The sequence below is a fragment of the Cyprinus carpio genome, chromosome A10 (genome assembly GCF_018340385.1).
Source record: "Cyprinus carpio isolate SPL01 chromosome A10, ASM1834038v1, whole genome shotgun sequence".
Classification (NCBI taxonomy): domain Eukaryota; kingdom Metazoa; phylum Chordata; class Actinopteri; order Cypriniformes; family Cyprinidae; genus Cyprinus; species Cyprinus carpio.
The window spans coordinates 19,516,348-19,573,847 of record NC_056581.1 but is presented as its reverse complement, the minus strand read 5'-3'; the positions used below and the strand labels follow the sequence as shown (position 1 = coordinate 19,573,847).

The 57,500-nt window shown below is 40.4% G+C and overlaps 3 protein-coding genes across 6 annotated transcripts in view; 1 reads left to right on the top strand and 2 right to left on the bottom strand.

Annotated features, from left to right (window-relative positions):
- The window catches only part of LOC109097447 (single-minded homolog 2-like), a 14,383-nt gene extending 10,901 nt beyond the window's left edge, over positions 1-3,482 (bottom strand). Inside the window, exons 1-3 of the mRNA XM_042765668.1 lie at positions 2,747-3,482; positions 1,284-1,366; positions 1,076-1,165 (exon numbers count right to left, since the gene is read on the bottom strand). Coding sequence (XP_042621602.1) covers positions 1,076-1,165; positions 1,284-1,366; positions 2,747-2,921 — 348 coding nt within the window. The 5' untranslated portion in view covers positions 2,922-3,482. The remainder of the gene's footprint in view (positions 1-1,075; positions 1,166-1,283; positions 1,367-2,746) is intronic.
- Positions 3,483-9,628: 6,146 nt separating this feature from the next.
- Positions 9,629-39,566, top strand: LOC109100459 (beta/gamma crystallin domain-containing protein 3). Of its 3 annotated transcripts, XM_042765658.1 has the most exons (23): positions 9,629-9,976; positions 10,385-10,396; positions 10,479-10,584; positions 12,388-12,728; positions 17,005-19,489; positions 20,085-20,129; positions 20,544-20,662; positions 21,650-21,821; positions 22,583-22,704; positions 23,076-23,202; positions 23,297-23,332; positions 23,413-23,519; positions 24,531-24,660; positions 25,702-25,811; positions 27,400-27,526; positions 27,628-27,660; positions 27,743-27,852; positions 33,326-33,452; positions 34,178-34,305; positions 34,382-34,505; positions 36,389-36,550; positions 36,916-37,075; positions 39,021-39,566. In XM_042765658.1, the coding sequence occupies exons 1-23, from the start codon at positions 9,870-9,872 to the stop codon at positions 39,107-39,109; spliced, it is 5,079 nt and encodes a 1,692-aa protein (XP_042621592.1). In that variant the 5' UTR covers positions 9,629-9,869; the 3' UTR covers positions 39,110-39,566. The 3 variants fall into 3 exon arrangements, with proteins under 3 accessions (XP_042621592.1, XP_042621593.1, XP_042621594.1); XM_042765659.1 differs by lacking the exon at positions 10,385-10,396 and having other exon boundaries at positions 9,630-9,976; XM_042765660.1 differs by lacking the exons at positions 9,629-9,976; positions 10,385-10,396; positions 10,479-10,584; positions 12,388-12,728 and adding an exon at positions 14,282-14,421.
- Positions 39,567-46,254: 6,688 nt separating this feature from the next.
- Positions 46,255-52,624, bottom strand: tiprl (TIP41, TOR signaling pathway regulator-like (S. cerevisiae)). 2 transcript variants are annotated; one of them, XM_042765656.1, is made up of 8 exons: positions 52,497-52,624; positions 52,189-52,312; positions 49,360-49,539; positions 49,164-49,263; positions 48,963-49,094; positions 48,799-48,894; positions 48,642-48,704; positions 46,255-46,896 (listed from the first exon to the last, which is right to left on the bottom strand). In XM_042765656.1, exons 2-8 carry the CDS (start codon positions 52,299-52,301, stop codon positions 46,762-46,764), a joined length of 819 nt encoding a protein of 272 aa, XP_042621590.1. In that variant the 5' UTR covers positions 52,302-52,312; positions 52,497-52,624; the 3' UTR covers positions 46,255-46,761. The 2 variants fall into 2 exon arrangements, with proteins under 2 accessions (XP_042621590.1, XP_042621591.1); XM_042765657.1 differs by having other exon boundaries at positions 52,390-52,566.
- Between the last annotated feature and the right edge of the window lie 4,876 nt (positions 52,625-57,500).

Here is a 57,500-nt window from a genome sequence, read left to right as displayed (position 1 = left end):
CTCAACTAGTTAAAAATGTTGGACACTAATATCTCCTAACTGTAAGAAGTACATATTTAATGTCAGTCATTATTTTTATTATCTTGATGTGTGACTGCATTACTAAACTAAACAGATAATAAAGAAGAAACTGCAATATGTTTGATATCTTTGTCTCCTGTTTTTTTTCAGTACAAATCAAATCCCTCAACCCTGACACCAACAAGTCCCTGAGATTACATGCTGACCATTAATTTCCATAAAATAGCATATCTTTGACTTTTCTGCTGTAATCCATCTCTATTTTGTGAAGTCGTGGAAAAGCAAGAGCAAAAATTTTGCTTCCCATGATAGACGTTGTTTGTTCCGCTATTTATTTCTGCGTTAAACACACTGTGGTGCCATCTATAGATTTTATGAAGCTGTGTGAATATTACCAAAGGACTGAATCAGCACAGAAGGATTTCATCAAGGCATAATTCACCCAAAAAGTCATCATTTACTCACCCTCATGTGGTTCCAAACCAAATTTTTATTTTTCTGTATACAATGGAAGTCTGTGGGCACCAGAGTTGTTTAGTTACCAACATAAGCAAAATATCTTTTGTGTTCCACAGAAGAAAGAAACTCGTACAGGTTTGGAAGGACATCGGGGAGAGTGAATGAGCTTTATTTCTGGATCACATGTATAACACAGGGCTTTCTTAGACTGCCGCTGAAAACCTTTCCATCACAGCTAAAAATTACAACCCTGACCCTAAATTTAAAGTAATGGCACAATATCTAAAAATAAAATGATTTCAAATTGTAAAAAAAAAAAAAAAAAAAAAAAAAAATGGTTGAATGGTTGTGTGTGTGATACACACAAGGGTCTCTTTACATGCTCAGATACAAAATCTAAACCTTAAACAAGCACAACCTCAGTGTTTTTCTCTGAATAGTCTGAAATTCTCATCAGAGAGGATATTGAGCAAACAGCACTTCACATTCCCCAGATAAAATCATAGTGTCATTCTTCATGGCTCAGTTATGTGTGTGTTGAATTGTGTTATCACCGTGGCCCCGAACTGACCCTGATTTCATGTTAAACTCTCACCTGTGACAAACCCAGATGGACTGAAGCTGTTTCCGAAATGTACATGATTTTACCGTCAGCCGCGACGACAAACACAAACCCGTCCAGCGTCTGAAAAATAAACCAGAATACATCAAAACATAAGTGCATAAAACACATTATCGTATCATTCATTTGCACAATCATCAGATGCGTTTGAAGAAATATCATGTAGTTTAAAGGCTCGCACCTGCAGCAGGTGAGATCCCAGATCTTTGGCCAGGAGGTCCAGAGGACTGACCCGTGATGACTGACCCCAGGCCTCTCCGAGACCTCACACGAACACAAAACACCACAACATTCAACACGTTCAGTGCTGGCCTTGCTTTAAAACTTAGCACACGTCGAGCTCCACAAATCACAAGCTAGAGTTTAACAGACTCGTGTGGGATGTGAAGACCTTATTTAGAATCAGTGGACTGCTTTAGAATTAAAACCTAATTTAACGGGAGTTATACATATTTTATTACACGTTAATCAAATAAATTTATCAGTCAATCTAAAATGATTTAGATGTAACGTAATATTATCCCGAAGCCGTAGCGTATTTATCATAATTACATAAAATGAAACGATTTCAAGTGATTAGACAGTCAATTAAAACGCCCAACCTAACATGTAGACACAAATTTATGCCATATTGGTAAAATGTCACTTAGTTACAGAATATTTATTTGACAGAAATACTTTTTTAAGGCAAAACAAAATCCTATAGGCCTACTAAAATGTATGACTGTCAAACAACCATGTTTTATTAAGTATGATATATTATATTACTAAGTCCATCAGAGACAAACTGACAATATGTGTAATAACTGATTCTTTACAGCAACACATTATATAGCATAATGTAATATTGTTAAACTGAGACTAATCCTTCCATGTAGCCGAAAACGGAAATTAAAAGAAGTTAGGTAATTAATTTAATTTGAATTTTGCGTAATTTACAAGCAGAGAAGAAACATTTATTCGTGCTAAATTGAGACTCTATAATAGATTCTTTTTTTTCTCTTCCATTTGTGAGCATATTTTGAGATCGGTTATGACACGTTATAAATATAGATTTTGACCCTCAGCAGTAAATAAATAAACAAATAGAATCTGCAGATTTTTACTCCAAGCGAAAATCTTTGACAGCAACGGAAACAGAAAAAATAAATCTGCGATGATTTTAATGTGAGCTGATAAAGATTTAAATTACAAACACAAGAGGAAAAAAACACAAGCAATAATTATTTTCAGGAAACTGAAAAATGCTATGAATTATTTTGTAGACCTAAAGCCATTCACTGCTTTAACAATGCGAATCGTAATCGGTTTCATTTCATCACCCAGAGCACATCTGATCGAAACGAATTCAGATCTTTATTATCATTATTTGTATTCATTTAATTTTAAACTTTTGGACTCCAAGCGCTTAAACTAATTAACTTAACCAATTATATATTGTTTGTTTCAAATGGTTAAACATTTATTCAATTAAACAAAAACCGCCCGCCGTTGAAAATGTTGCTTTATTTTTCTATTAATTATTAAAACATCAAAAATAAAAAGGCATTGTGAGAGGATCTAAATGACTGCAAATCAACGTGACAAGTGAAGCTGTATAAATAGGGTTAGTGCAAATCAGTCTGAAATCGGATCGCATCTTACCGTCTGGAAACACGGCTCTCATCTTCAGGTAGCTTGTGGTCAGTCTGATGATGGAAGCTTTGTCCAGCTGAGATGTGATGGCCGAGGGCAGCGGCAACAGTTTGGCCAGTTCATAAAATTCTCCATTTTCTTTTTCTCTTCGTGTCTTCGCAGCATTCTTGGACTTTTCCTTCATTTCGGACTCATGCAGAAGACGGACGCGTCGTTAGTCTCGAACAGAACCGGACACTATAATCATGGTCAGTCCGACACCTTACACGCTTCATCAATAGTTTTCCTGCCTATTTTCCGTATGTGTTGCAGTGGATGATATGATAGTCCTGCTCTTTATTGTGAATTAAAACACATGAAACGACGGAGCGACGGTAAATCTCCTCTGAACTCTCCACGCGCGGCAGCTCTTTCCAGAAGAGTCCTTCAGTCAATCATCTCGCATTAGATTTCGATTCTGATAACTTTTATACACTTTAGAAAGGACACTGAACTCTATCTCCGTTTGAATTTGAATGGTTTAAAAGTGATAGCCTACAATAAGACTAACTTCTAATAAATCCATGACGATCAGCATACAAATAAAAATAGTACAGATGAGTTTACTGAGAAGTGTTCTGCTCAGAGTGTGCATGTTCTCCAGTTCTCCGTCTTCATTTCCATGTTAACATCTTTCATTTTCCTTTCTGGTCCTCTGAATAGCCTATTCCTCTCAGAGTCCGCAGAAATCCGTCCAGCCTTTCGATTATCGAGAGAGAGAGAGAGAGAGAGAGAGAGAGAGAGAGAGAGGTTCAGAATGACTCTATTACGTCACACTCTCTTGTGGTGATGGTGATGATGATGTCAAAGGAATAAACAGCAACATTGAATTGAATTAGCTATTGGTTGTCTTGCCAAATTAGTTTTCTATATTAAATTAAGTAAACTTTTAACGATGCAGCTTGCAGTTCCCGCGTCCTCGGAAGAGTTTGTTCCTCTGGTCAGGACAGATCGTGTTAAACACCGATGTTTCTCGCTGGACAACAGTCACTAAGCGCGCGAGCGGTCATTTTGGATGAACGTAAATTAAAGCCGGTCACAAGGAGGAATTGAAAACATTTGTCTATTTTCATTGTCACACGAAATCTTAATGTATCTGATGATGTTAGGTATAGACCTGCCTGTTGATGATATATAGCTATATCAATAGGCCAGTTTGAATAAGTTCAGCTTTACGTTATAGGCCTACTTAAAACAAACCATAAGTATAGTTGGAGTCTTGGAAAATAATTACAAAATAATTGTACAAAAGAAAGTGCAGATGCTATGTACATTTGTTTTGGAGTCCATAATCTTTGTATTTCTGAAGTGAGAATATGACTAATATCTCCCGTAACGAGTTATCAATAGCATATGAATTGATATCGGACATCAGTGTATGCATCTGCTCTAGATTTCCATTTTGACCATCACACTTGTTCAGATATTGCGTCTTATTTACAGTTTTTTACAGTCGCTACAACCCATTTCTGTAGGCCACTTTCTAAAACTCTTCACACTGTGAAGCACAACAGCATTTTTGTGACTAAACTGTAGATCATTTATCATCGCTTTAGTACCAAATGCTTTAAATGAAAGCATCTTTCAAATGACATGAATTATTCTGTCAGTCAGACACAGCTGCCAGCCAAACTCAGAGAACCCACTGATCAACTTAAACATAAATATACAAGAAGGTACACCTCAGGGATACTGTTGTGCTGTGATGTTGATTATGAAGTGTGAAACATCTACTGAATCTGAACAGCAGAGAGTGTCATTTGTGTGTGTAAAGAAACTTTATATAGGCTAAGGAAACATCGTGTAATGCCCCTGTTGTTAGTGTTTTAGGTCAGTGTTTTATGAGCAGTAAAGTGTTTGTTTGCTAGTGTTATGAAGAATGAGTTGGTTTGAGACTGTACAAGTGTTTTGGTAGTTTTCATGCATTTTGATTGAAATTTACTGCTGTGTCAAACTGAAACTGTGTGGAGAGGTTTGAAAAGTATTGATAAATGAGTCCTAGCGATTATAAAAACCGTAATGCATTTGCTCATGTGATTTGGAAAGTCGGACTGGAACACATTTGGTGCAGTTTGCACATTTTCTTTGCTCATTTGAGACGGCGTGCAGAATATTTCCTGCGGACAGCAGCGCGTCTTTATGAAGGGCTCGAGCGCACAATCACTACATTTATTTGTGTTGGAGGTTTGGCTGTGATGCTGGGCTATCGCTTTCTCTCTCCCTGTCACCGCTGATGGATGAACCTCGGCGGCTCTGGATGGAAAATGCAGGAGGAGACCACCGCTCTCAGGCTTTCCAAAACCAGCCTGCCTCAATATAGCATAGAAATCCACAGCGGCTAGCCGTCCTCTTTCAGGTCAGCTCCAGAAACTGGTAGAAAGCGTTGTCTGTGAGGACTGGAAGGCAGAGAGAGAGAGAGAGAGAGAGAGAGAGAGAGAGAGAGAGGACTCTTATTAACCTCTGTTAGCAGAAGTCACGCTCGTGATCGTCTCTCTTCCAGGTGTTCAGCTCACTTTCAGCTCTTGAAAGGGTTTCCTCTGCGCTGAAGCAGCACAGTCTTTCAGGTCAATCGCAATTTAAAATGACGTGTAAAGGAAAAATCCACACGTGCAGACCGCAGGGAATCAACGACAAAGGGAAAGGAAGGCACTGAGATCGACTATTTGAATATTACATGTTGCACATACTGCATTTCTAATAAACAGCAGTATTTATAAGCGGATAACGAGGGCGAGGAGAAAACTGAAGCGCTCACTGAGCGGCTCGAGCTGGAGATGAAACTGTACAGGAGTGCGTGTGCCTCCCAAAGTTTCCCAGAGAAGATACACGAAGTGTCGGGCTCTGATGATGAATGAGGAGTGTAGGCTCTTTAATATCTAAATGACCGTTTGCTCTGGTGGCACTCGAGAAGATGCAGACATCAGTCCGTCTGTAAAACCATATCCAGACTCACAGACTCTGAATCAGCGATGATGAGCCGATCCATACTCACTCAGACCAGACCGACACTAATCCCATATTGTGCGTTTACTCTTATTGTTGTCTTTTAATTTTATAGTATATATTTATATATAAACATATTTATATTTACATTTACAAGTAGGGCCTAAATATATTTCCGTGAATGTATTTTACAACAAAACAAAGAACAAAGATTTTACCAGATTTAGTCCTACACTGAATAATGTTATTTCATTTAATGTTTAAATTTGATAAAATGATTGTGCACTCATGATTTTTCTCGAGTAACTTTTACTGCTGAATTATCCACTAACCTAGTTTATAACTGTATTTTTGTGATTATGATTTTTTTTATTTGTTATTTTTCTGTATAATAAAGTTGTCTATGTTTAGTTAGTAGCCTGTGTTTAACACAAAACAGTGATGATCAGATCAACACACAGAGGTATAGAAATTCTACATTGATTTTAAAAAACTGTGACAAACAGATTTTTTTTGGTATCAGATTAAGTAAAAAACAATAACAATTATCAATATTTTTATTGAGTGAAAACATGCATTTCATGATTTCATAGGAATCACTCAAAATAAATGTTATCATTAAAAGCAGTCTGTGGAGAGGCGTTGTTGTGAGTTTAGACCGAATAAAGTTCTAAAATATGGACTTGAGATTCATTACCCAAAATACAAAAAAACCCTTCTGACTTTGACATCTATGATCATAAAACCAGATGGAAATCTCCTTTCATTTCCTCTCGTCTTCTGCCCAGACATAAAGACCGACCGAAACAGTCTGCTTTGAAATAACATCAGCTATTCTAGAAGCATCTAGTGTTGCTGGAGGTTTATTCATGACTGTTTAATAGATTTGTGTGCAAAATATATTTCTGATTTTATTTTTTAATTTAAAGAGGGCAAGTGTCTTTGGAGAAATTGTGAAAGAGATTCATTCATACTATAATATAAATGTTCTCCTGCATTTGGCATTTGTCACTGTCACGTTGTCATGGGAAAAGGTGTGTGTGTGTGTGTGTGTGTGTGTGTGTGTGTGTGTGTGTGTGTGTGTGTGTGTGTGTGTGAAATAATAGCTTACAGTCTGTTTCTCTCAATCTGTCATTCAGATGAAATCAGGATATTTTCTGTACTGTATTCAGTGTTAGACAATAAAAGCAAACCACGCTTAACTTGAACGGTCCTTAAATATATTGTTCAATATTGTCATTATTCACTTGTTTAGCCTCTAAAGCATACAGGCTGATTTTATGCTTAAGGTTCAAAATATTATATTCTAATATTTATTCATATGAAATAAACTTTTATCTATTTTACGCATGTAAACTGGTATTATGGAGCATTTATGTTTTAGTTGAGCCTCTTTGAAATCTGGGTTTATTTGGCAGTAAAGTCACAATGTTTAGTTTTGGACAATTCTGCCCTCTAGTGTTTATTATTTAGAAACAATAACCGACTTCAGGTTTGAAATATTAATAAGTGAATAGTGACTGCAGTAACTGACTGATGTGTATCTGAGAGTGTTTGAGTGCTCGGAGCGAGCAGAGGTTGGGGCTGCTAATGATTTTGACAGCCTGAGCACTTAATCACTGGTCTATTAGACACACAATCGTCCATATAAACAGGCTAAAATGTTTAAACTGCTTATGTTGTGCTGTTGCATGAAGCTGCTGTGTGTGAGCGGTTAGCAGCGTCTCTGGAGAGAGTTTTCCTCTGTTCTGTGTCATTAGTCGAGTCATTTATTACAGGAGAAAATCAGCACTGTAGAGGCCTGTCAGCCACTGCACCTGCGTCACGAGTGTGTGTGTGTGTGTGTGTGTGAGAGAGAGTGTGTGTGTGTGGGTGTGAGAGAGAGTGTGTGTGTGTGTGTGTGTGTGAGTGAGAGTGTGTGCATGTGGGTGTGTTTGTGACACAGAGTGTGTGTGTGTGTGAGAGAGAGTGTGTGTGTGTGTGTGTGAGTGTGTGTGAGAGAGAGTGTGTGTGTGTGTGCGTGTGCGTATGCGACACAGAGTGTGTGTGTGTGTGTGCGTATGCGTGTGTGTGTGTGCGTGTGTGTGTGTGTGTGAGAGAGTGAGTGTGTGTGTGAGTGTGTGTAAGAGTTTCTGAATCACAACAAGTGTGTGTGTGTGTGTGAGAGAGAGTGTGTGTGTTTAGATTTTGGGTTCAGGTCAGTAACATCAAAGCAAAAACCCTCTTCTTGAACAGCGGTGATCCACAACAACCAAATGAATATAATCCATCTTAAAAGCATTCAGCTACTGTGAATCTTGTGAATATTCAGTCTCTCACAAGCATGTGGAAAACATTTATTCTACTGGAGTGGCTGCCTAATGCAGTCTGACCCCGTAAAGCTGCACAATTAACTGAACTTAAGCAGACGCACACCAAATGCTCCTCTGTTTTCATGAAACGTATTCAAAATAGTCCTGAATCTGGCACTGCAGACTGTTTTCATCACACCCGCACAAATCACTCTCTCATAGCACTAGAACCGAGCCGCTGATGAAACCCAGACTGAAGCGCCCATTTGCTCTGGAAAATGTTGCTCTGCATTTATAATATCACACAGTCTCTTTTATCCTGTGGCGGACCCCGGGGACTAATAACTCTTACTGAGTTTGGTGGCCCCTGGACTGGTTTTTCTCAGACATATGGCTTCCGGCTTTGTGTGTTGTACAACAGATGTCAAAGCCGAAATGATCATCCAGCTTTCCTGATAAAAGCTCACCCGTATACCGCAGTCAATCCAAACGTCTGAGGCATCAGGACAGTCCTCTGTTTCTCGATGTGATGCACTTTATAGGACAGTTTTTGCTCTGCTTCAGGGCTGTTTTTACTGGATTTATTGACTTAACTCCCGGAAATATACAGTGAAACTGAACAACTAGGCAGACACATGAGCCGCGAAGCGTTTGATGACACATTCAGTCAAATGACTGCAGAAACACTCCTTTATTTGGCGTCTCAGTTCCTCATAACATCATGGAAAGGCTGCTGGTTTCTGTGAGAAAGTGATCAACCACCTCACGGTGAAATGTATTTTGTTGAAAATAAAACAGATAATTAAATAACATGGGATCTGTTTCCTCTGCTAGAACTCAATAATAAACGTGGCTCCAATTATGTTCAGCCTCATTCTGAGCCAACATGAGCTTTTCCACGAAAGAGCAACACGTATGATTTATTTTTGAGAGAGCTGCCAGTTAAAAATGACTGCTATTATTCTCATTGGGTTGGTGTGTGTTCAGTCTCAAATGAGACCTGGGTGTTTGTGCAGCTCTACATGTAATGATTGAGATTCTAACCTCACGTTGTCCTGCTGCTGCTGCTGCTGCTGCTGATGTTGTTGTTGAGAGTAAATGATGAGTCTTTTTTAATAGTATTTTTTTTTCTTTCTAACTGAATTGATTGTGCAACCCTAACACGATAAACATCTCATTCCTCTCTCTGTCTCTACTCGCTGTTCTTACAGAAACACAAACACGTTGCAGTCACTGAACGCTTGATGGCGCCACTGGAACAGAAAAGATTTCACAACTTAAAGTTTCAAACATCTCATTAAACCTTCATTATCTATCGATGCATTAATGCATCAGCCATACATAATCAGAGTACTTGCTTATCATGTCCCTTTAGGCTATTATGCACATTTAATCTGAATGTACTATGAAGAGTGTTAGCTGCATCAGTAGTTAAATAGCGTTTAATAATAAAGTTGGAGCTAGTTATATTTCTAGCCATACATACAGCATAACGTGTGAATCAGGGTAAGTGTGTGTGTGTGTGTGTGTGTGTTTGTTTATGTTGATTTTCCAGCGTTTATTCACCACTGCTTCACTCCTCAAACATCAGCAGGATTGACGCACTAAACCGCTCTAGTCGCTCTTCTGTTAACTCATCGAGTTATTCTCCTGCTGTGCTACTGTATCTGTCGCCAGATATGCTCTAATCCTGTCAGGAATATTCTTCTGCTCTCGCATGAGTTGATGATTGACTGAGACTCCTCCCAAACAAACTTCCTCAAACTCTCCGTCTCAAGTGTTTGAGCGCGCTGCTGGAGCTCGAGTCCGATCGGAAGTTGTGTTCGCCCTCGACTCTCAGATGGTTCGTTAGGTTCCACATGATGTCCGATCTGAAGAGGCAGATGTCCTGGCACGAGGATTTCGCCAGAAACCTCTCCAGATTCTTTTCCAGAAATAAATCCGCGGACAGCGAGGGCAGTGGAAGGTTTGTCTCAGCAACTCAGTCTCGGCTATTTTTAGCTCTTTAACGAGTCGAAGTCTGTTTCCAAACCTGAATAAGTTTGCTGTGTGTATGTGGCACTTGTGAATGTCGTGTGGAGTTTGTGTATTTGTGTGTTCTCTCTCTCTCTCTCTCTCTCTCTCTCTCTCTCTCTCTCTCTCTGTGTGTCAGTCTGTGCCAATCAAATGACCACAACACTGTATTTGTTCTGCATTTCAAGTATCTTTAATGCAGATGATTGGATTATGTGTGGTTTTTTTTCTCCTGCCCAAATGGCCTGGAAATATTTAGAAGAAAAGAGGCATTAGACAATTGCAGGGTGTGTCAATCTTATCGTGCTTCATGTCTCTCTCTCTCTCTCGTCTCTGGAGAGAATCTGATATCCATGAACAGTTGGAGCTGCAGGCAGGTATCTGGGCTTGTGGCTGAAGTTGAGAGTTCATTATCAAGGCTTTGCATATTCATCTGATTTGTTTTTTTCTTTCAGTGAGGTCAGAGAGGCTGATGGGTCGGCAGTGGCCTGCAGCGCTGAGCAAGATCCTGATCAGACACCTGAGAAGCACCTGAACGCAGCACAGGAAGATCCGTCACAGGTACACCTGCAGCAGTCAACCGCTGGCTTATAGCACGTCTACTTTGACACTGTTTTTGTCCCATGCATTGCTATGAGTTTCACTGTTCATTTCAGGAGTCAGTCTCACAAAACTGCCGCTCACTTCAGATCATCTCATGGAGTTTTGTGTAAACTTCTGTTGTAATCAATGAGGCTGACTGCACAAACACAGTATGCAGCAAAGCATGTGTCCAATCCGTTTCACCAATACACTATTATTACAGTTTCACCTGAAGGTGTTCTAATCGCTCTCACTCTAAGAGAATAGTGAGTGCACACCACAACTATAACGATAACCACACACAGGAACACTGTCATGGGAATCACTTTATTTCCAGCTGATGAATGATAAAACCATTCAGAATCCACCCGTCTTTAGAAAGCTTGAGAACTTAAAGCGGCAGATGTCAAAACTGCAATGCTTGCTTATAATAAACACAAATTAACTGTGATTTTGTTTTGAACGCATCTTTAGGCGACTGATTTTTCGGTCTCAGTCCTGGCGACTCACTGCTTTGCACATTTTTCATGTCCCCTATCATCAGACACACTCAGTTCAGTTCATTTTTAATCTGAAAGTAACTCCTAAACCCAGGAGTAAATATATTGGAATATTACAGTAACCTTTTAAAAAGGTATGTCCTGAATTGCGGAGGTGTTTTCTTAGCTGTAAACTCTTTATTATACTTCACTATATGCTTACAGTATTTTTTAAATGTGGTTTAAGTATATCTACTAATTAGTTTCATTTGACAGCTGATTAGCCGTAGGCGTGTAGCCCATTCTTGATTATGTGCTGTTTAAGTGTTTGTACTTCAGATAGTTGTATATTTCTCCATAACCCATCTCTACCAACCGCTGTGAGCGAGTTAAAAGAGTGACATCATCTATAGCGGTGGGGTTATACTCTTATATTAAGAGTTCCTCAGTGAGAGTTTTGTGAACAGGTTTTAAGCTGAAACACTTTGAAGGATTAAGATAAAAATCTAAAAATATGGCCCAGTGCTCAGTTGCATAAAATGGTTAGATAAGTTAAAGCTGGAATACACTACATAACGTTTACCCAGATTTTTGACCTGATTTTCAGTCTGCAGATTTGAGATGACACATTTCATAGAAAATCCCCTGATGGTCACAGAGTTTTTCTGTCCAGTCGGAGGACTTCCAACACGTTTGATGTTTTGAGCTGATTTCAGAACACAGATAGTTTTTATTTGTCATGTGTCCCATGTTTCTGCGTGAGTTTGGACCGACTTGACCGTCTGCAAGTGTATGATGCCTAGTGTTTTAACATCTGTTCTGGTGTTAAAAGCCTTTAGTTATCTAATTTTTTTTGTTAAAGACTGGTCGTAATGTATTACATAAAAATTGTAGCTTGGTCTGGTTTGGATCTGAAAATTAAGATTGATTACCCTTTGGCTAACTGCTAATCGGTGAGGCTAGTTTTTAGGACAGTCTTAACAGAGAGGCTGAGTTACGCAACTGTGTGTTAAATCAGAGTCCCCAGAACCAGGAAAACCACCGCAGATGACAGAATTAAGAACTAAGAAATATCTTTTTGTTTTGAGCTAGTTTTACTAACGTTTTAGATTTGTAACATTGTAAAACCCAGTGTTGGCAGTCAGGACTGAAGGGGTTAAGTGTTTGGATGGGATGTACTGGGGGGAGGGGCGTGAGCAAGAGAGAGAAAGAGAGAGAGAGAGAGAGAGAGAGAGACACACGCTGCTGCTGCTACAGGAACAGGAAGAGTCTCAGCACTGATTTCCTCTCCTGTTCTCTTTAGGAGTCGCAGTCGTCTGACGTGCCGGACGGAAACACAGCGTCACAGACGGAGGACGGATCTCGAGGGGATGCCAGGGACTCGGCTCCTCCAAGCGCCTCCACTGTGCCCCCTGCTGATGGCTTCCTCAGACGCCTGGGCAGCCTGTTTCATTTCAGCCGGGCAGAAGCGGCCGGAGCCCAGCGAGAGAGACGGAGTGACGCGGACAGCAGCAGTCTGACTACAGCACAGACAGACACGCAAACAAGCGCAGAGACCCTGGAGAGCAGAGGAGGGGCGGAACCACGTGATCCAGCACTGACCGCGGAGCCATCCGTGTGTCATTCAGAGCGCACACACACACCGTAAGTCACATCAGCGTCAGAGAGAGAGAGAGAGAGAGAGAGAGAGAGAGAGTGTGTGTGTGTGTGAGTGTGTGAGAGAGAAAGAGGAGAGAGGTGATATGAGAGTGTGTGTGTGTGTGTGTGTGTTAGAGAGTGAGTATGTGTGTGTGTGTGTGTGTGTTTGAGAATGAGTGTGTGTTAGAGAGTGAGTATGTGAGTGTGTGTGTGTGTGTGAGTGAGTGTATGAGAGTGAGCGTGTGTGTGTGTGTGTGTGTGTGAGTGAATTGTGTGTAGTGAGCATGAGAGTGAGTGTGTGTGAGATGTGTGTGTGTAATATAAGAGAGTGTGTGTGAGAGAGTGTGTGTGTGTGTATGATTCAAGATTTTTTTATTCGTCACACACACGATTATATAGAGAATATATAACCAGCAGTGAAATGTATTGAGTCAGGTCCGCTCCATGGACAGTGCAATTATTAAAGAATACAACACAGAGGAAAATATACATAAATATAGGTATGAAATTTTTTTTTATAAAGTAAACAATAAAAATAAGAATAAAATATAAGAATAAAAAAGTGTACTGTAGAATTAAATATAGAACAGAAAATAAAATGTGCATGAAAGTATACTGCAGTCTTAAATATTAAGATACACAGGAATGTACAAGAGGCGAATGTGCAAACAGGTTGACACGGTCAGTGTGAGGTAGAGAATGATGAATATCTTACTGATTAAGTGAATATTAAGTGGAGACATGAAGATGTTAGGAGGCTGGTTTTGAGTTTAGGAGTCTGATGGGGAAGAAACTCCTCCTAAGTCTCTCAGTTTTTATCATCAGGCTACGGAAACGCTTACCAGACGGCAGCAAAGTGAAGAGATGGTTACTGGGGTGAATGGAGTCCTTGATTATTTTAACAGCTCTATTTTTGCAGCGTTTGAGGTAGATGTCCTGCAGAGAGGGGAGAGCTGTTCCCATACCACACTGATATACACTGAGTCAATACACTTTCTATGGCCCCTGAATAGAAAGTTTTCAGGATTGCTGGTGAGACCCTGAATTTTCTCAGCTGTCACAGATGGTACAGTCTTCGCCTGGCTTTATTAACCTGTGTTTGAATGTGGGTAGACCAAGTCAGGTCCTCTGAGATGTTTACACCAAGGTACTTGAAGCTGCTCACCCTCTCCACAGGGGTCCCGCTGATCATAAGAGGAGTATAGGGCCGCTGCTGTCTCTTCCTGAAGTCCACTCTGAGAGTGTGTGTGTGTGTGTGTGTGTGTGTGTGTGTGTGTGTGTGTGTGTGTATGAGAGTGAGTGTGTGTGTGTGTGAGAGAGAGCGAGAGTGTGTGTGTGCATGAGTGAGTGTGTGTGTGTGTGTGTGTGTGTGTGTGTGTGTTTATGAGAGTGTGTGTGTGTGAGAGAGAGCGAGAGTGTGTGTGTGCATGAGTGAGTGTGTGTGTGTGTGCATGGGAGAGTGTTTGAGAGTGTGTGTGTGTGTGTGTGTGTGTGTGTGTGTGTGTGTATGAGAGTGAGTGAGTGTGTGTGTGTGTGTGTGTGTGTGTGAGAGAGAGCGAGAGTGTCATGACACACTGGTTTCTCTCATTCTTCACTCCATGTGACTGCGGCCCCCTGAGGCCTGGCGCCTGCTGATGATGTCACCAAACCAGCTGTGAACATCCAGAGTGCTGTTCATTTGGGATGTGCTGAGAATCATGTGAGGATGACGTTCTTCATCATCATTTCTGCTGTGTGTTACTGTATCTGTGATCACACACAGGAGCTGTTGATATGAGGCTGTTTCCAGATAAACAATCTGAACTCTGATGATTATGGATCATATCTGCAGTTTATTGAGCTGTAAACGGCTGCAGCTGCTTCTCTCAGTGTGTGACGCATTTCTTCTGTTCAGCAGTGTTTTTTCCTCATACGGCTGTTTTATACAGGATTGTGTGTGTGTTTATTTAGTAATACTTTAGGCATGTTTTGGATGTTTTCAATTAGAAAAATAATAAATAAACAGGTTATCTGTCTGTGTGTACATATGTACTGTATTAGTCTAATCATTATGAGTCACTGAATATAAAAACAGTGGAAGCCTGTGATGACCTCGTTTGGTGAAGGTGTGTCGGGTGAAGAAAGCGTTGCTCGTGGGTTCTTCAGTTGTTGGATGTGAACAGACGGTGAAGCTGAGGTGTTAGATGTCTTCTAACCCTTAATCTTGAAGTTCATTAAATTCCAGCAGATGAATGGAGAGAAAAGCAAAGGTCATTGTCATGATGTGGTTAAGCTGTATGTTTAACAGCGACAGAAAAATAAGAGGAAATGGTTTGTATGTCATTTATTTTAGAGAATTAGGAACATGTTCAGAGGATTTCTATAATGAAATAGCTTAGTATTGAGTCATGGTGAGCAGAAGCTTTACAGTCCGGATCTGTGCAGACAAGCCTGACAGGCAGACAGACAGTTAATCAGCAGAAAGACAGCGCAGAGATCTGCAGGCCACCAAACAACGCCAAAACAGCAGAATTCAGTCAGACACCACTCTTTAACTGTCATCCTTCCATCCACACGTTAATCTGTGCAAACCTGTTTAAAGTTGAGATGTCCAGCTAGTTAGTGGTGTGTCAGTTTCATGCTGACATGTCAACTTCTGACTCAACCAATCACATGAGTTTGGGGCGGGACTATCTGCCTGATGGACCAATGGCAGATGAGGGGTGGAGCAGAAGAATTCACCCTCAAAACATGACGTAGGAAATACTGAACATTTGATCAGAGATCTCGCTCGTGTGTGTTTGGTTGGGCATTTGCGAAGAGTTTTTTTATTGCAATTATTATTTAATTATAGTCATTCTGTTTATTGCTGCTAGTGGTATTTTTACAAACTTCATATGAATAATTAGATGTGTCACTAAATGCACCATCTCTTCTTGGAGGATGAGAAACAGAAGACCGCTGAAGAGCCTCTCATGAAATCTGTCTGTCTGTCTCAGTCCAAGAATAGAAAGCCTCAGTTCTGTCATTGTCTTGAGCTGACACTTCTTATTTTTAAATTGTATTTATATCAGAGTTGGCTTTAGATCCAAGTGTCTTGTTAGAGCTTTGGAAGGCCTGCTGGGAAATATTCTCCTGAAGCCTCCCTCCCTCCCTCTCTCTCTCTCTCTCTCTCTCACACACACACACACACACACACACACACACACCAAACCTCTCTTGTGTGTATTTGTCTCTCAGTCTCTGCTCTCTCGGCTGTGCCGTCCTCTCTCTACAGCCAGACGGTGACTCTCTCTCTCTCTCTCTCTCTCTCACACACACACACACACACACACACACACACACACACACACACACACTCTCTCTCTCTCTCTCAGTCTCTGCTCTCTCGGCTGTGCCGTCCTCTCTCTACAGCCAGACGGTGATCACTCAGTCTGTATCTGCTTAGGGTCTTCCTCAATTTATGCTCTTTCACACAGACACACACACACACACCACACCACACACTCTCTCAGGTATTCTGCTGGTTTATACTCTCTCTTCTGCTGGTTTATAGCTTTAAATAGAGTTCCATCTTCTTTTGTGATTTAGTTGCATCTTTCCAATAGGTGATGTAATTTTGTTTTAGTAATTTTATAATTAGTTTTTTTCTCTCTCTCTTTCTCTCTCTCTCATTCCTGTTCCTGTTCCCGCTCTCTCTCTCTCTCTCTTAGATGGTTATATTGGCATGGCTGTAGAATGAGCTCTGGACTGCATTGTATTTACTGCTTTCACTTTTCATTCTGCAGTTATTTATGTTGCACTCTCATATTTCCCTGTCCTTTCATGAGAGCACCTTCGTTTCATTTGTGTGTTCTGTCTTAAATCTCAATTGAGTTAGCCTTGTATTTTTTTGCATTGTACAGCACATTGGGACAATGTCTGTTGTTTTTAAGTGTGCCTAAAAAAGGACCTTGACCTTCAGTCATTATCTTCATCAGCATCCGCTGAGCTGCTTGTCTGCTGTTTCTCTGACTGTACATCGGCAGTGCATTCTGGATGTTTTGTCACATGAGATGAATGCTGTGAGGGCTTTCTGTACTGCGCCTACAGGCACTAGGTGCTTTTGTGTAGATGCTGCTTGTGAATATTTAATGAGAATTTTCTGGAACTGTTGTTTTACTTCCTGCTTTTACATAACAGCCATATGACACAGAGAGTGCTTCAAGCGTCACAAGGGTGTACATTAATGGATCTTGAGTGTTAAGTTTTGTATCCTAACATATAAGTTTTGTTTCATCTTTCTTCTGTGTTCCCTCCACAGTTCAGAGGAGCAGACTGAGGAGGACAGAAGTGATGCCGTTAACATCGATGCCAAAGAGAGCTTGGAGGACAAGAGACGGTTTGATCTAGCCTGTCCTCCTGTAGTGACTTACGGCACGTACCGTGGATTGAGGGAAGTCCGGAAACCAAAGAAGAAGCATCACGTCGAGCTTCATTCGCCCATCTCTGAGGGAGAAGAGGCTATACAATCCGACAGCCATGAGGACGGTGAGATCTCCTCTTGCGCTGTAAACACCATGAACTCTGATAGTCAGGAAAATCCCACAGCCGTAAATCAAGCACCTCCTTCCCAGGACACGTCGGCTCAGAGTGTCTTATCAGACCGGGTTCCCGCTGTTGAATCTGAACTAACTCCAGCCCACACACTCCCTCACGCCGCAGACTGTGGTCAGTTGCTTTCCTGCGTAGAGACAGAACAAAGTCAAGCAGAACAAAGTCCACCGAAGGTCCCAGTGAACGGCGGACAGGAGCATCTCGCTCAGAGTGCGACACCACAGACGCTATCAGAGGACAACGCTGATCTGACCGCTTCAGACACCAACACAGACCATCACGACACTCAGAGCTCAGAGTCATCTTTAATTGTTGACAGCACGGATGATCTAGTCCCTGGTTCTCAGACGTGCTGGACTCTGGAGGAGTTTGAGCTGAAACAGACTGTGGTGGATCTTGGGATGGATGACAAAGTCCTACAATTGGAGTCTAAAAAGATGGTGGATAGCATCCTGACAAATGCCCTCGCTGCCCTGCAGAAGATGGAAGCATCTGAGACAGAGTGTGACGTCCTGTTAACCTGTGAACCTAAGGAAGGCTCGGAGGCAGTGCTGTTTGAAGGGTCAGAAGGCCGTGGAGATAGAGGCACTAATGCAGAGCATCAGTTCGGCGTGGTGTTGACGGACCAGGCGCTGTCTGCTGTTCTGGAGGAAACACTAGCAGGCCATGTGGACTGCAGCAGGTCCCCGCCGTCCTCAGGGTATGAGTCCATCGCTGGCTCCGACACGGACATCAGGTGCATCGTGGGCGTGGCCTCTGACGTCACCACTACCAGTGCTCCAATCAGCTCTCAGAATGAGAATCAGGATGCTCTAGAATATCTCTTTGAAGAAAAGAACTCGGATGGAACTGCTTCCCGTAAGAGCAGCGGGAGAAACTCTGTGCTCAGTGCTGCTGCTGATGAGCCATTATCTCCTAATCTCCACAGTCATACGGATGCTCTTCATAAAACAGACATCAAGCTCTTGTCGGAGGAGTCTCTCTGGCTTGAGCAGCACACGGGTGACGTCTCCGTATGTGAAGCGAAGTGGGTAAAAGGGGAAAAGAGATCTCAGGATACAGCCAAAGACAATGCAATGAGCAATAACTGTCGACTCAGCCTGAATGGTTCCGGTGGCACTTCTGACACGGCTCCATCAGCACATCAGGAGAGTCTTCAACAAAGCCAAACTCTCAGTGTAATGGGAAAGTCAGACCCCGTTAGCCACAGTCTTGCATCTGACACAGCGGATGCAGATATGATGTCAGAATTCACACAAAGCCATAAACCTGAGAAGACTGAAGGCAGCGATGAGCAGGAACAGGCCTGCCAAGTCTCTCAGGCTGGAATAGATTCACGTGTCCTGCCATCCCTGACTGAAGTGGACCATCCTTCACAGTGGGCCACGGTCCAAGCGTTTCGCTGCGATGTCACTGACGACCAAAGCCTGAGCCCCGCTACGCTCAAGGAGCATTTCAGCGTAAACCGAGCAGATGCTGGAACGTCAGTGGTGTCAGTTTCAGGTCATAGAATTCACCTGGACCCCTCGGACAGCTCCAGCAGGACTGCGGCTGTCGTTCCCCAACACGCCCGCTCTCACGATCTTGACCTCCACCACGTCGACGGAGGCTTCGCCATCATCAGCGAGGAGGAAGAGAGTGACATGGTGTTCGTGAACGACATGGGGCCCCTGCACAGTCCCAGCACACGTCGAGCCAAAGCTTACCCCTTCTCCCTGTCTCCCATCTACGAGGAGGAGTTCGGCCGCGAGGAGGCTTCGGGGCAGCAGACTCTGCAGGTTCCTCCAGCGACAGAAGAGGAGCAGAGGAGCGTGGAACAGCCGGCCTCCTCTATCCTCTCCCTCTTGCAGTCGGTCAGCGAGAAGCTACAGTCCAGTGTGGTCTGCAGTTCAGTCGAGGAGTCCGTCCACGCACTGCTGAGCCGAGACGACAGTGAGGACGATGATGAGGACTCCAGCATCCCACAGAGCCACCAGCTCACTGAGGCCAAACCTGAGCGTGAGACTGCTCATGACACTCCGGATAGACTACAGGAGGAACGGGAATGTGACGACACACTGTTTAATATTGGGAAGAACACCAATACACCTTTCTATCAGTACTTGAAGTCTGGAATAATGCCATCAGGTGAAGAAGAACCTGAAGACACTAAACACATTGTGTGTCGTAGCGCAGGCAACACGATGGTCACGGTAAGCAGAGTCTGCTCCTGGAGACCCACACTCCTGACCTGCTCCAGCACACCTGGCCTGGTCCTGGTTAACTGGTTCGGGTGTGTTTGATCAATCTCTGCAGGACAGTGGGTCTCCAGGAGCACGGTTGAAGATCTATGGTCTAGAACAGGGCTGGGCAAACTTTTTGACTCGAGGGCCACATCGAGTTTTTTTGAATACGAGTGAGGGGCCGCATAGTATGTGCATGACAAAAGAAGCTTTGATTTATTTATTTTTTATTCCAAATTGACACTCAGATACTACTGTACTACATGTATACTTGTATGTGGAAGTATACATGACAGTTCCCCTCAATCCACAACAATATATTAATAGGCAAGGGGGCCCAAACACTTCTTAAGCGTATACGAGATAAATCCGACCCTGGTGATATTAATGAGCACATTCTTATTCTGACTCAATAAACTGTATATGTAACAATCAATCAATCATTTTAGACTAACTGCCTCACTGGTGGATGAAGGAGCCGGGCCAGAGTTTGCCTCTCTCTGGTCTAGAATTAAATGTGATTATATGTATGTTAACAAGCTTTTAATCATTCATGTCCTCGCAGGAAGAGATCGGCGAGTTCGGAAAGGTCAACCCTAGACCTGCAGCAGTAAGTTCAACTCAACATAGGCACCTCATGTGAATGGTTGTCTGTTTAGTTTGAGCCCTTGGGTCTTTGAACAGCTTTTGGCCTTTCCTTTGCATGGCCCAATGGGGCTTTGAATCAGTAAAAGAAGGGATCTAACTCTGTTTTATATCATATTTGTTACGTTATTAATCGCTGCAATGACTTAGCACTGCAGTAAAAGAAATTTATTCCACTCTTGATAATAGTGCCCAACAGTCATATATTTTGCAGCACAAAAAGACTTCTCAAACCATATCCTCAAAGCCTTCATTTGTTCAGATTGCGCCAGTGTCTCAGTGTCAGGAGTTTAATGGTAGCGTGCACATCGGCTGTACTGACCCATGAGTGCACGAGGGTCTTTCGGTCCCCGTCGCTGATGTTTCCTTATGAACGCAGGTGCTGGTCTACGAGAGTCAGTCTCTGAGCGGTGAGAGGAGAGACATCTGTGATGACGTGGAGGATGCTGGGAGGGATCTGTTTGCTCACAGAGGAACACTTCACGCGCTGAGAGGATGGTAATCATGTTTACCTTCATCAGATAATAAGCCTCAGTAAAATAATCACACACAGCTGACAGTCAGAAACTTTCCTGGCCGAGTCAGAGCTGAGATGAGTTGGGAATTATTTTTTTATGGATGTGAGCTGTAACAGTTCGGTCGTGCTGTTGTACAAGAAATGAGCTCATATCATAATTTTGTGTCTGGACTCCCATTGGCTCTCAGAGAGAGACTGTGTGTGTGTGTGTGTGTGTGTGTGTGTGTGTGTGTGTGTGTGTGTGTGTGTGTCTGTGAGTGTGTGTGTGTGTGTGCTGTAGCTCATGTCTAATAGATGAAGTGTTTGTGCTTCCATTTTTCTGAGCACTAAAAGGTTTTGCGATGTCGTTTTCGTAATGCATGTCCACCGACTCGCCTGCGTTCTCCATTATTCATATACATGAGGGATGTTTTTCACTTTATTTTTCATGAACTTGTCCAGTGAAATTGTACGGGTGCAGTGGACAGAAGGCTGATTTGATTCAGAGAGTTTATGTATAAAACATTGGCGTCACGCACATGCTGAGACTAAAGTTTATGTATGAGTCTGCGCAAATTTTTTTACACAAGATTTTTTCAGCTTATTTTGTGTTGAGCTCTGTGGTGTTACTATCCTGTGTGAATTTCTTAATAATTTGTGTTCAACCACTTCCTGTTCACTTCTGTGCTTAGTTCCTTCAGACAGAGTCTGAGGCTATGTTTACACTGGTGCATTTTGTTATAAAACGCTTAAGTTTTGCTACAGTTACACCTGCAGTGCAATGAAAACGCAAGTGTAGACAAGGATGGTTTCCATTTTTAAAAAGCCATTTTAAAATGAAAACACACTAGTGTAAACAGGGCCTGAGACTCTGTTGGTCTCCATGGCAACGTCCTTGAAATTCTGTGTGAGATGTTTTGCTGCTCTCACACACGCACCAGAAACTGCTTGTGGAGCCTGTGATGGATGTTTAAACGCTGTGTGTTCAGTTGGCTGCTGTATGTGGACTCGTGGTTCCGCGGCTCATGTGTTCTTCTGGAGGAGGGTCAGACTGTGAGGACCAGGGGAGGATCTCAGCAGGACCTGAAGGAGACCAGAGAGCCCAGCAGGACTGATGTCAGTGACGCGCTGACGGTGGACTCCATCAGGACGCTGCTGAAGGTATCAGGAGTGTCTGCGGTGTGTCAGCTAGTGTGCATTTACTTTACGTACAAGAAATACATTTCTGGAAATGTTTCTTTACACAGATGGTAGCAGCACCGAAACACTCTTCTGAGAACTATGTCCACCTACAAACGTCAATGAATAAAAATTAATAGCTTATAGCACCACCTTGTGGCGGATGCTCTCAAAAATGATCAACATCTAGTGAGTGAAGTGACATACAGCCAAGTATGGTGACCCATACTCAGAATTCGTGCTCTGCATTTAACCCTAATCTAGTTACTCTGTACGTATAGTTTCAAATCAGCTTCACAGTAATAAACAGGAAAATACCAGAATCAGTCAGTTCAAATAATTATTAAACAAATCAAAATGAACAATTTGGCATTTTTCACCCAAACTGAAAAGAAATCCAGTGCATGAGTATACGTCTATGGTTATATCTATGATTTGATGCATCTGAATTCTTCTGCTATGTTTTGTCTTGTTAGTCGATACTCGCCTCATCCAGTGTGAATTGGATCAGCAGCCCAGGAGGGGTTAAAAAAGCAGGTTTTTTAAAAGGATGGACATATTCTGTAAATCATGCATAGTTTTATGCACTGTTATAAAATTCACATGCTTCAGTTGAGTCAGGTGATCTAACAGAGGTTCATCAGGATCCGTGTGTACTCTGAGTTCATGAGCTTTGATGGAGTTCTCACTTGTGTTGTCTTCAGTCAGCAGCGTAATGAAGCGTCTGGTGTTGTTGTGTGCAGGATGACAGTGTTCCAGAGATCCATCTGTATCCCAGCTCATCTCAGACGGTCCGTCTTCATTCTGCGTCAGACCTGACCGGTGCTCCGGTGCTCCTCTCTGATCTCTGCGTCCGGACCGGATGGTAAGAGACGCTCACATCACACCAGACAGACATCACTGTGTTTAAGTGTGAAAACAGCATCTTTGGCCCTTAGAATAGTTGACCTGAGCAAAAAAACCATCAAATTAAATTAATCAAAATAAATCAGTTGCTAATTAGCTATATATAAGAACTTGCGTCATCTTGTTGGCTCGGCTGCTTTCTTGATCTTAAGTATGTGTACAACTGATCATGATTTCAAGTATCAATATATCTTTCCTTTCCAATGAACATCTCAATGAACATGGTTTGCTGTACTTATTAACTACCAAAGGTCAGGTCTGCATGTGAGCCGGTGTTGCGCTGGCTCTGGTTTATATGTGTTCTGTCCTTGTTCCCTGAATGTGGCGTAGCTGGTTGGTTTATGAGCAGCCTGGATTCAGCGGCAGATCCGCCGTTCTGGAAACTGACGGGAGAGTCACGCCGCTTCTCCAGAATTCCCTCCTGTCCTGCGTGAAGAGTCTCCGGCCGTTAAAAATGGTACGTAGGCAGCGCTTCCCGACCTCAGACACAATCACATTGCGCTCCATAAGCATCAGGCTAGTTTGATCTGATGTGAGTGTTCCTGATGCAGGGTGGGCTGCAGGTGAGCAGACCGCTGGACCCGAAGGTGAGGGAGACACACACACGCTGATGAGCTTCAGAGCTGTTCTCAGATCAGTGGATGTGATTGCTGTGTGTCTCCTGTAGGTGGTGTTGTTCGAGGAGCCGCAGTTCCAGGGTGGGTTCAGGGAGCTGCTGGATCACGCTCCCCGTCTGACGGACAGCGCTGCGTCTCTGCGGGTCACGGGTGGGATGTGCGTGTCTCTGTCACAGAAACCAGCCATCATGGCACACTTTTACAGACATGTTCATGTTGCTCTCTGACGCCGGTCACACACCAGAAGCGTCACGTCAAGGACGTTTAAGACGGCTGTTCAAAACAGTAAATCTAATCACCAAAAAGGCAAAAGCACACAGTATCATTGATGAAATAAGATGTTTGAAAAAACAAAGTCAAAGGGCAATCTGTGTTATTATTTATCTTTACATAATGCATCAGAGGCACCCGAGGTCCAAAAACCTGATTGATGTCCAAAAGTAAATGATATAATAAAAATTAAAATATAATAATAAAAAAAATCACTTCCACTGTATTCTCAAAATTTCAATGCAAAAATAGAAGAAAAAGTGTTCAAGCACAAAGATCAGTTTGAGATCTGGATATGCTGAAAAGTGCACAATCTTCCAGTCTAGGGTGAAGTCATGATGTGCATTTAATGCATGTAACGTAAAAACTGTCGTAGGAGTCGTAGGTGTGCGAACACTCAGAAAACAGTGTGTTTGAATGTTAAAAGGCATGATGTGGAGCTTCTCATCCGGTGCGTGTGTCCCTTTAATCAGGTCGCAGACTAGACATCTTTAAAGTTCGAACACATTGTTTTCTATGAGTGTTCACACACCGGCGACTTCAAAATCCTGCCACACCACTCACATAGTTTTCCATAAAATCACATTATATTTGTCCGAAATTATTGTTAATTCATCTGTGGCTTGAGTAAAGTCCATATGCTTTATATAGAGAGCTGTAGTATTATAGATCGTGCTTTTTCCTCCCGTTTGCTCTGTTTTGCCAAATACTGTACAGTACTTTAAACTCATTGATACAGCTTTGTTCATTCTTGAACTTTTGCCTGTTTGGTGATTAGATGAACTGTTTTCGACTGCTGATACCTGTGAGTTCTCCTAGACACAATGCAGCGCTGCGCTTCTCGTCCGGCGTGTGACCCCCTGATGTGTGTGTGTGTGTGTGTGTGTGTGTGTGTTAGATGGGTGGCGTTCTCCAGTGAAGGGTTCAGAGGTCATCAGTGTGTGCTGGAGGAGGGTGAATACACAGACTGTACGCGTCTGTTCGGCGGGACAGAGCTGTGGATCCAGTCGCTGCGCTGCGTTCAGACCGTGAGTCGTCCTCATCTCTCCGTCTGCTCTCTGCGTGATTTCTATTCACTCTTTGTTGTGTCTGTCCTTAAACGTCTTCATCAGGTCTGTCTGTGTTTTTATATCAGGCCAGGTAGGACCAGTGTGTTGTTACTCAAGCTTTCTGCGGGTCTTAAAAAGTCTTAATCTGCCCTTCCTCAAGTGAAGGCCTAAAAGGTCTTAAATCAGAGCAAAAAGTCTTAAGGTCATAAAGTCGTGGCATTAAATGTTGCATGAACTGCAAAAACTGAACTCTTTCTCAGTATTCTTGTCTTGTGTTCCAGTACAAATATCTAAACATCCTTCAATCAAGACACATTTACTGGAGGTGAGAAATGAAGATAAGTCTTGTTTTATGAGAAATTAATAAAAAATGAAGTGAGTTTATGATTAAAACAAGAAGAAATATCTGCCAATAAGGAGTAAAAACTTGTTTCCCTTTGAATTAAGTAGATTTTTTGAGTCCATAGGCAGATATTTGTTCTTGTTTTAATCATAAATTCACTTCATTTTGATTAATTTCTCATAAAACAAGACTTCAAATCTTCTGTCATCTTGCTTCTCCAGTAAATATATCTTGACGTAATAAGCTTTAGACATTTGCACTAGAGAACGAGGATACTGAGGATCATTTTGTTTGCAGTACGATCTGAAGCTACACAAACTTATTTCCATATTCTATCTTTTTTTGTAAAATGAATTACAGTATATTTTACATCTGTAGGAGGTTGTATTTTCAAACTGTGAACTGTTGCTAAAACAAGATATTGTTCTACTTATATTTAGTCTTAAAAAGGTATTTTTAAAAGTTATAAATTTATCTCAATAAAACCTGCTGATAGCCTGTTATTTAGTCAGCTCAGTATTTTTGCACAAGATAACATTGAACTATTTTATAATTAAAAATGAGAAGATGAGGATGAGGAAGATCTCTGGAATCATAACTGTAAATGTAAGCGAGCGGAGCAGGTCACCGCGGGTTTGCCGATGGTGCTGTAGTGTAAGTGTTGGTCTCTCCCGCAGGATTTCCTGGAGCCGGCAGTGAGTCTGAAGATGTCTGGTGAGGACATCGATGTTCATCAGGAGATCCCTGATCTGCAGGAGACCCACGGCCTCTGTGTGAAGAGCGGAGTGTGAGTTAGAGCTGTAATCGGGCCATAAAAGTTAGGCCCGACAGGACCCGAGCCCGACAAGTACATTTTGATTGACAGCTTTTTAAAAGCCCGAACCCGTTTACAGCCCGACATTATTCAAATATGCGCACACACACAGCTCTTTTTCCTTGTGTCAAGAATGAATCATTTATACATGTTTTAACATAATTTATTCATAACTATCGTAGACTAGACCACTTGGAAGTTGGAATAAAGAAATAAAATAAGTCCTCTGTAACATCGTAACATCTCAGCACTCTAAATAGGCATAGGCTCATTTAGCCTATAAATAGACCAATGCACCAATAAAAACGAGTCTTTTTTAACAAAATAAATTAAGATAAATTTTAAATTAAGATGGGTATTTGGCAATAATGAAATTAAGATAAAGGCTCCGCCGGATTTGCTTCGCCAGCAGCTGACATTTAATTAAAGAATAATGCCAATATTAGCGTAAATACTCTGTCCACATTATGCATTTAAGACTCAATTAATATTTAGTTATCATTTGAAAAACCTTTACTCACCAAGATTAGGCTAAGCCTACATGTTTTTGTGGAGGAAAATTATTGAATCCACTGTAGAGGTCTTCAGCGCGTTCCTCGCTCGCTGATGGTGCGTCATTATTCACTCATTATTCTCATTATAAACATGGTCAAAACTTTTCCACACCTCAGACTTTGCTTTAGTTGCTGGTGCAACCAAAACGTAATCGCCAGAGGCAAGCCTCCGTTACACCTACTCAGCATCAATTTTCGCATCTTCTTCGCGCTAATTGAAACGCATCGCATGCCCGCTCGTTTACCTCGCACTCAAGCTCATTAAAGTTGAGTGGATTGGCCAGAATCAGAAAGTGATTCCAACAATATAGTTATCGTTATATTTGTGCTGTGAACTTCACTATATTCTTTGAGTTAGAACTTTATAGTTATCAATTGGGGCTTTCGCACTGGAGTAAGGTTCCTGTAACTGCTGGCAGAAGTACACACTTTTTGATGTGTTCGCAGCGCAGGAGATGGAACGAGTTTAATTATAGGAATGTCTTTTGGACTAAATCAGCTCCTGCTTCAGAGTACGGCCAGCACAACAGGAACTACCTGTGTTGTGACTGTGTGCTGATGCCATGCCAAACACCTGCACTAAAAGCCCTGCAAACACACCGTTTACACTTACTTAGTCCACAAACACACAACGCCGAAGTCAGGCACTAATGCTGCGCTTAAATGAAGTCACTGTTTACATCACTTGTGAATCCAACCGGGAAATTTGACTGATAGTTCCTATAACTAGCCGGTGCAAAGCCCCCGTTAAAACTGTGGTGTGGACTTATTCTCTTCCAGAAAACTCAGATCCTGGAGGGCCGCAGATGCCCTTCAAAATTTATTTTCAGCCCTGCTTCAACACGACTACCATGTAGTTTTCAAATAAGCCTGGAGGACTTGATTCGCTGGATCAGCTGTGTTTAATTAGGCTTGATGTTAAACTCTGCAGAGTTTTGAGCAGTTATTAAGATGTTACAGTTATGGATGTGGACAGCCCTTAACAGAGAGAGTTGGGTGTGTTTCAGGTGGGTTGCGTACAGCGAGAGGTGTTTCACAGGACAGCAGTATGTTCTAGAGAAAGGTCATTATCCGGGGCTGCTGGACTGGGGTGATGGACGGAGCTCAGCGCGGTCACTGCGGCCCATTCACAGGGTGAGCTCCTGCACTGAGCGCTGGCTTCTCTTCCTGATAAGAGTGAGTGCTTTTGTGTTTGAGTTCATGACACGTTTTCATTCATCTTCTCTTCACCACAGGAAGTCTGTCGGATCACGGAACCAAAGTTTTTGGTATGTTTGCATCTCTTGAGCTGCTAGCATACAAGCGTGTAGTCCTGGCGTGTGCTGCTAATGTGTTTCTCTCTGAGCGCAGCTGCGTGTTTACAGCCAGACGCGGTTCTGTGGCCAGAGCCGAGAGTTTGAGAGCGGCGTTCCTGACTGTGGTGTTCCAGGAGTCGCATCGCTGCGGGTGATTCGAGGAAGGTGAGAGTCGACAAACTGTAACCCTGTAGCTATAAACCACACATTCAGCTGCAGTCCTTCAGCCCTATTTCTGTCTCTCTCTCTCTCTCTCTCTCTCTCTCTCTCTCTCTCTCTCTCTCTGTTCAATTCAATTCAATAAAAATAAAAATTTTCTCAATTAACAAGAAAATTAACACAATACATTTCAAACAGTGTTGGGGGTAATGCATTACAAGTAACGCGAGTTACGTAATCAGATTACTTTTTTCAAGTAACTAGTAAAGTAACGCATTACTTTTTAATTTACAAGAAAATATCTGAGTTACTTTTTCAAAAAAGTAACGCCAGTTACTTTGTATTCCCATTTTTTGACTGACAAGCCTCCCGTTCCCATATTGGGAGAAATCGGAAGTATGGAGGCGTTGTGTGCGCTGTGTGAACATGATGTTACTGTAGTTCTAGACTAAATGTGAATGTGCATTAATTCATCCCACTCACAAAAAAACAAAAAACAAAACAGATTTAGTATTCATCAAAATTAATCAAAACATTGAAATGCAAACTCAGAATATGACGCAAACCTGCAATAACTAAATATATTAAATAACACAAATGTATCTATTCCCATTTTATTAACAGTGTCTTTGCTGCTGACCTTTAATGATCCAGTTCAACCATACTAATAATCAAAAATGACTTTAGATAAACTAACAATTGTGCTTCATTGTTTTTTTTTTATTGCTGAAGAGTGTTGAACCTTCTTCTCCTGTGTTCTACTGTACAGACGTGAATTTACTTTTCCTTCAGCCTGAGGTTTATTCATTACACTTTTTGGTGTGAAAGGGCTTTTACATTTGCTATAAATAGAACTTCTTATATTAAAAACAATCAAGTCCTGCTCATATTTTAAAAGGAAAAGTGAAAGTAACGCAAAAGTAATGTAACACATTACTTCCCATAAAAAGTAACTAAGTAACGTATTTAGTTACTTTTTTAGGGAGTAACGCAATATTGTAAGGCATTACTTTTAAAAGTAACTTTCCCCAACACTGATTGCCAAAGCATAGTGTTTACACTGAATCTAGAACAGATACATATGCAGCAAAAACATGCATGTATATACTTTTAAAAAGTAGAACAAATCAACATTTTAGTATTCTACGAACAATTATAATTCAATGTGGTATGTGTGTTTGTGTGGTGTGTGTGTTTATTTGTTTGTGGGCACATCACTGATTTGTTGACCCCTCCCTCTTTTTGTGACAGGCATCAATGTATCTTGTTTCTGTAAGATAAAATCTTTTTTTTACCTTATAAATATTGAAGTTGTGTTTTCTTGTTTAACATTTTGAAGTCAGGGTAAAGTGTTTCAAATTTGGGATGAAATGTCTTTGTAATGTGTTGATAGTCAGAGCAGCAGTGAGGAAGTGTGTCTCTGTGGGTACAGTAAGGGCAGATGTGGTCAGTGCTGTCGATATCTGCCCGTCTCTATAGTCAGAGTATGACTGCTCAGTCTGTACCTCGTCATCTGTCTTCTTAATTTACAGTCTTTCACTGTACTCAGATATTCTGCAGTTGTGTAATCTCTATTTAGGGCCAAATAACATTCAAGTTTACTTTGTTTTTCTGTTGTTTCAGTCCAAATTTTTGTGCTGTTATAATTAGCTTGGGCCAAATTGTGTGTATGGATATTTCAGTGTCCTGATGCTGGCTGTTGTTAGTTGTGTTAGTTTGTTTCTGCAGCTTCAGGATCATCTGAATCAGGGGGCTTTTTTCAGGATTCACTTCATGGTTTTTAAGGGCTTTAAAATGGTAAGAGTTGGGGTCACTAGAGGGTATTTGCCTAATTCTGCCCTGCATGCGTTGTTTGGTGTGCTCCTAAATTTGTGATTTAGGAGAGGACCACACTTCACTGCCATATAATGCAATAGGTTCAATGACTGATTGGAATATTTTGAGCCAGATTCTAATTGGTATTTCAATTTTGGATAAATTTTTTGATGGCATAAAAGGCCCTTCTCGCTTTCTCTTTCATTTCATTCACAGCCAAATTTAGTTTACCAGCTGCACTCATCTTCAGCCCCAGGTGTGTATAGTTTGTTGCATATTATATTTTGGTCATACCAAGGGTGAAGTTGTGTCTCTTTCCCTGAACTCTGGGTCTTTCCTGGAATGTTAGTACTTTAGTTTTGTTGGGATTAATGGTCAGGGCCCAGGTCTGACAGAACATGTGCAGGACGTCTAGGTTCTGCTGTAGACCCTCTTCTGTTGGAGACAGCAGAACCAGATCACCTGCAAACACAAGAGCTTTATGTTGGAGTCATATAGTGTGAGGCCAGGTCTCTCTCTCTCTCTCTCTCTCTCTCTCTCTCTCTCTCTCTGTTGAAAATAGCCGCGTTTCCACAGCTGGAACTTTACCCAGGAACTAGGGACTTTGGGCTGGTACTCTGTGTGTTTCCACCGCAGGAACCAGGATCTAAATAAAGTTCCGGGTAAAAAATTTTCCCTCAGAAAGTCCCTGCTCGCGAGGTAGTACTTTTTCAAAGTTACGGAACTTTCGGGGGCGGGACTTGGGTGCTGAGCATGCTGATTGGTTGAGTTCACGCAGCATTGTGATTTCAATCACGATTTATTCAGGTCATTTTGAAAATATTACTGTTATTGTGTAATGAAATGTAGTTTTAAAAGTATTTCAGGCGAGAATGTTGTTGTTTAAAACTCAAATCTGCAGTTTATTTATAAAGACAGCGTCTATTTAAAAATGTGTTTCGCCGATTTCGGAGATGGTCAGCTCCACGCGTTCAGCGGGAGCTCAGTGATCATGTATCCGTGGAGAGCAGCCTCACCTCGGCTAGTCCTTCTGATATGTGCTGCTGGCTCTGATGTCTCTTTAGTGGTTAAACATAAAATATAATTCGTTTTGGGTAAATCTAACAGGTAATCTTTAGTCTTTGTTCAATTTATCTATATGTTAAAATGAAAATAAAAAGAGCCAATTGATATAATATTTAGTTTCATTGTAATGGCTGTATATATACACATTTCACTGAACTAAGTACATTTCTGCAGTTATTATTATGTTTAAATGAAAACAAAAGGAGGCAGTGGTATTTCATATCCTATTTCGTCTTATTGTAAATATACAGTGAGGAAACTTGCAGTAACCAAGGCGAGCTGACTGATGTTATCGCTGCTGTTTGCAGAATTACCGGATTTGCGTCCTCCCGACCGCGGGAGATCACACTCCCGAGTCAAACTCGCAAAGTCCGAACTACCGAGGATGCAAGTCCGAAATTTGCGTACTTTGTATTGAGAAACGCGTGCAGACCTACGTCACCAGACTATTTGCCTAATCTTCATGGTACTTCAGACCGCGGTGGAAACAGAGAAAGCAACAGGTCTGGGGGAGAAATAGTTCCTGGGGAAAAAGTTCCTGGTACAATTGTTCCGGGTAATTTCGGTGGAAACGCGGCATATGAAAGTGTTACATCTGCTTCCAGAATGCACAGTGCCTATGTGATCTTTCTAGACAATGTGGACAAAGTAAAATCAGCTACTTGAGAGTGGAATAGTAATCCAGGGTCCCTACACGCCAATTTTGTCCCTAGTAAGTCTTGCTAAAAAGGTCATTATTTCAAATGCACCCCCATTTCAGAAAAATTTGCTTTTGGAAAAACATGGAAAAGTAGTGTATCTAATGAAGATGATTCACAACAGCTGAAAGTCTTGTCTTTTAGGAGACAAATTCAAATGATTCTCAAAAAGAGTGATGAAGATTTAAACTTGGTGTTTATGTTTAAGAGAGATGATTCTTATTATTCTGTGCATGTAACATCAGAAACGCTGAAATGTTTTGAGTGTGGAACTGTAGGGCATGTGATTGGTTCTCGGCCGGTGATAGCCGGAACTGTTGTCCAGTACCCAGAACCACATGAGCTGTATTCTGCATTGGAGAGCCTAGAAATCGGCAAGGCTCCAGGCATTGATGGCCTTCCTTTGGACTTTAATAAAGTTTTCTGGCCTGGGATTGGAAAAGATTTGCTGCTTGTTCTCAGAGACAGTTTAAGTACAAAACTTTTCACATTGAGCCACAGGAGAGCAATCCTTGCTCTTCTCCTTTCTTGGGGAGATTTTCAAGAGATTAAGAACCGGCAGCCAGTGGCTCGGCTCTGCACTGACTACAAACCTTTGTCAAAGGTGTTAGCCACGAGCCCAAGAAACGTTCATGTTGACCAGACTTACAGTATACACCCAATAGGTTGATATCTGACAACATTATTTTAATTTATGATATTTTGTACCGCTCCAATTCATTTGGCTGGAAAATTTGTTGGATTTCAATAGATAAAGGCTTTTGACAGAGTAGAACATCAGTATTTGTGGCGTGTGGGTTGAGCTCTGTTCTTATGAACATGACTGGAGTATTGTACAGTGACATGGAGAAGATGTTAAAGATCAGCGGGTGGTTGAAGTGCTCTCTTCAAGGCTGATCATCATCTGGCATGTTGTACTCCTTGGCCATAGAGCGAGACGATCTGTGTGAAAGAGTTTTTAGATGATCTGCATATGCCAGTGATGTTGTTGTCATTGTCAAGAAACAAGAAGATTTTCTCCATTGTAGAAAATATGAATGCTTTTGGTGTATTAATTGTCCTCTACTAAGGTTAACTGGGGAAAAAGTGAAGCCGCAAACAGTGATGATCTTTTTCCTGCATTGACAATTTTTCCTGATTTTAGAGACTGTACTGGTCAGTTGTTTCATTTAATCTATTCGTAAATATTGACACGTGCAAACAAGGGGAGTTGAGGACGCCAGCGTCTGGGTGCAGGTTAACAGGTTTACCACTAAGTGGTAGAGTTAAAACTCTTTGGAGAGCTCATTTAGGGCTTGACAGTGAGATCAGACCTGTGTGGAGAGATAAACAAACCAACGAAGACAAAGAAGGTCAGAGATTTACAGCGGATAATCCTACGTGGTGTTGTGGCTGTCAATGTTATTAATCCCAATGTAAGTGATAATTGGCCTTTGTGTTTGCTATTTGGATTGTGACAGACTGGGTTCTTTTTTTCAGTTGTTTATAATGTTTGGAGAGACCTTTTCTAAGCATTTGTTTCTTCTTGGTTTTTCAGAAGTAGAGAGTGAAATGTCAGTTGTTTAATTTTATATTAGGTCATGCAAAAATGGCTCTCAACCCAAGCAGAAGAAAAAGGATAGAAGAGTCTTTAGATTTTGATGTAAACACAATCATGAGAGCCAGATTGAAAGTTGATTTTGAATTCTGCAGGACTACATATAATGTAGAAGAGTTCACAAGTGTATGGTGTTTTAAAAATGTTTTATGTGCTGTTGTGGAGAATGTTTTATATTTTTTCCCTTTTTTGTATTTTATTCATTTCTGTGTTTTGGATACAGGGTTACTGTGTTGTCGAAAACTCTGTTTGAAATGAATAAAGGTGTTTTGAAATTTAAAAAATGTATTTCTCTCTCTTGTAGTTGGCTGCTGTTTGATGAGGAGCGTTACTCCGGTAACCAGTATATCCTGGGGGAGGGGCATTACCCTGATCTCACTTCCTGTGGCTGCACATCCACAGCCATCAAGTCTTTAAAGCCCATTCCATACGTGAGTCCATGAGAACCAGTGTCCACCACAATATTTCAGGAGTCACAAGAAATAAACATTTGTGTAGTGACATTAGTATGCAAGGTGTCTGTGGGTCTTAAAAAGTCTTAATTCATCCTTCCTCAAATTAACGCCTTAAAAGGTCTTAAATCAGAGCAGAAAGTCTTAAATTCATGAAGTCGTGGCATTAAATGTTGCATGAACTGCAAAAAATGTTGGTCTTTATTCAATTTATCTATATGTTAAAATGAAAATAAAAAGAAATAATTAATATAATATTTCGTTTAATTGTAATGTAGGCTGTTTATATACACATTTCACTGAACTAAGTACATTTCTGTGGCTATTATTATGTTTAAATGAAATTGAAAGGAGGCAGTGGTATTTGATATCATATTTCATCTTATTGTAAATATACAGTGAGGAAAATTGCAGTAGCCAAGGCGAGCTGACTGATGTTATCAAGTATGCTGCTGTTTGCAGAATTACCAGACTTGTGTCATTCCCTCCACGGGAGATGGAATGACAAAACTGGAATGACAGAACTACCAAGGATGTCAAATCTGTAGGAAGTTGTATTTGAAAAATGTATTTAGAGAGCATATTGACGTATTGTGTTCCATTCAACTTCAACTTCAAATTGTTTTAAATTCTTACATTTGCCTTCACCAAATCTGCAGAAACCCCGGCTATGTGAGTTAGTGTTTGTTTGTTGCTCCGTTCAGAGTTTCGCGGAGCCGTCCGTGAGTCTCTTCTCTCTCAGCGGTTTTGAAGGCCTTGAAGATTCCTTGTGTTCAGACGCGGAGAACATGAGCCACTTCTTCATCCAGTCTCTGAGAGTCCACAGCGGCCTGTAAGAGCTCATATCACTCACGCTCTTCCTAAACTCCCTCAGAATCAGTGATGCACACGCCGCTGTCGTCTCACAGGTGGGTGGCGTATGAATACGCTCTCTTCAAGGGCCGGCAGATGCTGCTGCAGCAGGGAGGATATCCGGTTTGGGCCGAACACAGCGGCTGGGACACGATTGGATCGCTGAAGCCTCTCAGACAGGTCAGCTTTCAGTCCTTCACCAGATGACCACTCTCACAGGACGACACAATTCAGTTAGCTAACGGTGAACTGTGCTGATTACAGCTTCTGTATGGATCTGGATTTACTGATTTACATCGTGGTTGTGCAGCTTTGTAACCAATCAGTGACTTGAATGCAGTGGCCAGTCAAAGGCACAAAACTCAATCGGCCGGTGTTTTATTGCGCGAGCTGAATGCTCTCATCATAACCAGAGTGTAAACATAATGCAAGAGATTGGTGTTTCATTTAATCAACTCAAGCACGTCTGATCATAGTGAATCTGGGAGTTTATTATAGATACATTTTAAAAATATTAAAGGGGTCATATGATGCTGCTAAAAAGAACATTATTTTGTGTGTTTGGTGTAATGCAATGTGTTTCTGCAGTTTAAGGTTCAAAACACATTATTTTCCACATACTGTAGATTATAGTTTCACCTCTATGCCCCGCCTTCTGAAACATGTTGATTTTTACAAAGCTCATCGCTCTGAAAGGCGAGGTGTGCTTTGATAGGCCAGCTAATCCAGTGTGTTGTGATTGGCCGAACTCCTAAAGCATTTGAAGCAAACATTACACAAATCACCACACATTAAAAAGTGTCCCAGAGTGATGAGACAATACCTATAAAACCCATTACAAACGAGGCATTTGTTGCATCCAGTGGGGACATGATTACTGATTATAATGACTTATACTGGGTTTTATGTGTTGCGTAGCTTATCGCGCTGCGTAAACATAAAACCATGCCTGCATTTGTGATCGGAGAAACGACAAACAACAAGTGCTTCTCTACAAAACTCACGTTTGAATCATCAGTGACAAATTCTTTAAATATGAAAATGTACTTACAGGCTGTGAGTCAGAAGCGCCAGACTGTCCTTGCTAAGTTGGAATTGGCCCACTTTATAGAAAAAAACTCTCCCAGGATCAGGAAACAGTCCTCCGTAAAATGCGCAGCACACATCTGAATATTTGGGTTGAACTGTTATGGAACAGTGTTGAAATACAACTTAACCACTGATTTCTAGTTGTGTCCTCTTTTGGAAGACCAAACAAAGTATTTTCGCTTTCACAACGAAACACACAGCATCTCCAAGACATGGCAGCAGAGAGAATAAAAGGTACGCCTTCTTTCTTTGCGTGAACATCTGGGCGGGGTTATGCAAATCTTCCCACATACTGACGTAGAGATGTGGTGGCGTGTTAGAACGAGCCGTTCTGGGAGAGCGTGGATGAGTCTTAACTTTTATAAAGAATATCTCTTTGGATTTGAGACTTTAGTCTTTGCAACTTTACAGATCTTCTTTATGCTCCAAGAGCTTGTTCCACTCCAAAGAGAAAGAGAAACTTCAAAAATGCATCATATGACTCCTTTATAGAACCAAATTGAAACTGATTTAGTATTCCTGTCCTGTCTATGACCCTAGCAGCTGCTGTGAAGGGAACATCAGAAACAAAATCTGTGCTTTTAATTGCAGCGCTGCAGAAACAGAAGTTTTGATGAGCTTCTGTCTGATATCACCATATTTCTCAGTGTTTAGTCACCAGAGTCTTCAGAGGTCTTTCCACCATCAAACATCACTGTTCATCTTGTGTTATTAATACATTAATACGCTCTTGTAATGTGATTTTTACTGTTGGTTCAAGTAAGTTTAAAGTTATGGCACCCGTGAGCTTTTCCTAAAGTTCAGGCAAATTTTTTTTCTCCTGTCTGTAGTGAAGATAAGATCATGTTATGTAATTATGTTGTAGCTTTTGTCCTGAATGAGATCTGAACTAAAACACCAAACAGATAAAACAGGACTGTAATGTCAGAATCCCACTCCTCTGTCTCCACGTGTGTTCCTGTCTCTGTCCTCAGCCCAAAGCATACATCCAGCTGCGGAGCCGAGCTCTGGGTTCAGTTCTGACCAGCGAGAGCCTTCCAGACGGGTCCTTTCCAGCCAAACTCTTCCTGAGTCCTGCCGACCGATCGTTGGACACGCAGCGCTGGATCTTCACCCACGGCCTCCTGAAGAACACGGTCAGTGAGGAGAACACGGTCTACGTCTGTCCAGAGGATCTGATCAAAAACAGGCTTCTGTCAGTGGAACATAAATGAAATTATAAACCACAGCATGAGCTGAACTTAAAGCCTCCTCAGATATTTGTAGAAAGATGTTTCCTCTTCTAGATGCCACTGTTTCACATTCTCATCACAGTTTTTCAAGTCTCTTTTATTTCTACAGCACTTTATACAATACAGACGGTTTCAAAGCAGCTACACAGAAATAAACAGATTCAGATTCTGCTGTAAATCAATAGTGTCAGTGTTGATTTGTACAGGTTTTACAACACGTGTGTGATGTGATGTTGAGCATCAGAACTCTCTGGTGTGTGTTTCTACAGGCGCGGATGGGCTGTCTGTCTGTGATCGGTGCGAAAGCCTGTGCCGGAGCCCCAGTGGCATTATGGGAAGAGCACGGGCGCATCAACCAGCGCTGGAGTCTGAATGAGGATGGAAGCATCTGTTCTCATCTGAACCGCAGCCTGGCGCTGGACCTCAGAGGTACGAGGACGCTCTTTCTCCATTAGAAACACACAGTTCTTCCAAAGAACCTCAATAAAGACCATAAATTAAATTCATATACAATTAAATACAAAAGGACTTGAATCAGAGCAGAAATTAAATTCATACAGTTTTACAGTCATAAAGTCACGGCATTAAATGTTGCATGCACTGCAAAAAAAAAAAAAGAAAAGAAAATAATGGAAAAATACAATTGAATATCAAAGTCAGGTTTCGTTCTAGTAAAGATATCTAAACATCCTTACAATTACTTTAGATGCAGAATGAAGATGAAGACAAATCAAAAAATGAATAAGAGCAGATATCTGTCAGTGAGGAATGAAAGTAACATTGGCAGATATTTGGTCATCATAAATTCAAAACTTTTTGATCAATTTCTCTAACAAGATCTCTCATCATGTCATTTCTGCATGCAAAAAAAAGGACAGTATGCACTGAAAAATAAAATGAAAAGACACCAAACACTTGTTAGCAGTGTGTTCCGACCAAAGATACAATCTGAATTAAATCAAAGTAATGGAGATCTGTGGGACATGTATTTCAAAACTTTGAAGTGTTGCTAACACAAGACATTCGCTCTGCGTTTACATTTAGACATAATGACATTTAATCTTGTTCTGAGTGTATTAATGTAAAGCACTTTGGTCAGCTCTAGAAATAACATGAGCAATTTATTCCTTAAATTTTCTTCATTAGATAAATTAGTCTTAAAAAGCTAAGTCTTAAATTATCCACATAAAACCAGCAGAAACACTGAATACGTATCGTTTCAAGCAGCGTCACTTTTGGGTATCGTTTGAATTTTATCGATGATTCCAATTCTGCTTATCGATTCCGAATTGATTCCTAGTTTCGATTCCAATAAGATAAAAAATTCCAATATAAAAAAAAAATTGTCAAACATTTAGATGTCAAACATGTATTCATGTCTTTTTACAAGCATCTGTTGCAGCTGAATAAATGAGCAAAAATCAGCAGCCTACAAAACACTGCAAGAGGAATTTTTGCCTGTGCTTTTTAAAAAAATACCATAGCAAAACAGTTTTTAAAGTGTTAAACAAGTAAACAACAGTAATATAGGAACAATTAGCATTATCGTAAATAAATACAACTTAATAAAATTTCAGGTACAGAAACTGTAATCAAAAGTTTAAAAACACTGCATAGTTTTCTTTTTATAAATAAAATAAAGATTAATCAATTAAAGTTCTTAAATATATTCAGTCAAGATCAGTGAATGATTTTCTTTTGTTCTTTGATTAACATTAATGACAGGCAGTGCGTTTATTAGGCTGTTGTCTCTTTAAGCAAAAATACTGTACATGTGTGTTTTCTTTCTCATCTGTTTACGTTTATGTAAGAAAAAAACGGCTGTGTTTATGATGATATACTGATGTAGTTGTCTGTATATTGGTCGACACATATGAAAGAAGTCAGTTTTGGCTCGGAACAACCTTTTCTACAGTGGAAATACACAGAACGGTCCGAGAACGGACACAAACCGGGAACCCGCAGCGCATCCGCTGACCGCTGCTCTCTGCGCACGCGCTTGCGCTTCATGTGCACTGCACACAAACAGGGTGCAAATTCTTTCTGTTCCTGCACTTAATCGTTTTTAATCAAATTGATATGCAAACGCAGGAATCGTTAAGCAGAATAGAAATGCATGCATCTTATCGAATACCCTTCACTTGGAAATTTGGACCGGGTTCTAAAATGGAACCGGTTTTTGATACCCAACCCTAGCGTCACTGTAAGAAACAGGAAAATAACAACCAAATTCAATTCTGCTGGAAAGACATCAGATCAGTTCAGTTCAAGTTTTGTTCTTATCCGATAGTGTCAGTGTCGTCAAATCAATAATAGGACTGAATATTAGGTGTTTTTTAAGTGTGTTGTGATCTGAAGGTCTTGTGTCTCTCAGGTGGATGCGGTGTGGACAGAGATCATCTGATTCTGAGTCCGCTTCACGCCGACAGCGTCACTCAAACCTGGGACATCGACGTGCTGTGATACACAGAAACATGTGACATCAGGGACTGAAGCCAAATCAGAGCCAATCATTGAGATTGTTCAGCTACTCACCTACAAGCCAATAATTCTGGGCTGTTTTCCTGGAAAAGACAGTCTAGCACTGTTTGAAACTGCACTGTGACTGTGGAGGAACGAGGCTCTGTGTGATTTGCACTAGCAGAAACCTCACGTGCGTTCTGCAGATGTTTCATAGGAAGTCATGCTTCAATCCGCCTGGAAGTGTCACAGAGACCTCTTCTGATGGCTCGAGCTGTAGTGTCACAAAAACATTCAGATGGTCTACGTTAAAGCTGGTCATTTCACTGGAGTCCTTCAGGAACACTAACGTGTGTTTCGAGTCAGCCGTAAATTAACCACAAACATATAATGTGTACGGCGATGCTCAGAAGCAGCATTTTTTAAAGAATCTCAACAATAAATTTAAACCATAAAATGCTTCACGTGTGTTCTTTTCAATATTTTTTATTGCACGATATTTCACACAGGATTTGGTAAATAATGACACGACATTGTTTTATTCAGCATGCAGCTAGTATTAGTCACACAATTCCTCACAGTTCTGAGATGTTTGTTCCTGATGAAGCTGGACGCTGTGCGGCAGAAGGTTGAGCTTCCGCACATGTACAGACCTGCAGCAGTCCCAGTTTATCTTCAACCTGCAGGAGCTGCTTCAGACGAGGAGAAGCGCAGACCCTGAGGCTGAAGAAGCTCAGCGTGAGAACCAGCAAGATTCATGAGCTCTGTTAGTCTGAGAGACGACCTCTTCTTCATCATCATCATCATCATCATCATCATGAGATGTTCCCATCATGTGCGTTTCTCTCTTGTTCTTTAAAGAATGCAACACAAACACCACCAGCTCTGTGGCCTCATCCTGATCAGAGAGACAGTAATAATATTCAAAATAAAAATATTTCGCCAGCACAACTGTTTTCAACAATGATGATAATCAGAAATGTTTCTTGAGCAGCAAATCAGAATATTAGAATGATTTCTGAAGGATCATGTGACACTGGAAGGTATCATATCGATACTGAAGAGGTATTATATCGATCACAAGTGCAGTACGGAGTACCTCAAGGCTCAGTACTAGGACCGTTACTCTTCACGCTTTACATGTTACCCTTGGGAGATATCATCAGGAAACACGGTGTTAGCTTTCACTGTTATGCTGATGATACTCAGCTCTATATTTCTTCACGGCCCGGTGAAATATACCAATTTGAAAAACTAACGGAATGCATAGTCGATATAAAAAACTGGATGACGAGTAATTTCTTACTGCTAAATTCTGAAAAAACAAAGGTGTTTATTATAGGACCAAAAAGCTCTGCATGTAATGACCTAGAACGCTGTCTAAGACTTGATGGCTGCTCTGTCAATTCTTTGTCATCAGTTAGGAACCTAGGTGGAGAGGTGGAAAGAGTACAAAAATATTCCACTCAAGTAAAAGTACCATTACATTAATGAAATTTTACTTAAGTACAAGTAAAAGTACCAGTCTAAAAATCTACTCAAGTAAAAGTAAAAAGTAGCTAATTTAAAATTTACTCAGAGTAAAAATTACTTAGTTACATTTTAACAGTGGGAGGGAGTCAAAAATGTGACAGACTAAGGGTGTCAAACTCAGTTCCTGGAGGGCCACGGTCCTGCACAGTTTAGATATAACCCTAATTAAACACACCTGATCCAGCTAATCTGATCATTTAGGCTTATTTGAAAACTACATGATGTGTGCTGGAGCAGGGTTAGAACTAAACTCTGCAGGGCTACGGCCCTCCAGGAACTGAGTTTGACACCCCTGGGATAGGCCTATTAATCTCAAACTAGTTTTTTTTTCAAACTAGGTTTTTAATTAAAGGAATCAGTTATTTAGAATAATAAGACATTTGGGTTGTTACCAGGCAAATCAGTATCAACAAACTCATCTTTTCAATGCAGAGGAAATGCAGAAGCTTCATCGGAAGTGGCATTTAGATGTATTTACACACTGTTTAGTTCAGGACAAGAATGCATTTAACCTGCAGTTACAAATGCATGAATAATGTTTTGATATACAAGACATAAAATGTTGAATACTCATTTGAAATTATAAGAAATAAATTATTTAAAAAAAAAAAAAAAAGATACTTTAAATGTGAAAATGGCCAGTATGTGTCAGCAAGTCACTGTTAATAAGTGAGTCATTGCGATTGAACCGAATCATTTAAACGGTTGATTCATTCAGGAATGAAATCATGATGATGATCATCATGTAATCATGATGTGTTTGGAGGAAAAGACGGCATTCTTTGTGTGATTTTGATTTACTATATGAAATGATATAAATATGTAAATTTTCTGCCCCTATATCTTCAATTCTGTGATCATTCTAAATGCATTTTACAAGACTGAATCACACAGTGAAAGAACGCACTATAAATGCGCGCGCACATCATTAAAACAACAATTATGATATTATTGCAGATGATATATATCGCACACTCCGCACCACTGTATTTTTGGCTAATTTGTGCAAAACCTCTTGCTAAAATGTCAAAGCTTCATTTTAACCACCAGTGCAGCGATGCAGTTATTTAGCTTACCTCTACATGCTTGCGAAGGTTTGATGTCTTGTCGAGATTTTATAATCTGCTAGTTTGGTCTCTCTAGGCAAGCACAGCTTACACTGCATAATAGAGCATAAATATGACCAGGGGTTCACTTCATTTCCTTCGAGCTCAACTTCAGAATATGACGGGGTTACGTTTTCAGCGATTTTTTTTACTCAGTAATTAATGCGTTTTAAAATGTAGCGAAGTACAATACTTAAAACAAAATATACATAAGTAAAATTACAGATTTAAATAATTACTTTAAAAAGTAGAAGTACACAAAAAAGCTACTCGATTACAGTAACGCGAGTAAATGTAATTCGTTACTTTCCACCTCTGCCTAGGTGTGCTATTTGATAGCAACCTTTCCTTAGAAAGCCAGGTTTCTAGCATTTGTAAAACTGCATTTTTCCATCTCAAAAATAGATCTAAATTAGGGCCTATGCTCTCAATGTCAAATGCAGAAATGTTAATCCATGCGTTTATGACCTCAAGGTTAGATTATTGTAATGCTCTATTGGGTGGTTGTTCTGCACGCTTAGTAAACAAACTCCAGTTAGTCCAAAATGCAGCAGCTAGAGTTCTTACTAGAACCAGGAAGTATGATCATATTAGCCCGGTCCTGTCAACACTGCACTGGCTCCCTATCAAACATCGTATAGATTTTAAAATCTTGCTTATTATTTAAAAAGCCCTGAATGGTTTAGCACCTCAGTATTTGAACGAGCTCTTGTTACATTATAGTCCTCCACATCTGCTGCATTCATCCTTTTACTGTTTAATTTGATAATACCTAGAATATCAAAATCAACTACACACAACAGACCATCTAACTTTTTTCGGTACAAACACACAAATAACCTACCTAACATTGTTCGGGAGGCAGACACACTCTTGCAGTTTAAATCTAGATTAAAGACCCATCTCTTTAACCTGACTTACACATAACACACTAATACGCTTCTAATATCCAAATCCATTAAAGGATTTTTAGGTTGCATTAATTAGTTAAACCGGAACCGGGAACACTTCCCATAACACCCGATGTACTTGCTACATCGTTAGAAGAATGGCATCTACGCTCATATTAGTCTGTTTCTCTCTTATTCCGAGCCACCAGATCCAGTCTGTATCCAAGTCAGATGGTCAGCAGTCACCAGATCCAGTCTGTATCCAGACCAGATGGTGGATCAGCACCTAGAAAGGACCTCTACAGCCCTGAAAGACAGCGGAGACCAGGACAACTAGAGCCCAGAGCCCCCGAGACCTTGACCAGACCGGGACAAGACCACAGGAAACAGATGATTCTTCTGCACAATCTGACTTTGCTGCAGCCTGGAATTGAACTGGTGGTTCCGTCTGGTCAGAGGAGAACTGGCCCCCCCGACTGAGCCTGGTTTCTCTCAAGGTTTTTTCTCCATTCTGTCACAGATGGAGTTTTGGTTCCTTTGCCGCTGTCGCCTCTGGCTTGCTTAGTTGGGGACACTTCATTTACAGTGATATCGTTGACTTGATTGCAAATTATTGCACAGATACTATTTAAACTGAACTGAGCTGCATGATGACATCACTGAATTCAATGATGAACTGCCTTTAACTGTCATTTTGCATTATTGACACTGTTTTCCTAATAAATGTTGTTCAGTTGCTTTGACAATCTGTTTTAAAGCGCTATATAAATAAAGGTGACTTGACTTGACACTGAAGACTGGAGTAATGATGCTGAAAATACAGCTGCACATCACAGAATTAAATTACAGTTTAACAGAGATTCACACAGAAAACAGCTGTTTTACATTACAAAACTATTTCACAATTTTTACTGTATTTTGTTCAAATAAATGCAGCACTGGTGAGCAGATGAGACTCTTTCGGAAACATTACGTATGTTAATTATTCCAGAATTTTGATTGGTTGTGTGTGTTGTCTCGGGCTCCACCGTTTGAACCGGAGACACACGGTGTCTTGCAGCGACGGCGGTCTCTCAGCTAAAGAGAAACCCGTTGGTCACAGACATCAGCGGTGCGTCAAACACGCGACGGCAGGCCAGTGAGACTCACCAGGTTCGAGTTCGGCCTGCTCCAGCAGTAACGGTGGCAGTCTGTGGCAGAAGAAGTCTCGTTTCATATCAGTGGAGCACAACTCATGCTCGAGAGTGTCAGACGCCGCAGAAACACACACACACACACACCTGCTTATTACCGTCAGCACTGAAGCTGGGAGCCTGAGGAAACACACACACGGTTAGAGCCACAGCTATTAGCCTTGTCCAGATACACACACTTGATCACTTGACTACTTATATGATGTATTTCCTGTATTTGGCCCAAGTGTTCAAGTGAGGATGAAGACCACAAGTGTACAACTTTTCTTTAATTTTGCTTTAATTTCTGGTGTTTCTAATTAAATGATTAAAAAGCAGTTGCAAATGATGGACAAAATATAGGCTACTCACCTTTGCACCAATAAAACGTGTAGCACTTTGTTTTAGTACCAAATTATATATAAATCTAATTATTATTCATATTTAACTTACATTGGAAAGTTCTCGTGACCCCTCGCGATCTTGGCAAAAAGTCTCGCGATTTATTTCCACAACATGATGCATGATGGGATACACTAAGCCTTGAATACCGCGCCGGAGTGTGGATTTAGTGTGCGGTAAGGGCACTGCGCTTTGGCGCTTTTAAGATCTAGACAGTCTTGCGCACTTCCTGTCGCGTGCATGCGCCCTCAAGTGGCCAAGACCGGAAGTGTGTATTTGGACGAAGCAAGTATGTCGACGGTAAAGTGACGTGCTGTGCACACCGTCGCAGCTTAACATGTTCAAATCTTAAAAAAATTCATATGCTCTCGTTTATCTTTTTTTTTTAAACGTATGAGAACTTTAAATGTTGAAGGTTATCTGTATGTTTTTCCAGGATTTCTGCAGGTTTTTTTTTGAAGGTAAATTTAAGACTTTTTAAAAGGGAAAATCCTTGAAGTGAAGTGACGTGACATACAGCCTAGTCTGGAGACCCATACTCAGAATTGGTGCTCTGCTTTTAACCCATCCAAAGTGCGCACACACAGCAGTGAACACACACACACCATGAACACACACCCGGAGCAGTGGGTATCATTTATGCTGCGGCGCCCGGGGAGCAGTTGGGGGTTCGGTGTCTTGCTCAAGGACACCTCAGTCGTGGTACTGAAGGTGGAGAGACTCGAACCCACAACCTTAGGGTTAGGAGTCAAACTCTCTAACCACTAGACCACGACTCCCCCCCCCCCCCTAATCAAGATACATTTACTGGGGACATAAAATGACAGAAAAAAATCTTGAAGCAAGAACAAATATCTGCCAAATCAACTTAATTCAAAGGGAAAACAAGGTTATTTTTCTGACCCCACTGGCAGATATTTCTTCATGTTTTAATCATAAACTCACTTCATTTTTTATTAATTTCTCATAAAACAAGACTTATCTTCATTTCTCACCTCCAGTAAATGTGTCTTGATTGAAGGATGTTTAGATATTTGTACTGGAACACAAGACAAGAATACTGAGAAAGGGTTCAGTTTCTGCAGTTCATTTAACATTTAATGCCACGACTTTATGACCTTAAGACTTTTTGCTCGGATTTTACTTTTTTAAGGCCTTAATTTGTGGAAAGAATCATTTTTAAGACCCAAGGAAAGCCTGAAAATTAATGTCCGAATGACCTTTGATTTTAGCCCATCGTGCCATAAAAATGGGGAAAAGACATTGGAGCGTATCTTCTCTTCTAAATGATCTTTATGTTTTAAGACTTTTTTCTTCTTCTATTTTTACATTTAAATAAGTGAATTTTAATATATTTGTGTATATTGCAATCATTCAAGTTTGATTTTTTCGCTCCTCTGCTTTATGAATTCCCTGATAATGGAACATTATGACTTTAAGATACAGAAATATGACATAAATTAACTAAATGAAGCTTGGCTAAGCATTGAATTACGAGGAAAAGGCCCACAGATTAAAGTACGAATGTCATCGAAAGGGAAAAGTGGACGTGTAAAAATTCAAAATGCAGTTGATTATTTGACATTTTATCAATAACAATCTCAATACAAAAAGGAAAATTTAAATAGTTTTTACAAAGCATTCCTTTAACGATCCAAAAATGTGTTAAATTTGGTTTTATTTTTCCAAACAGACTATAATCAGACGTTTAATACCCCCGCTCTACTCGAGAGAATTTCTCAACAAATAAAAGCAAATATAAGCGTTAGTTCGTATATTATCCGAGTGAAGAGTCACGAGTTACAGGAGCTGAACCGATTCAGCGAAGCTTACACACGTGCGTCACATTTAAAGCGCTCCGGCGGAAACCATTCGGAAAGCGTTCCGGGATTATTAACTAAAGCCTCAATCATCTCCAGGAGATTTCAGACGAGCACTAGGAGTTAATACAGCTTTTCTCAATTGCTAACGGACAATTCATAAAATTCACAATTTTCTCAACACTTTAAAATACAATCTCAGAACTACACCCCAACTTGAAAAACTGTGTCAAAATCAAATATTTTACTCAAAAACATATTGTCATTTGTCATAATCCAACTTTAGCCTCAGCTGACAGAAAAAAAAAACCCTACAGCCACACAGAGATCAGTTCAAACCTACGATTGGGAATCAGGAGTTATTTTACAGCACACAACAACAATGAAGGAGCGCAGAAACTGAGAAATAAAAATTCATCACACCACCGTAAAGAGATCTGAAATACACCAGAAGAACTGAAGATGACATACATCACGATATAACATACTGGAACGCGTTTAGTTTTGAGAACTGAAGGATTCGGTCACAGTGTGTTAGCGATCGAAAAACTGAACTATACGCTACAAGTCATGTGTTTTTGTGTCAGTATTAGTTCATTCTCATCACATCTAGACATACTTCTGAATCCAGCAGAAAGGATTTTAATGCAATCCTCCCCAATCAAACAAGCATGACATTACAAAGCACACAGAGCTCAGATCTAGTGTCTGTGGAAGGACAGGTTCGAGTCTCTAGCGTGCGCTCTGCTCTGATGATTCTGCTCGCGTCGCTCTCTCTGGAAACTCCAGCCTCTCGCACTCGATCAGCTTCAGCGGCAGGTGCGCCGCGACTTCATTGGGGTCGGTGTAAACGGCCGGAGGAACGTGCTGCAAAGTCAAGGAGAGACACTCTGAAGCGCAGACATGTTTGTTTGTTAAATCTCAAATTTATGTACTTTCATTGAGTTACATGATTTTTAATTTCATAGTTTTCATTTCTAGATACTAAATCATATAATTTAGTATCTAGAAATGCAAAATATTAATTAAAAACTAATGCAGTAACTATAATTTATTACCTGTAAATCACTGTTTGAGAATAGACCTAAAAAATGAGATTTCTAACTGAAACTGTAAATCTAGAATATTTGAGCGCAGACTTAAGTTTGGTCTCTTTTCAAAGAAACAAAGTTATAGAAGTTTATTGTTATGAACAATGCACAAAAGTACTATTTTCAAATGTTATGAGAAATAATTTTTTCCAAACTTGTTTAACTCTAAAACCAAAGCCATGAATCTAAACAGGTTGTTCCAAATCTGAGGTTGATGTCTCCGCAGAACCAAACGATTCCACTAGATTTAATTTCAAAGACTTTCTAACTTTTTTTTTTCAAGACTATTTAACCTTTTCAAATCATGTTCTTGATTTTTTTTGGTTCACATAGCAAGTGCCAAAACAAAGTTTCACACCGTTCTGATGAAGAGAAAAGGTCATTCTACAGAAACGTCCACTTCTGGTATGGCAAAATGTCTTAAAATGTCTTTATTTTTCTAACATTTAAACAGAGCACATTATTAGATTACCTTTTGACTTTATGAATACATATAAATGACAGCTTAATTATTTTTTTTTTTTTTTTTTTTTTTTTTTTGTGCCATTATTTCACATGAACCATTTCTTGTCACTGGTGTTACCTTCTTTATCAGTATTACAAGATATTATGAAAGATTTTTTTTTTTCAGCACATGTAGTCAGAGTTACAGAAAATAATGAAAATGCAAGACATAAGGAGATTATGTTTTATTTAATTTGAAAGAAAAAAAAAACAGTACGGTAACACCAGTGAAATAAGAGCTGATTTACTGATCTTCACTGGAGTGAACCATGAGGAAGGTAACACCAGTGACAATTTTCATGAAAAAAGCATTTTACAAAATGTCTTCTGTAGGGTATCAAACCATATGTTGTCAATCATTGCATACTCACTAAATTTAGTAGTTTAATCCATTTTTATTAGTTTTTTTTTTACAGTTCCCTAACAATAAATAGGTCATACCAGTGACGTCAACTAAAAGCTTCATATGAAATAGTGAGCTAAATGAGAACATTTCTGATAATTAAAAAGAAACAGTGGACTTAACATGGGCTTTTTTCATAGATCTTTAGAAAACAGGAAGGAGGAAGTCAAGTGATGTCATCAGTGTGATTTTTATTACAAAATGACAGATTTTTGTCAAACGGTAACACCAGTGACACAAATCCTGGGGACCACTGTTTTCACTATATATTTTATAATATTTATTGAGCATTTTATTTTATTATAGCATTTATATAATATATTTGATAGTTATGAATACATTTTTGTAATTTAAATGGTAGAAAACCCTGATTCTGACTGCAAAATAAAGCACTTTCCCTGTGTACATGGCTGTGGGGACGAGCAGTTTTGTGGTTCTTGGAATTCTTTATAATTAATTAAAAACAAAAATTGCCACATTTATGGCGCAAGAACGTCTAATTGTTCAAATAACACATTGTTTTAATTTAAAATATCAAAAAAAAAAGTAACCCTAATGTGTTTTTCAATTGACGTTTCTGTAGAATAACCCAAAAACAAAAAACAAACACTCACCTGGAGGTCTGACATTTTACTTTCCCGTGTGCTGAATTCTCGAAGCATGTGGTTTTTTCCAGCCTGTTAAAAGCAGTGCAGAGCAATGAGGTTTAAAACATGGTAAAATCACACAGTATTCTGTGTTTTGTTGATAGAGTGAGTGAGAGGAGATTGCCTCGTGATAAAGACGCGTGTCGTTTATCCTGATCAGCACTCCGTCCACTCGCAGGAAGAACCGCAGCAGCAGGAAGAAGCTGGTGGGCATCACTCTCTGAAACAGCAGACATCATCTTTCACACCATGCACCAAATACGAGAAGACGGATCTGAGGAAACTCACGATCTTCACGCTGATCATGGACACGCCGTGATCGTGCAGCTCGTCCTCGAACAGCAGCACGTCCTCGAAGAACTTGATCTGTTCTCGCGCTCTCAGCTTCTCCATGTCGATGCGCTCGCTGGTGGGCTTCACCTGTTCACAAGGTCTGTCTGGGTCAGAGGTCACAGTTTAAGCCGGTTTAAGTGTTAAAGCACACGGTACCTGGATCTGCAGGTGGTCTCCCAGTAAAGTGCCCCTGTAATCTGTGGTGTAGGTCCAGTCGTAGCGCTTCACCACCTCTTTAGACGCCTCCGACTCGGCCCTGCACACACACACACACACACACACACACACACACACACCAGTGTCAGCATCTCTCCACGCTACGGTCAGACACACAGCGTTTCAGAGCATTTACCTGCTCTCCTGCCACTCCTGTGCACAAGCCACCTTCACAGAGTCCTGCATGTTATTGACACGCTTGAGAGCGTCGATGGCGTTGAACTCGATCCCAAAACCGTCGGCGTGCTGAATGCGCAGCACATTGTCTCCGAACAGCATCTCTGGGAGAGCCGGCATGTTCATGGTCTCTGCTAACCTGCGACAGAAGACAGAGAGAGCAGGCATTAGTATATCTGTACTGTATAAAGCGCTTTACAAATAAATAAAGGAGTCAGAAGTGAGGAGATGCTAGGAAACAGGTCAGTCTGCTGTGTGTATATACACCTCTTCATTACTGAATGTGCTCCTCTCATGTTAAAAAGGTTAATTATCTGAACGTGCTCCTCCTAAACTTTGTTAATAAAACATTATTTGTTATCAGACTAAGGAGCCAACTTTCATGTGAATATTAGGGTATTTTACTGAAAGACACAGGCCGACTCGAGTGTTTGTGCGCTCTGTAATTGGCAAGGCCTGCTTTAGTTTTTCTGTTTGCTCTGTTTAAGCTTTAATACTTTTCAGGGCTCCAGACTGAGACCATTTTTTCTGCCGGAGAGACTAATTTTTGTGAACAGTCGCACTGGCGTGACCACCATATTGTCCAAGCTCAGCCATTTCTGTTGCATTTGAGAAACATCAAACGGCAGACGAAAAGAAAGCGAAACTAAACCACACCAAGCTTCAGCTGTGCAGCGTGGACCGTTTATCAGCTCGGACCGCAACACAAATAAAGTTGTCTTAGCTTGACACACTGTTTTCCTAATTAATGTTGTTTAGTTGCTTTGATGCAATTTTTTTGTTTAAAGCGCTATATAAATAAAGGTGACTTGACTTGTCTGAGCTCAGAACAGCTTTATTCAGGAGCCAAAGTTGATTTGGCGACACTGTTACTGCACAGATGCACAGATCCAGTGAGAAGCGTCTGAATCTCTGTCATGAACAGCGCTGACATACGTCAGGAAACCAGAAGCGGTAATGTTAACTATAACCATGGTGTTGTGGTAGAAATAGTCGCATGCATTACATCATTCATTTCAGGGTTTGTACAACCTTTTGTACAGTTCAAATTCAAGCATTTTTCAGTGATTTTCAAGCATTTCACACAACTGTTTCCAGGACTTTAAAGATCTAAAATGATCCAGTTTGAAAGTCTTTTTTAATGAGATGACCAAAATATACTTTTAAATAAACACTTATGTAAAATTAAAAAAAATACATCAAAACACAATTATAACCAGTAGACAGCAGCAGAGGAGTACTTATTGGCTTATAAGTCAGTCATTTATGCTTTTTCTCTATATTTTAAAATTGTAAAATCACTATTATAAAATATCAAATCCTCAGATTTTGTCAGAATTTTACACTTCTTTGTGTATGAAGAAAGAAAAGTCACAGTGTCTTGAAAAACAAACTTTTCTTCAACTTGCTACTAAATCACACACAATCCTGAAGTCGGTCAGTTCTGTATACTAACAGAATAATGGTACATTTAATAAGAGTGGAATATATACATCTTCTATATAAAAAGAAGATTTTGCACCTGTTACTGTTGTTAATAAAAGTACTTTTTGTATGTATTAAATTAAGCTTAGTGCTTTACTGTCAAATCTGTATAAACAATAAACAAAAGAAAAATAAACGAAATGAACATGTAATATTATTAGTAACTGCACTTATTATTGCAAAACAATAGTAATTTTATAATAAAATGATCTATATTTTAATACGGCCCCCCACACCACCCCCAGCGCTACCAAATCTGCTCCTCCATCTGTGTGTGTGTGTATATATATATATATATATATGTATGTATGTGTGTGTGTTTACACACGTTTTCAACTAAAAGAAACTCTTGTTGTGTATGGTACCTAATCAGAAGCCTGATCAGAAATGGTGACAAAAGCTTGAATTTAACAAAATAATGTCTTTCTTGTTAAACATCATTTAAATAAACTAATACTTGTGTTTTATGGGCCCAAATATTTGATTAAGCTACAATAATTTTTTTTTTTAAACTTCATCAGAATGGTACACAAATAATCACTGACATGATTTGGCCACGAAAAGCTTAAACGCTCCAGATAAAAACACTTGGTCACACTCATACTGTTTGCATGGGTCTTTTTCTTTATTTTCAATCACTTGTTTTCTTTAAAAAGAGACCAAACTTCAGTCTGCGCTCTAAAGCCTTCAAGATTTACACCAGTTTTCTCAAAAAGCGTCTAGAAAAAACAGGTGAGAAATGGATTATAACTATTTCATAAATATAACTCTGTACCATAAAATGTGTCCCTGCAGCACAGAAGCAGTCATCAGTAGCACAGGTATATTTGTAGCAATAGACAACAATACATTGTATGGGTCACAATTATACATTTCTCTTTTATGACAAAAATCATGAGGATATTAAGTAAAGATCATGTTCCATGAAGATATTTAGTAAATTTCCTACCGTAAATATATCAAAACTTAATTTTTGATTAGTAATATGCATTGCTAAGAACTTAATTTGAACAACTTTAAAGATGATTTTCTCAATATTTAGATTTTTTTGGCTCCCTCAGATTCCAGATTTTCAAATAGTTGTATCTCAGACAAATATTGTCCTCCTAACACACCACACATCAGTGGAAAGATTATTTATTCAGCTTTCAGATGATGTATGAATCTCAGTTTCGAGAAATTGACCCTTAAGACTGGTTTTGTGCTCCAGGGCCATAAATCCCCTAAAATACTAAAAATTAAATAAAATCATCATCCACCTGAAATACAGTACATTGATGTGTCTGAAGCAGAAAGTCTGTACCTCTCGATGTCTTTGGACTTCATGATGTGAGTCTTAGCGGCAGTGAGAGTCCAGGGCCCGAAGCTGAAGTCCTGCTTGCTGCTCTGAAACCCCGGAGAGATGAGTGAAGACATGCTGAGACGAGCTGAGAACAACACAGAGAAACCGTTCAAACTCTGCTGCTTCCATAAACACGAACTACACGCATTCACGTGTTTATACCGCGGACTCAAGAGCCTTTAGTTGGTCACAAGAGTCCAAAACTTGCGTCAAAGACTTCAAAACTGTTGACAACGCAGGAGTAAACAGTAAGAAGAAACGAGTCCAACCTAGAATCCGTTTCCATGTACAGAGCGCACCCTCGAATTCCTCCCGAGGTCGAGCGAACAGTAACTGCCGACAGTTCCGGGTGTTCTTCTTCTTTTGGAGTTTTATGGCGGTTGTCAAAGAAACGATAGGTTCATTCCCGCCACCTACTGGGCTGGAGTGTGGAGCATTGATGGAATAAAAATAACTTACTCAATAATAATATTAAATTAATTTAATAAAAAAGAGAGAAACTTCTAAATCCTGTTAAACAGATCTAACTTTTAATTCTTTATATATTTTTTTATAATGATTCTAGCCATATTCAACCGTTTTAAAGTGAAATATTTCCAATCCCCATTTATTTTAATTCTCAACAGAAATGTTATTTTGTTATAAAGAGAACAATGTAAAAGAACATGCTGTACTGTTTCTGCTAATCCAAACAGACTACAGTTCCCAGACTCATACTGACTCATTTTATACAGAGAATAATTTAAAGCAGTATATGACCAATACCAGGTCTAATAATGACTGTATCTTCTCTTCCACTTCCAAAATTAACTCTTTCACACCCAGCTTGATTTTGAATATGATAAAGGTTTTCCAAACTTCTTGCCATCTCATTTTATTGCTGTTGGAACTTTGGCCTTAACTTCTTCTTTGCTTAGTGGAATATTAATTTCTATATGTGATCATTTCAGTGCCTGTTTTGCTAAATGTCCACAACCTCGTTTCCATCCACTCCCACGTGTGCTGGAACCTGTTTTGTTCAGTCCTTAAATAAAATGTCTCTCAGTGCAGTCTTAACATGTCTGTCTTTATTCATCTTAACAACACAACCCCAGTTTGTTTTTCTTTTTTCTCAATTGCCATGCATCCAACACATAACACATAACACAGTGCCATCCAGTGGCTTCCTCGAGTAACAGGCACAATCAATTGACTTCATCACACCCCCCTTTCTTCAAAGAAACATAAACATGTAACCTCGGTATTCACATTCAGTATAACACTCTAACTCAATATTTATGTTTGCACATTTTATACAGTTAATACAAATGATGAACTGCAAACATGAACATTTTCTCATTACTACATTTTTAACAGTTTCTTACAGATTTAATCTATCAGTGTGCATGTATGGCTGTTTGATGTTTGTGTGTCTGTGTTTGTATCAGTGTTGCAGTCATTTGAAGTGACGTGACATACAGTCAAGTAGGCATGGACCGATTACTGGTTTCAAGGTATACCGTGGCACTGTTTCAAAACCAATAATATTTTTCATTATACCATTCTTGCGGTATGAGCTGTTTTCCATGTCTCCTCAGAGACTGAAAGAGTAGGAATCCCTCAGACTGAGTGCAGTGTAGAGAGTAACACTGACCCCTCCTCCTCCTGATGGTGCGAGCGAGCAGTCAGTCACGTGTGTGTGTAGGATGACCCGGGTACACTTCACATTCAGCGTTCCTTTCCGTCTCGCGCACAGCTGCGTCTGCACAGCTTTCAAAAGTATACTTCACCGCAGATGAGCGCGGACAGATGAGCTCGACACATGCGAAGTACCACGGTGTGCACGGCTGTCCGTGAGCCCTCTTGATGACAAAAATAATGTAATAACAATGTTGCGCGGACGGCCGAAAAATACTTTGGTCTTTACGCGATCAGCAACCGGCCATTTTTTGCCTTATTGCAACTCTCTGTTCTGGACTTTGGAAATAATTTTCCAAAATGTCATTTATGTGAAAATATGAAGTCTGTTAACACAGGCCAGAGAGCTGAAGACAGACGCACAGAGAAAAATACTGTAGCAGGCAGATCACTCACTGTTCATGATGCACGAACTATTGGAAGAAAATCCTCAATATTAATTTGGGGGTTTATATGAATGTGTTTCTGAGGGGAGCTGACTGTCTTCTGAAAAGTTGACGTGGTATAATTTCACAAAGCTTGTTAGAAGAATATTCAGTTTTTGCTTTAAATTGGGTTATTATTAAACCAAATTATGTGTTTGATTATTATTATATAACTAAATGATATGAAATGATATAAATGATATGTAAATGAATTATATAACTAAAATTATTAAATAACTGTAATTACAGATTTAGGTTAAATAAAGATGTCAGTCAAATCAAAGAAAAAAATAATCAAATTATCCTGTTTCTAATATTCTGTATGTTGCTCAAAAACAAAATATATTGTGTCCAGCAGGAATTTTTTATTTATTTTTTCCCTTGTCATTTAAAAATAAGAACATTTCAGAGCTGTAACAACAATACAGTGATACTGTGAAACCGTGATATTTTTGCTTAAGTTTATCATACCATCAAAATCTCATACCCGCCCATGCCTACAGCCAAGTATTGTGACCCATACTCAGAATTTGTGCTCTGTATTTAACCCATCCAAAGTGCACACACACAAATTTTAACATTTATTCAAATAGAAAACAGTTTTGTAATAATATTTCACAATAATACTTTTTACTGTTAATTGATCAAATAAATGCTATTTTGATAAGCAGAAGAGATTTATGTCAAAAAAATTAAAAACCTTAATGTTTCCAAACAACGTTGTGTGTGTGTGTATATATGTACATTTCATATGATATTTTTACGACCTTTGCAATGTACTGTTTTGAACCAATGTAATGAACATAGTCAGGTAGGTTACCATGAGATATGCAAATCTGATGTCAGAGCAAGGTCCCTTTTAGGTGTTTTTTTTTAAGCTTTAATGTGAGTCACTATTACCATTACCTTTCTCCACAAAAGTTGGCATGCAGTTCTACTTCTGACACTGGAAATGTTGCTGTGCACATTGGGCACTGGGCCTCAAGTGTCTACACATTAAAGACAAAAAATGTGTGCAGGGCAAATTTTGTAAAATAGGAATTGATAATTGACAACGTTCTGAGGGTGACTGCAACATTGGATGAAGGTTAGGGTTAGGGTTAGAGTTAGGGTATATAGGGTAAAATGCGAAATTGGTTAGGGTTAGGGTTAGGTTAGGTTAGGGTTAGGGTTAGGGTTAGGGTTAGGGTTAGGGCTAGGGTTAGGTTAGGGTTAGGTTGGTGCATATAGATAAATGCGAAGAGTGGTCACTTATTAAGTGGTCGACCCCCCCATATCTCGTGACCCTTACGGTGCTAGAGTGCTCAAAACTTGGTTTATTATACTCCTTGGGGCCCCCCCAGTCGATTACCCTTGGTTTTGTTGCTCTAGCGCCACCAGGTTAGAGTTAGAGTTATGGTGGGAAGAGGATCGTTCAGTTCTGTTGAACCTAGAGAGCTGAAATTTGGTGTGTATACTAATTCGATGATGCCAGTCGATTGCACTTGGTTTCATCAAGACTAGCTCCACCAGGTGCCGAGATATATCATTGATCACTTACTTGAGGTCGCAAGTTCTAGGGCTAGGGTTGAGGTTGTTAAGTTCCAGCCCTAGGGTTGAGTTTCAGTGTGCTAGGGCTAGTGTTCAGTAAGTATTAGCTCTGATCAAGTTTAGGGTTGAGTTTAAGGTTAGGTGTTTTAGGTTTAGTTTGTGTTATGGGTGTGTAAAATTATAGTGTAGGTTCCCTTAATGTTAGTGTGTAGGGTTAGGTTTTTACGTAGGATCAGGTAGGTTAGGGTTAGGTTAGGTTAGGTCATATAGTTAGGTGTTAGGGTAGGTTTGGGTTAGGGTTTAGGGTTAGGGTTAGGGTTAGGGTTAGAGAGGTTAGGGTTAGAGGTTAGGGTTAGGGTTAGGGTTAGGTTAGAGGTTAGGTTAGACGTTAGGGTTTTGGGGTTAGGGTTAGTTAGTTGAGGGTTAGAGTTAGGGTTAGAGGAGTTAGGGTTAGAGGGTTAGGGTTAGGTTAGGGTTAGGTTAGGGTTAGGGTTAGGGTTAGTTAGGGTTAGGGTTAGGTTAGGTAGGGTTAGGGTTAGGGTTAGGTTAGGGTTAATAGGGTTAGGTTAGGGTTAGGGTAGGGTTAGGGTTAGGGTTAGGGTTAGGGTTAGAGGTTTAGGGTTAGGTTTAGGGTTAGGGTTAGGGTTAGGGTTAGGGTTAGGTAGGTTAGGTTAGGTAGGGTTAGGGTTAGGGTTAGGGTTAGGTTAGTTAGGTTAGGGTTAGGTTTAGGGTTAGGGTTAAGGGTTAGGTTGTTAGGTTAGGGTTAGGTTAGGTAGAGTTAGGGTTAGGGTTAGGTTAGGGTTAGGTGGTAGAGTTTAGGTTTAGGGTTAGGTTAGGTTAGGGTTAGGTTAGGGTTAGGGTTGGGGTTGGGTTAGGGTTAGGTTAGGGTGTGGTTAGGGTTAGGGTAGAGTTAGGTTAGGGTTAGGGTTAGGGTTAGGGTTTGAGGGTTAGGGTTAGGGTTAGTTAGGGTTAGGGTTAGAGTAGTTAGGGTAGGGTTAGGGGAGGGTTAGGTTAGGTTAGAGTTAGAGTTAGGGTTAGGTTAGGGTTAGAGTTAGGGTTAGAGTTAGGGTTAGAGGTTAGGTTAGGTTAGGGTTAGGGTTAGGTTAGGGTTAGAGGGGTTAGGGTTAGGTTAGGGTTAGGGTTAGGGTTAGAGTTAGGGTTAGGTTAGGTTAGGTTAGGGTTAGGTTAGGGTTAGTAGGTAGGGTTAGGGTTTAGGGTTAGGGTTAGTTAGGGTTAGGGTTAGGGTTAGGGTTAGAGTTAGGGTTAGGGTTAGGGGTTAGGGTTAGGGTTAGGGTTAGGGTTAGGGTTAGGGTTAGGGTTAGGGTTAGGGTTAGGGTTAGGGTTAGGGTTAGGGTAGGGGGGGTTAGGGTAGGGTTAGGTTAGGTTAGGTTAGAGGTTAGGGTTAGGGTTAGGTTAGGGTTAGGGTTAGGTTAGGGTTAGTTAGGGTTAGGTTTAGGGTTAGGGTTAGGGTTAGGGTTAGAAGGGTTAGGGTTAGGGGTTAGGGTTAGGGGTTAGGGGTTAGTTAGTTAGGGTTAGGGTTAGGGTTAGGGTTAGGGTTAGAGTTAGAGTTAGGGTTAGGTTAGGTTAGGTTAGGTTAGGGTTAGGTTAGGGTTAGGGTTAGATTAGGGTTAGGTTAGAGGT

Excerpts from the sequence above, each read along its gene's own strand:
- LOC109100459 (XM_042765658.1), top strand. The coding sequence starts at position 9,870 with ATGATGTCCGATCTGAAGAGGCAGATGTCCTGGCACGAGGATTTCGCC. Across the intron at positions 23,333-23,412 it reads GCAGACCGCTGGACCCGAAG|GTGGTGTTGTTCGAGGAGCC; the intron begins GTGAGGGAGACA and ends TGTCTCCTGTAG. Across the intron at positions 23,520-24,530 it reads CTGCGGGTCACGGGTGGGAT|ATGGGTGGCGTTCTCCAGTG; the intron begins GTGCGTGTCTCT and ends TGTGTGTGTTAG.
- tiprl (XM_042765656.1), bottom strand. The coding sequence starts at position 52,301 with ATGTCTTCACTCATCTCTCCGGGGTTTCAGAGCAGCAAGCAGGACTTC. Across the intron at positions 49,264-49,359 it reads CAGGAGTGGCAGGAGAGCAG|GGCCGAGTCGGAGGCGTCTA; the intron begins GTAAATGCTCTG and ends GTGTGTGTGCAG. Across the intron at positions 49,095-49,163 it reads GAGACCACCTGCAGATCCAG|GTGAAGCCCACCAGCGAGCG; the intron begins GTACCGTGTGCT and ends CCTTGTGAACAG.